Here is a 72,089-nt window from a genome sequence, read left to right as displayed (position 1 = left end):
AGTTGAATGGAACTGCAGACATAGGTAGGAATTACCATGGCAACCATCTCAGAAATGCCAAGTGAGGGTACAAAGCAAGCACAACCAGGTCCTACGGGGAAAGGGTAAAGAGAGGTGGGCTGTTTGTACAGGAGAGTATGAGGATAGTAAGAGATTAGAACTTGGAAGGGGTAAAGGGGAGAAAAAGAGAATAAAAGGTGAAGCAAAGGAGTAATCAGGGCTGTTCAGGGGAACCTGCCAAGCAGCCCTGCATCTGCACATCTCTGACTGCTACTTGATCTGATCATACGTGTGTCTGACTTACTTCCACAGTCAGGAGAACTGAGTGCTTTCACTAACATTGACAAGAGAACACCCTTGGTGGAAGGAATGCAATAATGTTGGAGGCTGGATGGGACTTCATGTGGCCTCTAGCCCAACCTTGTGTTCCCTGCAGGGTCAGCTTTGGGGTGAGGCCACGTTGCTGAGGGCTTGATCCAGTCTTGAAAACCTCCAGGGATGGAAATGGCACAGCTCCCCTGGGCAACAGAGGCCCTGCAGTATCCAAGGCTGGAGAGAAACAGAGCTGGGCCATGCAGCTATGGCAGGAGAGGTGTTTGGCTCCTGAGCTGACTCTGCAGCACCTTAGGGCCTGTGACGGAGATGACTGGATCTCCAGGAAGGACAAGCTGCCCCTGAGAAAGTCCCTGGGTCTGAACAGCCTGCAATGCAGCCACGCTGTGGGTGAACAAAGGTTTCGGGAGAGGAGAGCTAGTGGGGTTTGAAAGTGTAGGCATATGTGTGGAGACCTTGGTGTGATGTGCCTTCCATCTTGGCAGCATGCTCAGATGTAGATGGGATGGACTTTGCCTAAAGGCAGTGGTGGGAATCCCTTGTTTGGGAACAGGTGGGAAATCTGAGATGCCCTGGGGTGTTTGTTCACCAGCCACTCCAAAAGGGCCTGATTTTCTTGTGGGTCCCATGCTGTATCTGCTAGAAACATGGTGGTTGTGTCAGACACCCCATGCATCTGATACGACCCTGTAGGCCTATTGTCATTGCATGAAATCAAGTGTCTGCACTGAATTACATAAGCTATTTGCAGTGTCTGGATTTGCATAGGTTTGAGCTCCTTAGTGAGTGGAGCTCTGGGGGTAGCAGGCATCAAGTGTCCTTTCAGATGGCCAAGGAGATTCTCCACCTGGTCCCCAGCTGATGCTCTAGAAGGATATGGGTCTCCTAGTTGTTCCATTAGAGCAAGAAGACAATTGCACATGTCTTGGACCACCTCTGTCCCTTCAGAAGTCCAAGGGGGTGTGAGTGTGTAGAGCTGACTCCCTCCCTCCATCTCCATTGATTACAGTGAGAGCTGAGACAAGGAGCTCGTATACAGACACCCACTGTGTGCACCCCAAAACTTGGGCAAGGGGAAACCTCCTGTGAGCTTGTGGAGTGCATGGGAGGGAACTGAATCCCACACTGTCCCAGGGGATTCTCAATGGGCAATAGAGGTATTGATTAACTCCTCTAAATAAGTCCTTGAAGCAGGAATAAATGAACTCCCTTCTCATCCCTGTGCAGGTGTCCTGTCTTCTTATGAGATGGGAAAAGGGCCTTTCCAGAGTGGGACATTTCCGCCTGTCTTAGATAACCGTCCTCTGATGAGACCAACTGCAATGCTGGACTCAGTCTCTCTCCACTGTTTAGAGAGGGACCATCAGTGATTATTTTAGTCTACTTCAATGGACATTTCCCAGGGGGTGACCCTGCTGCCTTTCAGGAACTGTCAGCCCTGGAAACACCTTGAGGGTGCAGAGGGGAAAGAAAATGTCACATCTTCAGCTGGGCCTCTGCTCCTGAGCTGGGTCTGGCTCATGGGACTGCCGGAGCCCATGGCAACCTGGCAGGCGCTGCAGGGAGACAGCTCTGTCCAGGAGCAGCTCCTCTTAAAGGAGCAGCAAGACTCAGGGCACTGCCTGCAGGCACCAGGATGAGATGAGCGACTCAGAGGTTAAAGACAGTTGGGAATGGGAGGACAGCTGAGAGCTCACTGCAGGGAGAAATCTTCACAGCCCTTCACACAGTAAGTCTCTGGCTGCAGGGCAACGCTGCTGCGGTTCCTGGAGGGGTCTTCTAAGGCTGGCACCTTCCACAGCTGATAGGGTCTGTCAGGGTGGCTCTGCCAGCTTCTCCTGTTTGGTGCAGGTGGTGCTTTAGAGCAGGGATTCCCAGCCACACCATCACAGGGGCAGGGCATCGCGGCTGCCTTCTCCCAGGGATGATGCAGGGTTGTGAAGCCAGGGAGTGCACCCAGGACTGCACCGGGACTAGTTCAGAGCAGTGTCCCTACACCCCAGGGTGCTGTGTGCCTGGGGCAGAGACTCTGCCTCCTGCGAGGGTCAACACTCATCCTGCCTGGGGACCTTCCCACAGCGCTGCAGGGAGAAGCTCTGGGTGGAAGGAGCGACCCCTGGCAGGGCAGGTTCATTTTCCAGTTTGGAGGGTGCCGTGTGGGTCAGGGCTGCCCACAGCTCTAGCTCACCCCCAGAACATTTTCTGAAGGAGCCTTTTCAAGAGGACAGCCAAGGCAGTGTTTACCTCAAAGATTAGGTGCTTTCCTGAATGTCCGTTTTCAGTTTCCTACTGTTTCTGGGGGGGAGGGAGGGTGTGGAAAAGGAGCTGTCAGATTTGGACGAGAGACTGACACTCTTAGTCCTTTATACTGAGAGATCAGGAGGTCTGTGAGGAACCTCAGAAAGCCCTTTCCCCACTCCCCTGACTACAGAAAGCACCACCATCATCATCTTCTCTGGCCTTATCAGCATTTGTCTGACCTTCTCCTTACCACCTGCAAACATGAAGATGCCCCTGGACAGTGCCCTGCTCCTGAGAGACTTCTGTAGGGCAGACTGAGTGCACAGAGGGTGGGATGGGGTCTGTGAGCACTGACAGGGAAAAGACATGGGACAGAGAAACAGCTGCCAGCAGGAAAAGCTCTGGGCAGTGGAGATACAGTCAGCGAATGGGAGGAAAATAGAAGCATAAATGCTGTGGGAGGGGGAATTTGGAACACTGCCAGTCAGTCCCTGCAATGCAGACATCTTCCTCTAATCAAAGTAGTCCCATGTCTCCTCTCCCACCCAGCAGAGCCTCTGCCCTCAAGGCCATGGGGTCCAGGCCATGAGCCTTCTACCTCCTTGGTAGAAGAGGGGGTGCATCTCTCCTGCGATGTGCCCATTTCCCTCTGCAGGACAAAGGGACTGAGAGTGACTGTGCTGAGATGTTGCTGTCTAGGAGGTGGTGTGCACAGCTGGGTGAGGTGAAGGCTTTCCTGAGTGCTCATCTGTCTGTCACTCCTTACTTCCCCTTGGTAGAAGGGTCATAGAATTGCTCTTCATTTCTTCTCCTCTCCGTGCTGGTCTGGTTCTTGCTCTCTGGAGTTAAGGAGGGGCTTCAGCTGCAGTTAAGGCAGTAACTTCCCACTCCCACTACATTGCCTGAAGCAGCAGTGAAGACAGTAAACTGATGTGAGGACAGGGTACATCTCAGTGGGATAGAGATGTCTAGGAAGGGTCAGGTCAGCCCCTGCCTTCACTGCACTGTTTCTCTCACTTGCTGGAGTGGGAGCTGGTGTGACTGATTCAGATATGGACACCTCTGTTCAAGAGGACAAGGTTGGGGGGAGATGAATCCCTCACAAGGGGCTTCTTTTTCAAACACAGCTGGCATGAGTGCTGCATTTGTCTCTCACAATAGTAAATAGAATATTCCCACTGGATCACTGCACCAAATCCCCTTCACTCAGTTCACAGTACCCATCCACAGGTATCCCCACCGAATACACAGGGCAGTTTGACACCTCCATTTGCACACCCCAACAGAGCAGGACTGAGGGCAGAAGCCCCTGCTCTGCACGGCACACTCAGCCAGCACAAGCCAGAGGTCAGGAAAGGGAGCAGAACAAAGGTAAAGGAGAGAGGAAATGTGGGGGATACTACGAGAAGTGGTATGGATTTTGCTCAGAGAAGCCTCTTCTAACTTGTCAATGCCTTTTCCTGCTCGGACAGTGCCCCGAACCAAGAGAAAATGTCCAACAGCAGCTTCCTCAATGAATTCCTCCTCCTGGCATTTGCAGACACATGGGAGATGCAGCTCTTGCACTTCTCCCTCTTCCTGGGCATCTACCTGGCTGCCTTCCTGGGCAACGGCCTCATCATCACAGCCATAGCCTGTGACCACCGCCTCCACACCCCCATGTACTTCTTCCTCCTCAACCTCTCCCTCCTTGACCTTGGCTTCATCTCCACCACTGTCCCCAAATCCATGGCCAATTCCCTCTGGAACACCAGGGCCATTTCCTACTCAGGATGTGCTGCCCAGGTCTTTCTGTTTCTCTTCTCAATTTCAGCAGAATATTTCCTTCTTACTATCATGGCCTATGACCGCTTTGTTGCCATCTGCAAACCCCTGCACTACGGCACACTCATGGGCAGCAGAGCTTGTGTCAAAATGGCAGCAGCTGCCTGGACCAGTGGTTTTCTCTATGCTCTCCTGCACACTGGAAATACATTTTCACTACCACTCTGCCAAGGCAATGTTGTGGAGCAGTTCTTCTGTGAAATTCCCCACATCCTCAAGCTCTCCTGTTCAGAATCCTACCTCAGGGAAGTTGGGGCTCTTGTGGCTAGTGTTTGTCTGGGCTTTGGGTGTTTTGTTTTCATTGTGCTGTCCTATGTGCAAATCTTCACAGCTGTGCTGAGGATCCCCTCTGAGCAGGGCAGGCACAAAGCCTTTTCCACGTGCCTCCCTCACCTGGCTGTCGTCTCTCTGTTTGTCAGCACTGCAATGTTTGTCTACCTGAAGCCCCCCTCCATCTCCTCCCCAGCTCTGGATCTGGTGGTGGCTGTTCTGTATGCAGTGGTGCCTCCATCAGTGAACCCCCTCATCTACAGCATGAGGAACAAGGAGCTCAGGGATGCACTGAAGAAATTGATCCAATTGGTTCTAGTTCAGCAGCAATGAGGTGCCCATCCCTCTTCACAAGTGATTTCTAATTCATCTCAGACAACTCCTGTGCTTTGGGCATTCTCACTGTGATAATAATGTTTGTGCAGAAGTGTTTGATTTCATCCCACTTCTCCAGAGGCACAAATCCAGTTGGTCTGACCCAGAGGCCTTCTGTGAATTTGTCTATCACTGTGTCAGAGCTGGCCTTTCTGTAATAAAAGGGGATTTCCTCAGTGAAGTGCTTGAGGGTTGGTTTCTTCTTCCAAAGCTGGAGCCCAGAATGCGCTCAAGGACTTTCAGCTGGAAAGGGCCTGTTGCTTTTCTGGGGCTCTCCATGGGCTCAAGGCAATGAGCTCATGGGGTGATGTGTTAGGGAATGAGGCTGGATTCAGCTCTCACTTGTGGGTTCCCAGTGCTCCTGATAGTGGTGAATGATCACAGAATCACAGAATCACAGAATCGCTGAGGTTGGAAGGGACCTCTGGAGATCATCTAGTCCAACCCCCCTGCTCAAGCAGGGTCACCTAGAGCACATTGCACAGGATTGCATCCAGGCGGGTTTTGAATATCTCCAGAGAAGGAGACTCCACCACCTCTTGGGGCAACCTGGTCCAGTGCTCTGTCACCCTCACAGTGAAAAAGTTTTTCCTCATGTTAAGATGGAAGTGTCTGTGTTTCAGTTTGTGCCCATTGCCTCGCGTCCTGTCGCTCGGCACCACTAAAAAGAGTCTGGTCCCATCCTCTCGACACCCTCCCTTCAGATACTTGTACACGTTGATAAGATCTCCTCTCAGCCTTCTCTTCTCCAAGCTAAACAGGCCAAGCTCTCTCAGCCTTTCCTCATAAGAGAGATGTTCCAGTCCCCTAATCATCTTTGTGGCTCTTCGCTGGACTTGCTCCAGTAGTGCCACATCCCTCTTGTACTGGGAGCCCAGAACTGGATGCAGTACTCCAGATGTGGCCTGACCAGGGCTGAGTAGAGGGGGAGAATCACCTCCCTCCACCTGCTGGCAACACTCTTCCTGATGCACCCCAGGATACCATTGGCCTTCTTGGCCACAAGGGCACATTGCTGCCTCATGCTTAACTTGGTGTCCACCAGCACTCCCAGGTCCTTCTCCGCAGAGCTGCTTTCCAGCAGGTCAACCCCCAACCTGTACTGCTGCATGGGGTTATTCCTCCCCAGGTGCAGGACCCTGCACTTGCCTTTGTTGAACTTCATGAGGTTCCTCTCTGCCCAACTCTCCAGCCTGTCCAAGTCTCTTTGAATGGCAGCACAGCCCTCTGGCGTATCAGCCACTCCTCCCAGTTTTGTATCGTCAGCAAACTTGCTGAGGGTGCACTCTGTGCCTTCATCCAGGTCATTGATGAAGAAGTTGAACAAGACTGGACCCAGTACTGACCCCTGGAGGACACCGCTAGCTACAGGCCTCCAACTAGACTCTGTGCTGCTGATCACAATTCTCTGAGCTCTGCCATTCAGCCAGTTCTCAATCCACCTCACTGTCCACTCATCTAAACCACACTTCCTGAGCTTACCTATGAGGATGTTATGGGAGACAGTGTCAAAAGCCTTGCTGAAGTCAAGGTAGACAACATCCGCTGCTCTTCCCTCATCCACCCAGCCAGTCATTCCATCATAGAAGGCTATCGGATTGGTTAAGCATGATTTCCCCTTGGTGAAGCCATGCTGACTACTCCTGATCACCTTCTTTTCCTCCACATGCTTGGAGATGGCCTCCAGCATGAGCTGCTCCATCACCTTTCCAGGGATGGAGGTGAGGCTGACTGGCCTGTAGTTCCCTGGGTCCTCCTTCTTGCCCTTTTTGAAGACTGGGGTGACATTGGCTTTCTTCCAGTCTTCAGGCACCTCTCCTGTCCTGCATGACCTTTCAAAGATGATGGAGAGTGGCCTAGCAATGACATCCGCCAGCTCCCTCAGCACTCGTGGGTGCATCCCATCAGGGCCCATGGATTCGTGGGTGTCAAGTTTGCTTAAATGATCTCTAACCCACTCCTCCTCCACCAAGAGAAAGTCTTCCTTTCTCCAGACTTTCTCTCTTGCCTCCAGGGTCTGGGGCTCCTGAGGGCTGGCCTGAGCAGTAAAGACTGAAGCAAAGGCGGCATTCAGTAACTCTGCCTTCTCTGCATCCTTCATCACCAGGGCACCCACCCCATTCAGCAAAGGGCCCACATTTTCCCTAGTCTTCCTCTTGCTGCTGATGTATTTGAAGAAGCCCTTCTTGCTGTCCTTGACATCCCTTGCCAGATTTAATTCCAAACGGGCCTTAGCCTTCCTCGTCACATCCCTGCATACTCTGACAATGTTCCTATATTCCTCCCAAGTGGCCTGTCCCCCTTTCCACTTTCTGTATACTTCCTTCTTCTGGTTGAGTTTTGCCAGGAGCTCCTTGCTCATCCATGCAGGTCTCCTGCCTCCTTTGCTTGACTTCCTACTCATAGGGATGCACCGCTCTTGAGCCTGGAGGAAGTGATGTTTGAATATTAACCAGCTCTCTTGAACACCCCTTCCTTCTAGGGCCCTAACCCATGGGATTCCTCCAAGTAGGTCCCTGAAGAGGCCAAAGTTTGCTCTCCTGAAGTCCAGGGTTGCGATCCTACTTAGTGCCCTGCTGTCTCCTTGCAGGATCCTGAACTCCACTATCTCATGGTCACTGCAGCCAAGGCTGCCGCCGACCTTCACATCTTCCACCAGTCCTTCTTTGTTTGTTAGTACGAGGTCCAGCAGCACACCTCTCCTTGTTGGCTCCTCCACCACCTGTGTCAAGAAGTTGTCACCAATGCTCTGCAGGAACCTCCAGGACTGTTTGTGCCTAGCTGTGTTGTCTTTCCAGCAGATATCGGGGTGGTTGAAGTCCCCCATGAGAACCAGGGCCTGGGATCGTGAGGCTACTTCCAGCTGTCTGTAGAAGGCCTCATCGACTTCCTCTTCCTGATCAGGTGGCCTGTAGTAAACACTCACAACAGTGTCACCCATGCTAGCCTGCCCTTTCATCCTCTACCCAAAAGCTCTCGACTCGCTCTTCATCCACCCCTAGGCACAGCATCATTTGGCTCAATCAGTTCCACCCCTAGCCTCTCTCTTCCCCAGCAGCTTCTCCTTCTTAGATATTTGGTTCCCTTTGCCCCTAAAAGGTTTGTCGGCCTCATCTTGGAGATTAAGACCATCCCATGGCTGCTTGCCAGTTCCAGACCTTCCTTTCCATCTTCCTGGGCACAGCTGAGTTCAACCTGCTTGTTGTGATGTCTTTCGATTGCTGTGGGGCCATTTGCAACCTGTCACACTGTACCATCTGTATGAAGCCCTGGTTGGACTCCACACTCAGCTTTAACCATTGGGTGATGGCATCTCTATCCTTGCTCAGCCCCACCACCTTATATACCAAGGTACCCTGTGTCCCCAGTAAAGAGACTCTTTCTTCTGTGGCCTCATCCCTTTGATGAGCGCAGCCTGCATGGGCACCAGCTACCTTCAAACATGAGCTTTGTTCCCTTCTCCGCTATGTTGCTGAGCTCCTTCACACTGACCCCTGTGTCTGATGCCTGTGCTAGATGCACTGTCCTGAGAATACCCTCTGGGAAAGCCATAAGAAGCCTTCTTCACCTGCATATCTCACACTGCCATAGTCACTATTGCATAGGGTAGCTCCATTTTTGGCTACGTGGGGCCTGAATACAGCAAATCCTTTGAACCAACCAAAGCCTGATAAAAGGGTTCAAGAGGGTTACCCCCATGGTGAGCAGAGAAGCTGCTTTGCTGTAAGCTCTCAGCAGCTTTGCAGGTTCCTCTAAGAAAGCACATTCAGGAGAAGCATGATTTTAGGTGACAGCCAGCAGACTAAGAACACAGTCTGAGGAGAACCTCTGTTTCACTGCTTAAAACCCATCATCTCCTCCTCCTGCCCTTGCACTCTTGAAGCATCCTATTTGTGGAGTCATCTGCTCCTTTCCTTTATATGTTTAAAACCAAATGCAAAGGTGGAGGGAAAATGTCAGTATTTATTGCCTATGTTTTCCTTGGGCTTCCTTCTGTTGGACATGTTCTTTGGTTTGAAGAAGAAATTAGCTACTAAATTAATTAAGAGGGTGGAGACAGAAATAGTGATTTCATTGACTTCATTAGAGGTGTCTGTGAGCAGCTGGTGTCTGTACTCATTTTTCCTTGGCTCCCTATGTAGTCAACAGAGACAAGGAGAGAGCTCTAGAGATGGGATCCTCCCAGACCATAATCGACAGGTGAAAGAAGTGTTACCAGTCTCTTCCAGATGCTCTTCTCTCTCTCTGCACTGACAAGATGGGAGGAAGCTAACTTGCTCAAACCAAAGTGCTTAACTTCTAAAAATTTTTGTTTTTGTTTGTTCCAGACCCTTCCTTTTTCAAATAATCAAAAGGACAGCCATTAAGCTCTTTAAGATGAGAAGATTTTCCCCTTCCCCTAAAGGGAAAGCAAGGCATTTAGGTCAGGACATTTAATAACAATGTTTCCTCAATGCTTCTGGAGAAACAGAGAGGAAGAAGCTGTGGAAGAAAGCAGGGGATTACAGAAGAGATGCCCAGTACTGGCTTGTTTTGAAAGCAACAGCCTCACATACATTCCAAGTCAAAATAGACAAGTACTGAAAAGTAGAAGGAATAACTTTCAACATGCTTATCTACGTGGATGGACTGGCATCTGCAGATACTAGTAAGTACTTTTGCTGGGAGATTAGGTTGGCTTTTGAAACACAGATGTGATGGATGTTTGCAATAGGTCGAAGTGAACAGAGAATTTCCCAGGCATGGCATGAACTAGTTCACAACCTCTTTACAATACTGTGCTTGTGAGAAAGAATCCTTTGTGAGTGTTTGGAAAAGTTAGAAAGAAGACAGTAAAATCTCTGAGGACTTGTTGAGACTGTGAAATTCTCACACTTGCTTCTTCATGCTCCTGTCTCAGCAGGACGTACTGAAATTGGGCATGGGAGCAGGAAATGAAACTGTGGTTGCTGAGTTCACCCTGGAGGGTTTCTCAGGGCTTGATCAAAGACTGCAGCTGTTTCTCTCCCTGATCCTTCTACTCATATTCCTGACAACAGTGACAGGGAACACAACAATCATTTTCCTCGTGTGTGTGGATCACCGCCTGCAAACCCCCATGTACTTCTTCATCAGCAATCTGGCATTCCTGGAAATCTGGTTCACATCCTCCACAACCATCAAACTGTTGGTGATTCTGAGCTCTGGTAGGAGAACTATCCCATTTAGCAGCTGCTTTGCCCAATGCTATTTCTATTTTGCCCTGGGTTTTACAGAGTTCTCTCTCCTTGTTGTCATGTCCTTTGACCGCTACGTTGCCATCTGCCAACCTTTGCATTATGCTGCCATCATGAAGCAGCAGCTCTGCACCCGTCTGGTTGGTGCTGGGTGGGTCCTAGGCTTCACACTCTCGAGTTACCACCTGGTCCTCCTCTCAAAGCTGACTTTCTGTGGCCCCAACAAGATCCAGCATTTTTTCTGTGACAACTCCCCCTTATTCAAACTCTCCTGCTCTGACACCAGCCTGCTTTGGAAAGCAGACTCCATTCTGATATCATTTGTAGTGCTGGGTTCCTTATGTTTAATCCTGGTGTCCTACATGTGCATCTTCCACTGTATTCTGCACATGCCAGCAGCATCTGGGAGGAAGAAAGCTTTTGCTACATGTTCTTCCCATCTCACCAACTTAGCCATTGTCTATGGAAGCTGCATTGTTCTCTATGCACAGCCCACAGAAGAGGTTTCCTTGGAGACCAACAGAATTGTAGCTTTGCTGAACACTGTCCTGTACCCATTCTTAAACCCCTTCATCTACAGTTTCAGAAACAAGACTGTGAAGCTGGCCCTGAAGGAAGCCCTTGGCCGTGCAAAGGTTTGGCTTTTCCCCCGGTCATGATGCTTTTCATGACAGCAATTCTAATTATGTATCATGTATTATATCACACACCTTGGTTGCAGGGGGTTATTATAAAGAAAATCCAAAAAATATTGATAAAATGTTGCACACACACACACATACACACACTTTGCTCGGGCTGGGACATTGACTGCCAGTGCATGCTGACACAAGGAAGTTTTCATAAGTCATCTCAGGAAACTTAGCTGAAAACTCTGGGGACAATGTCCAAGGGCTGTTGAGAAAAGCTCAAAACACCTTCTCTTCCTGATAACAGAAGATGCTAAGCACGAAAATTAATCTCAGACACTACAATGGGCTCAAATTCATTGGATTCAAATCCATAATACACTTCTCAGTTTCATTAGTGTGATGAAGACAGCCTCATTGATTTGTCAATGATAGCCTGCAGACGATAGTTTTATTACTCACTTTGGAGGGAGATTTTTTAAAAATTCATAGTTTTGTAACATACGGTCAGCATGTCCACTGTTTAAAGCCCTGCTTTATCTCCACTGATGACTCTAGGATGCATTCTCCTGAGGGAAAAAAAAGAACATCATATTTCTTCTTGGAGAATTAGGCATTTTCTACCTTCCTTTTCTTTCCTGAAGGATTATTTCATCATCAAGATTTTTTTCAAATAAACTATGTATGCTGCTATCACACTTTTTTCTTCTTGTCCATCAATGAAATTATATATTCCCCCCTTATTTTACACTTCTGTCTCTATCCATATCTTTACATGGCAAAGTGAGGGGCAGAAGCATGTAGTATTGATAAAAGGAAACATCTTTTAGAGAAATAATCAGCACACAGAGATCCCTCTTCTCCTTTTATTTTGCAGTCCACAGGGAAAAACAAAGCACAGGGGAAGGGAAAGCACTGCCATTGCTTTACTCCTTGGCAGTTGTTTCTAATCAGCATTTCATTTTGTTAGGGCTTCTGAGGGGCAGAATTACTGTTAACAGCTCTTTTAAATTTTGTGTGTGAGCATCCCATTTCCAAAGGGAATTCTACAAGGTGGAACTCTTTTTAGGAAAACTGGGTCCAGTTCAGCTCTGCAGCCTGTCTCCTCATGTGGGACCCCAGGGAAGCTACGGCATTTTGGGTGACCAAAGCTCAGCCCAGCAGAGCACCTGGGCACTCCTGGGCAGCTCAGTCATCTTGCTCTGGCTGGGTCCTTGTGCACCACAGTGAAGGATGTGGTGGCCCTGGGTCTTCCCATCCAGGCCCACAGCTCCACCGGCAACACAGGGTTAGGGTATGCAGGCAGACGCCTAGGTTCTGCCTCGGGGTTGAGATAACTGAACAGGGCGTGAGAAACTAGTGGCTATGAGAAATCATTGGACACTGCAGGGAATAGAATGAGACCCTGCCAAGTTCCAGACAACACGGTGAGCGATGGCTGGATTTCAGCAGTGGTTAAGGGAGAGTTATATGAGAAAAGGACAAGCGTCACACATAACTGGTGTATTGGGGAACCTCCGGGGAGTAGACTCTTGCAGCACCAGCAGTACCGAGGTAACGATATCAGAAGCACCATATGAGCCAGAGGTTACCTAGCTAACCAGACCAGAAATATTAAACTTGAGTACATAGGCAGTAAAACTGGCACCAATGAAGAAAAAAAATACTTAGAGATGGGCTGTTTATTTCAAAGGGGATAAAGCTGGAGAAAGGGAGGGATCAAGCTGCATCATGGAAGAAGCAGCATGGGAAAATGGAGGCAGAGGGAATAAAAGGGGCCAGTCATGTGTAAGCAAGCTGCTGGCAGGGACACTTGTCTGGCCAGGCTGTGTACCTGCTCTCTGCAGTGTAGCCTATCATTGTATTAAATCCTTTTCCTAGCTCTTTTCTGGGTGAGCGTGCTCGCTGTTCTGCGTGAGTGCACGTGTGGAAGGCTTGCAGACGTCAAGGCAGCCAGCTACCAGAGACACCCGTGCGAGGGTGCGTGTGAGGTCTCCTGCAAGCTCTGAGTCTGATTAGCTGGTGAGCAAGAACAGGACCAGGCCGTTTGTATCGTTCATGTTTATGAGTGCTGCTCATGTCTCTGTGGTGCCTGTAAAGGTACTGTGCCCCTGCTGGAGGTGATTTTTGGGTGGTCCGCAATGTCCATACAGAGTGTGTGTATGCCTCTTGGAAGTACATGCTCTGTCTCGCTGCTGTCAGGACCAGGGAACAGAGAACTGCAGCAGTATCCCTTGCAGTGGACCAGGAAGCAGGAATCCCTTTATTCAAAAATCCACTGGATCCAGCGTCCTTTAACAGTGCAGGCCCTGGAGGTGCTGCAGCCACTTGGTCTTGATGTTGAGGTCCTGCTTCTCCATCACCTTTTGGTTCCCAAAGGGCACAGAGGCTTAGGCTTTGGGGTTGCAGCATGAAGGACCAGCTTTGGCACACATCCTTCTAGTTCCCCACTATTGATTTAAGCAATACAAATACAGAGATCTTATAAGTGTTTGGGTCAGTGATCCCCTAGAGTCAAAGGGAGTTTTGTTTTGTTTTTTTTGATCAGACTTTCCATCTGCCAACCTTTATCATAAAAGTGGCTGGGGTGGGACAGGCAGTGCCATATGCTCTACCCTCCATTTCTAAACCATCCACAGAAAGTAGCACTACTTAGTCAAGCTAAATAGCAGGGGCAATGACCACTGTTTTGTTGGTGGTGCATAAACAGGACAGTCGTGCTGAGCAAAACTCCATTGTCTGAGGATCTGCTACACATTACTAAAAACATCTTCATCATGTCCAAGGGTAAAAAAAGGCTGGGGGATATTTAAGCCAAACAACTATCTCAAATATCTCAAGACCTGTTTCCTCCTTTTACACGACAAACATTGCTCTCATGTTAAGGATGGCAGGAAGGTATTTGAGTTGAGAGACTTTTTTGAGCTTTGTCAGGCATTGCACAAACATCTGCATAGCTGCATTATTGCCATTTCTGCCTGCTGCAAGACTGCAGATAACATGGGCACAAGAAGAAGGTGCCCTAGCTGCAAGCTGACATGTAGATCTGGGCCAGCACAAGGCCCTGGCTGTTAGTCTTTAAATGGTTTGTCCAGGATTTTGTGAGAGAGGTGCCCAGTCTGCATGGAAAAGCACCACAAATGTAAAAGCTGGGAATGCTTTTTGTACCGTGAAAAGATCTTGAACGTCAGCCAGCACCAGTGTTTCACACCTGTGGTCGAACCCCAGAAACAGGGAAGGGCTGTATTTGCTGTGATACGTAACACGTGCAGGAAACTGGGACAAACCATGTTTCTCTCCTGGAGGTAGCACTGGAAGTAGCGTGGGATGAAGAAGGGGTGGAAAGGAAAGCGCGGTGAGAAGGGGAGTTCAGGAGGGTCACGAGTCTCGGGGACTTTCTGGGGTTGGCTCCGCCCGCGCTGGCTCCATGGTCTTCCTAGCAGAGGGACAGTCTGTGACATACCATGCCACACCTCTATGGTCACCTGGAGGGGACAGTCCATCTCTATGGTCAGGTGGCTCCTCTGGGCCAGCCTCCAGCACTTCTCTATGCTCTCCCAGCAGAGGGACACTCTGGGATCCCCCCTCCAGCCCCTTTCTTGGGCTCCTGATGGAGACAAAATGTCAGGGCCACCCGCTCATGGCAGATAATGCCAAAGGCTGCGATGGCCCCTGGCTTGTTCGCCCACTTCTGAACAAAAGGCCACAGCCTTCCGGGGCTCCCGTCATGTGCGCGTGCGTCCCTTTGCGCAGACTCACCCGGGCCCCGGGGCAGAATGGGGCCCTGTGGCAGCAGCGCCCCGGCAGCAGCGTTTCCCCGCCGACGCTCCCCTGCAGCACAACTCCTGCAGCCCAGGGCCAGCCCGGCGCCGCTCCCCCTCGCTCCCCGCCCTCCGCCCCAGCCCCGGCCCTGGCCCCGGCCGGCAGCAGCCGCCGCAGGCTCCACGCACACGAGCACACGCCGGGCCGCAGCATCGCTCCGGGCTCCCTGCGCAGCAGCCGCCAACACCCGCCGCTGCCGCAGCTGCTTCTCCGTGGCCTCGAGAGCGGCGCCGCGGCGGGGCCCAGCAGGGGCGGGGCCCGGTGGCACCAGGGGCGGTGGCCATGGACACACAGGCCCTGCCCCCACAGGGACGGAATGCTGCCTCCCTCGGAGCATGCGCAGTGGCGCAGAGGAGGGCGGCGAGGGGCAGGGCAGGGGCGGGGCCGGGGCTGCCCGGGCCCTGCGGGTAGGGAGGGGCCGAGAGGCGGCTGGTGCCGCGCAGGGCAGCGTCTCCCGGCGCGGGGCCGCCCGGAGCCTCAAGCCACAGCGCTGGGAGCTGCCTCGCCGGGGCCGAGGGCCGAGGGCTGCGGGCTGGGCAGAGCGAGCGGCTGTGCGCGCGGGGGCAGCCGGAGGCGCCGTGGCCCGGTGCGTGCGAGCAGCTGCTGGGGAAGGCCCGGCTTGGCCTGGGCCACCTCCGGCTCCACGGGAGCCCCTGGCTCTTGTGCCCCTTCTCCTGTCGGGCCAGTGACGGCACCAGCTGGATTTGGGAGCATAACAGTGGCAAAGGAATGATTTTTTTGAAAAAAAAATTGCCTGGCTCCCTCTCCCCAGCACGTGGGACCCTCTTCCCAGTCCCTAGGTCCTTCTCCGTAATGCCTGGCTCCTTCTCCCCAGCCCCCGTGTCCCTCTTCCAAGTGCCCACGTCCCTCTCCTCAATGTCTGGGACCCTCTCCCCAGCACCAGGTCCCTCTCCCAAGCCCCTGCATCCCCCTCCCCACCTCCTGGCACCCACTCCTGAATGCCTGGATCCCTCTCCCCAACACCTGGCATCCTCTTCCCAGTCCCTAGGTGCTTCTCCATAACGCCTGGCTCCTTCTCCCCAGACCCCAAGTCCCTCTCCCCAGCCCCTGTGTTCCTCTCCCCAGCTCTAGGTCCCTGTCCCAAAGCCATGTCCCTCTCCCCAGCCCCAAATCCCTCTCCCCTGGCTTGTGTCTCACCTTGTGATGGGTGGTGTGCACCTAGGGCTCGCTGGGCAGCTCCTGGACTGGCATGGGGAGAAGCTGGAGGAGATGTGCAGCGGTGCGTAGGGCGTGCAGGGTTGGCTGGGCTTGGTGGGAGGAGGCCGGGCCTGGAGACAGAGGGAATTTCTGGGGCATTCAAGGAGGTCCAATGTTTTGGGGCAGGCAGAGAGAGCCCATGCCCTGCACAAGGCCGGAGGGCTCTTGCAGACCTTCCCGAAGGGAATTTGGGGGACATTTGGGCTGTCACTGAGCCCACACAGATCCCCTTGTGCCCTGCTCCCCCTTGGCCCTCTCTTGAGGAAGGGCCTGGCGTCTCCACTCATACAGGGCTTGATCACCACTCTCCTTCCTCCCACCGCAGTCCTTCAGCACTTAGAGAACAACAGCAGCCCCACGGTCTGCTTCCTGGGGACGTACACGCTCTTCGTCCTCCAAGAGCCCAGGAGAGCTTCACCACGCGAGCTTTGTGCGCCCGCCTGCGGTGAGCCCAGCAGCGGTTGCACTCAGGCCCAGGGGCTGGCGCGGCCTGAGCACCTCTGAATTCAGCATTCCCGAATCGCCAGTCTGCCCCCTGCGCCGAGCACGTTCAGCAAAGCAGGTGGCTCCAGGCCACATCCCAATGGACTTGCACAAGGGTGAAGACGCCACAACCTGCCTGGGAAATCCTGTTTCTGTGTTTGCCCATGCCCCTATTAAAAATGGCTTTTTCTTGTGTTCACCTGGAAGGCTGGGGCAGCTGGGACTGGTGGGGGCTGCAGGGTGAGGGCGGGAGGAGGAGCGCGGATGCCGTGGAGAGGAGGTGGATGCAGCTGGAGAGCAGGAGGTGACAGCGGCATGGGAGTGTGCATGCTTTGCAGGGCCCTGCGGCAAACCCCAAGGCAAAGCAAGCAAGCCGGTGCACTCACAGCCACCTCTGGGGCATCTGAAGGTGCGTGATCTGCCCTGCGATCCCATCAGGACACATCCGTGTGCCTTTCAGTGCACCCCAGGGCCCTCCGTGTGCCCTTGAGTGCGCCCCAGGGCTCCTGAAGGGTTTACATGGCATCAGAGCCACCTGCACATTTTCTCTTCCTTCCCATAATCAGCGATTACAATTTTCTGCTCTGAAACAGTGTAGCTAAAAGGTGGAGACTTCAATAATATACAAGTACTTCTGCTTTTATAGTTTATTATTATTATTATTCAGCTTTCAGAATAAGTGACGGCAACATTCTCCAACCAGAGTGTCTCCTGATGAAGTCTGGACATGTAGGAAAAGCAGTGTCCCAGAGGTCAGGCACTCTATGGACAATCTTCCTCCCCATCTCCCCAACCCTGCCATTTCTCTCATCAGCCATCTGGGACTTTACATCACTCTGGTTAAAAGCTAATCTTATTCCACTGAAGTCTGCAACTGAATGTTACAGCTCATCTGCCCCAATTCCCACCTGCTTTCCTTAGACAACTAGCTGCAAACAGACACAGAAGGATTTTCTTTTAGCTTCAAAGAAACAAAAAATAAAGCCTGATATAGTTTCATAAAAAATAATGACACTCTTTGACTGTATGCTAAGTCCAAGCTGCCTCCAATGAGGTCCACTTTCTGCAAGGGACAGCCATACTAGAAATCTTTCTGAGAGACAGGAAAGGCTAGATGTAAAGAGAATTAAGGACTTGGCTAAAGGGACAAACTACTGAAAGAGGGAGCAAGATTTGAACTCCCTGAAGTGCAAACCAGCAGCTGGGTATGTGAGTGAACAAAGAGTAATGGGAGGAGTCACAAAGTCGCAATGTTACAATGTCCAGATAGTGTGCTGTGAAGGTGATGTTAAAAATTGTTAAATTAGTCAGGGCATATGGAAATGGAAGAGCCATACAGTTCCTGGGGATCCCAGGCTGTGGCGGGGGCCATGCTGGTCTTGGGGATTCCGGACCAGGCTGTGCTTCTGTACAAAAGCATGCAAAAACCTTGATGGAAGCCCCTAGAGAAGAGGGATTTTCCGAAGTGTTCAGAGCAACCCAGGCAGGACTCACAGCATGTCACAAGAAACCCATCCCATCCACACCAAAGCCACTGCTCTCCCCAGAGACCTTCCTGGATCCTCAGGTTGGGAGCAGGAGGGGGCATGGGGGCACAGCCACATCCCAGACTTGCCTCCATCAGGCCTTCAGCTCCACAACGTGTCATAGCTTCAAGTGAGCTCCCTAAAGCAACACTTCCCATGCCCCTGGTGCATAGAGAAGACTTTGGGTGGACACACAGGAGACAGGGAAGAGAAATGGCAGAGACCCTGGGGTGCAGAACTGGGACTCACAGTGTCTTAGATGGGGTGCCACAGGCTGAATAAGCAACCCAAAGAATTAAACAAGTCCCTCCTTTTGCAGTGACTTGGAAAGGCACATCTCTGACAGTATTCAAGAGGCATGGCGTCTCCCTTCTGCAAGATTTGCAGAGCTGGGAGTTGGTCATCTCACAAACTGAGAACAAGTCAAAATGCAGGTCATTTTGACCTCAAGTCAAAATGCAGGTCCAGAGACATTCCACTGTCTTATAGGCTCCACACTGGAGCCCAGACAGCAGCACTGCAGTACGTGGGCATGTCCTGAGAAGCCCAGGGTCAAAAATGTGGGAGATCCAGGGTGCCAGGGCTGCACAGCCCCCGGGGAGAGCCAGGGTCCCAGGAGTACACCCAGGGGACAAACACTGCCCTGAGGCGACACTGAACCTTGCCGAGGGCTTTTAAAAGCAAAGAGCCTGCTTTGGAGCCTAAAGGAGCAAGTCTCCATCCTGACCCATATTGTCCTACATCCAACTTCTACAAAAAGAGTGATCCACAGGAGAAATCTGTTTCGAAGATCACCAAAGCATTTCTCAGCCTGTGGCCACATTTTGCACTGTTTCATCCCACATGACTTGGATCCTGTAAAAATGCCAACCCCCAAAGCAACCCCCAAACCCCAGATTCCTGCACAGGTCTGCCCAGTGCAGAGACCTGTTGGTGCAGGGGAGCAGAAGGGATGTCTCCAGTGCCCCATTTGAGATATTTCACTGCCTTTGACACCATCTGGAGACATTCCTGAAGGATTTATCAGAGAATTATGGAAAATAACTGGGGTGAAAGGAGGTGACTGCTTTCCAGGACGTGAAGAGAAATCTCTCTGCTCTCTCCCTGGCTGTGCCATCTCCATGGCAGTGACCTACTGAGTCCCCAGATGACACCAGCTGAGGTCACAGTGGGATGTGCCACATCACAGGGACGTCTCCCCGGTGTCGTGGCGGGTGGCCCTCACTTCCCTGTGAGGCCCTGCTGCTGCTGGGCACTCCTCACATGCTCCCTGCCGCTGCCCTTTGGAGTCATCTGTGGCAAGGAGGGGGAACGGGAGCCATGTTGGGGTCCCTCACCGACAGGCAGAGGAGCAGCGGTAGATCAGAGAGGAGTTTTGGATGACAGGATGGGAAGACAGTCCTGCCTCCTCCCCAGCTGGAGAGGTGAGCTGAGGGTAAGGGGGCAAGCGAGATGGAGGAATGCTGGACACATACCATCTGCTCAGACCACAGTTCCCTGTTCCCAGCACTCCTGCAGCTCTCCACCAAGGGTAAGGGCTTTGGGAGATCCTTCCTGAGGTGTCACACAGAGACTGTTAGCTGCAAAAACTGCTGTGGATCCTGGGCTGTGGCCGTGGCTGGTCAGGGCTGAGGGCTGCAACAAGAGTCCTGCCTCAGGGTCCCCTCTGGCTTGGGGGACAATGTGGCAGCCAGGACTCCTGGGTCCTGGGACTGGGGCTGCCCTGAGCCCCAAAACTCCTGTCGGGCCAGCTCCATCCCCTTGTGTGTGTGTGGCTGTGTGTGGGGGGAGGAACAGGAGGGGAGAATCCATAGTCAGATTTCCCTGGGATTGGGTCCCCCATTGTGATCTGGCTCTGAGAGGAAAGGGGTCCTGCATTCCAGAGGCTGGGGTGTCCTGCAGCTCCTGTGGGGCTCTCAGAAGCCTGATGGAAATGTCCATATAGGAAATGAAACCTTCACCTTATAATAACCTCAAGTTCTCCATGTTTGGGAAAACCTCTGTTCCTTCCCCCTGCATCCTTTATGCTTCCAGCTTGGCAGAGCATATTTTGGGCTCACAGATGCCATCTTCAGATGGCCACAGCCCCTGTCCTCCTGCAAATTGGGCTCATATATTTACACCCAACAGATAGCTTGTTTGCCAAAGCAGCTTGGAAACAGGTGGGGGACACTATCCCCACTGCACAAGTCCTGGCTGATCACAAGGATTTTTCTCTGAGCTGAAGTGGGCCGTGCTGGGGTGAGCCCAACACAGCCATCTAACCCAGCCCCCTCATGACCCCACACCACCGCTCCCTAGCCGAGCCCCGGGGCTGCCTTGGGCAGGGGGCCAGGCAGGAGGGGAGAGAGGACACTGCCCTGCCCTGCCCTGGGGGCAGCAGGACGCTGCCCGCGGGCTCCGGTGCCCCGGCCAGCCCCAGGGCCCCCATGCTGGTGCCACGGCTGCCACCAGCACACGCCCCAGCGCTGCCACCCAGGGCGCAGGGCAGCCAGCAGCCCCGCAGGGACCCTGCCGCACAGCCCAGCCACGCCGCGTCAGCCAGCAGCCCCGGGGCCCCGCACTGCCCGCCCACACGGTGTCACTCTGCCCCCAGGTCCCGCCGCGCCCCGCGCTACCGCCCACAACATGGCGCCCGACCGGAGGGGACGGGGCAGAGCTGGCCGCCAGGGCAGGAGGGCCCAGCGTTGCCATGGCATCACCCCAGTGCAGCCCTCCTATTGGCTGTCAAGAGGAGGAGGGCGGGCATCGATTTCACTGATGGCTCTGTCAGCCAATTGCAGTCCAGTATGTGAAAAAAAAAAAAAGGGACCTGAAAGCGGAGCGGGAGCAAAGGAGGCGAGAAGCGAGTGGGTTTGGTGGGGGCTGCGGGCGTGTTCAAATGGCGGTGGGTGCCCTCCCGCCGGGGTGGGGGCAGCGGGGCTGGTGACGGGGCTGCTTTGCTGCAGGAGCTGCAGCAGGGGCTGGTGGGGCCGTGAGCAGGGGCCAGAGCGACCTGGGCCAGAGTGGGGAGCTGCCCTGCAGCCAGACGTGGCGGCCTGCCGCGAGCAGCTGGGCCGGGGCGGCTCGGTGGGGTTTGGGGGCAGGAACCTTTGCTCCTGTGGTAGGTCTGGGATCCCTGTTAAAGCGTTTCCCTGAGCTGCTGCTGCCAGCGCAGCCCCAGGTGCTGCTTGTAGCTGTGTTTGGGAGGTGCTGGGCAAAGTGTGAGCAGGCTGCTGGTGTCCTCGCGAGGTGCCCTTCCCAGTGGTCTCTGTCCCTGCGTGTCATGCTGTGTCCCAGCCGTTGTTTTTGCTCCCTGCCTCTTGCTTTGCCCTGAGACCTGTGACCCCGGCAGCAGCCTGAAGGGTGTTTCCAGAAGAGCTCTGTAAGTGTGAGCTGTTTTGCTTGTCAGGGGCCTTGAAAGCTGATGACCGGCCAGTGCTTGCACTTGCCGTTGTTCTTTCCATGCTCCTAGATCAGGGTGAAGAGTTGCTGAATTGTGTCTCTGCTGGTTTGACCAAGTGAGATGCCCTGGCCTGAGTCCTTCTGCGTGTCTCCAATTGTCAGGGCATAAAATAGGAGAATGCTGGTTGTCCTGGATGTGTAGAGGATTTTCTGGTTTTGTTGAGCATTGGGGAAGGAACCAGACTTCTGAGTTGCGGGAAGGCTTCTCCCTCTGCCTGGGGCATGAGGCCCTGCTGTCTTGCTACGTGTAGAGACTACCTAGGCAAAAGCTAATCTTATTTTGGTGTAGTAACTGGTATGTAATGGGTGTTTTGCTGCACTATGAGCACTGTGAAGCCATGAGGTGAATCAGGGAGGCCATTCTGGAGCTGGCTCAGCCTTGGGGGAAGGCAGGGGGAGCTGCAGGTGGCACCAGGCACATGGTCAGGGTGTGGGTAGTGAGGTCACCACTGTCTGTGAAAGCTATGCCAGAAAATCACCAGTGTCAAATTAAGTCTTTGTAAGTAGCTGACAGGCCAGCAGGAGGCACATGATTCAGCTGTTGATGATGAGGTCACTTCACCCTGAGTAGCTGATAGGCCATCTGGAGGAAGAAGACTTGTCTGTAGATTGTGAGGTCACTTCTGACTGCTGAACTGATTGCAGCAGAGATGTGTCTGGAAAGGTGATTGTGAAGTCACTTCTACCTGAGCGGTTGATAGGGCAGCAGCAGGTCCACATCTGGGATCTGTGTTTTTGAGATCATTTCTGCCTGAGCAGCTGATAAGGCAGGATTTGTCTCATGGCTAGGGAAGTTATAGTGAGGTAATTTCTGTCTCAGAGGCTTCTAGGCCAGTGACAGAGACGTGGCTGTGAAGGTGAGTGTGAGGTCCTGTCTTTCTGAGTCCCTGCTAGGCCAGCAGCAGGCAGTTAGGCATGGGCGTTGCTTGTGAGGTCTCTTTTTGTCAGAGTAGCTGCTAGACCAGCAGTAGCTGATGGCTGGGGAAGTTGTTTGGAGGAAACTTCTGTCTCTGAAGGGCATAGGCCATCAGCAGGCATGTGGTGGGGGTATGCACTGGTGAGGTCACCTCTATGTGAGCAGCTGAGAGGTGAGGAGAAGACCCATGGCTTGGATGTTGGTGGTGAGGTCAGTTCTGGGTTTGTTGCGTGTGCTCAGAGGAGGGATTGACCCCTGCAGAGTGTACAGCAATACAGAAATGCAACTACTTAATTAAGCAGAAGTAGATATTCCCCATCATCTGACACACATTTTGTTCCACTCCATCTTCATGAGTTAGTACTGCTACATTTCAAATGTGGATGATGTTCTGTGGTGAACATGGAGATGGAGTTTGCCTTTCCACTTGTTGCTAAGTAGAAGCTTTCAGCCTCGTCCCGGTCATCTAGGGAGTCCAGCTAGGCTTTTGAGGCTGCTAAATGAATGTAGTGCTGGTGTGAGCAGTGGTGTTAGTAATCTCTTATTCTGTGTGTGCTTTAGAAAGTGCCCCTGTCAAAAGAACAGGGAGCTTGTGAGATTTTCCTGCAAGATCTGAATGCTGTCTCTGTCTTTGAGGTGTCCACCTGCTTTGATGACACGTTTGGAACCATAACACGTTAGAGGTCTCTGATTTTCTGTCCACATATGCAGTCATTGTAGAATGGATGCAAAGGCTGTTGGAGGAGACAGAAGGAATGCCCCCCCCCCCCAAAAAAAAAGGTATGGTCCACATTTTCAAAGAGATTTCTTGTTCAGAGAAGTTGAGGCACAAGCAAGAGGCAAGAGCTGGCCTGATCAGCCTCTGTGAGAGCACTTCTTGTCTGCTTCCTGGAGGTGGGAAGTGAGCAGGCCCCGAGCTGTGAGTGGCTGTTTAGAGGCAGTGCCTGTTGCAAGGCCTTGGAGGACTAGAAGGGAATGGAAGGTCTGTAGAGTTGGGCTTTGTGTGTTGTGGGGTGCTTGGGGGTGCCCTGTCTGGTGCCATGTGTGGTGCTGTGGCCTCTGTGTCACTGATGCAGAGGTGCATGTTGGCTGCGAAGCCTCTGTGATGTGCAGGGGTAGCGGCGTGTTCCAGTGCGAGATGCCCTGTGCCCTAATCCATTCTGATCCTTCAGAGAGATGGGTAGTTAATCAGAGCAGTCAGAGCCATTTCTGCACTTTGCGCCTACGCAGACCCTTGCAGACAGGGGAGATGCCACCTCACAAGAAGTCAGGCCTCTCAGGGCGATGGGTGGTTCTGAGATGCCTGTCCTTGGTCAGTGGTGGAGGCGGCATCTCCAAAGCTGCTGGTGCCTTTGTCAAGAGTCTCAGAATAGCAGATTCCTTGAGGCTGCAATGGGGGAGACATCTGGAGGTAGGGCTCCAACACCCTGCTCAAGGCAGGTGGCAGTAGAGGAGGTATCTTGGGGCCTTTTCCAGTGAAGTTTGGATTATCTTCAAGGCTGGAGATCTGAGAACCTCTCTGGATCCCTGTGCCGCAGTTGAGCCACCCTCATGGAGAAAAAGGTTTCTTCTTAACATCTAAGAAGCATTTCCCATTGTCCAGTTTGTCCCCGTTGCCTCTCATGCTCTTAGTGTGCACCTCCAAGAAAATCCAGCTCTGTCTTCTTTGTACCCTGCATAAGGTAGCTGTGCACAGTATGAAGATCCTCCTTGGCTTTCTCTTTTCCAGGCTGAACAAACCCAGCTCTCGCAGCCTCTCCAGCCCCTCACCATCTTGGTGTCCCTGCGGAACTGGAGAGCCCAAACGGGACCCGGTACACAGACATGGTCTCAGCTGTGCCAAAAAGAGGGGTAGAACATCTCAGTGTCCCTGCTGGCTGTGCTCTCACAAATACAGCTCAGCATAGAGGGGAGACATTTGCCCCTGACTGTTGTGACTATGTAAGGCCAGCAGAACTGACAGTAACACTCTGATTCTTTCTTTCTTTCTAGGTTGCTCCACTCATGAGGTTCCCAGTGCAGTGCTAGAGCCCCTGAGGATGGAGGCAGGATGCCAGGGTGTGTCCCTGTGCCTGTCAATGTCTTGGCCAACAACATGAGCCCTCTGTGAAAGCAGCTGCAAGTGACTGAGAAGAGGCTACGTATGGATGTGAAGGCTTCCATGAATGCACCTGGCTTGCCTGGGTGACTTGGGTTGTGGGTTCAGCTCCTGGTACCTCTGCTGTGCTGCACATTCCATGTCCCACAATTGCTGTTACTGCCATCCCGCTCAGCAAATGCTATTGTGCCCCCTCCTTTTCCTTGAAGATTGTGGTGCCATATAGGATGAGTCCAAGACCCTTATAATAGATGCCAGCATGTCCTGAGTGCGTTTGTGTGAGTGCCCCAAAGCCTCTGTGGCTTGACCTGAGGAAGTCTCAGAGCTCTTGGGCTGCTGGCTTTTGGAGGGGTGAAGATGTGCCGTGGGCCAGGTTGCCCGTGGCCCCCAGCCCTCAGTGCTCTGTGAAGCCAGCTGTGGAGCCTGGACTGGTGCTGCAGAGGCTGCGCAGCCAGGAGAGCTGTCATTTCAGCAGCTGTCCAGTGTGGGGCTGTCTCATTGCTTGGGCCTCATGTCAAAGCCTCTGCCCCCTTTTTCCTTTTCCTGGTGCTCCTTGTCCAAGTAAAGGAAGGGAAGCGAGGTTACCTTGGGCTCGGGAGGCCTTCAGGACCCTCAAATGTTTCTGCCTTTTATCTGTATCTTTTGTATTACTACAGAAACCCCCCATCTGCCCATCCCTAGCTGGATGTTCGTGAGGGGATGGATGTGGAAAGCAGCAGCGTGCTGTGCCCAAAGCAAGCAGGATCCTTCCCTCTGAAAAGAGCAGCATCACCCAAGGAGGCAGCTCTGTGCCTGATCTTGTGCTGCTCATTTGCAGAGGCCGTGTGAGCCTAGAGTGCCTTGGCCACCTTGTGGTGTTACGCACGGCTCGGACTTGAAGATAATAAAGGAAAAGCAAGACCAATTGTTCCCTTTTGTTGTTTGTCCCCAGGGTGACAGAGTGGAGCTGTTGCATGAGCTGGAGAGAGTCTTGCCAGGAGATGAAAGCCATTTGCAGAAGACTGTTCTGTATGGAGTGATAACAGTGTAATCGAGGGACGTGCGAGTGTCCCAGGTGAGCTTCTCCTCTGTGAAGGTTTGCACTTTTGAGATCCCTTGTGACTCGGTCCCAGATAGGGCAGCAGCAGGCACGTCGATGCCATCTGTGCTCGTGGGATGAGTTGTGCCTCTGCAGCTGGTAGGGCAGCAGCATGTCCATAGCATTGGTGATGATGGTGAGGTCCCTTGTGTCTCAGTAGCTCATAATTGGGAGCAGGACAATAGCTGCTGTTTGTGCTTTTGTAGTCAGTTGTGCATCAGTATGTGACTGGTGATCAGCATGCACGTTGCTGCTGTTTGTGCTGGTTTAGGTCAATAGTGCCTCAGTCACTAACAGGCGAGGAGCAGCTATATGGCTTCATGGTTGCCTGTGAGGTCAGTTCAGCATCAGTGCCTGATAGGCCAGTGCTGGTCATGTGTCTGCAGTTTGTGGTCGTGAGGTCACTTGTGGCTCAGTGCCTGATAGGCCAGTGCTGATCATGTGGCTGCAGTTTGTGGTTGTGAGGTCACTTGTGGCTCAGAGCCTGATAGGCCAGTGCTAGTTGCATGGCTGCAGTTTGTGGTTGTGAGGTCACTTGTGTGTCAGTGCCTGATAGGCCAGTGCTAGTTGCATGGCTGCAGTTTGTGGTTGTGAGGACACCTGTGGCTCAGTGCCTGATAGGCCAGTGCTCGTCTTGTTGCTGCAGTTTGTGGTTCTGGTGTCACTTGTAGCTCAGTGGCTGATAGGCCAGTTCTAGTCATGTGGCTACAGTTTGTGGTTGTGAGGTCACTTGTGTCTCAGTGCCTGATAGGCCAGTGCTGATCATGTAGCTGCAGTTTTTGGTTGTGAGGTCACTTGTGGCTCAGTGCCTGATAGGCCAGTGATATGCCCATGGCTGCTGTTTGTGGTTGTGAGGTCACTTGTGTCTCAGTGCCTGATAGGCCAGTGCTAGGCCCATGGCTGCTGTTTGTGGTTGTGAGGTCACTTGCGGCTCAGTGCCTGATAGGCTAGTGCTGATCACGTGGCTGCAGTTTGTGGTTTCATGGTTTCTTGTGGCTCACTGCCTGATATTCCAGTGCTGGTCATGTGGCTTCTGTTTGTGGTCGTGAGGTCACTTGTGTGTCAGTGCCTGATAGGCCAGTGCTAGTTGCATGGCTGCAGTTTGTGGTTGTGAGGTCACTTGTGGCTCAGAGCCTGATAGGCCAGTGCTAGTTGCATGGCTGCAGTTTGTGGTTGTGAGGTCACTTGTGTCTCAGTGCCTGATAGGCCAGTGCTAGGCCCATGGCTGCTGTTTGTGGTTGTGAGGTGACTTGTGGCTGAGTGCCTGATAAGGCAGTGCTGGTCATGTGGCTGCAGTTTGTGTTTGTGAGGTCACTTGTGGCTCAGTGCCTGATAGGCCAGTGCTGGTCATGTGGCTGCAGTTTGTGGTCGTGAGGTCACTTGTGGCTCAGTAGGCACTGGCCTATCAGGCACTGAGCAACAAGTAACCTCACAACCACAAACAGCAGCCATGCAACTAGCACTGGCCTATCAGGCACTGAGGCACAAGGGACCTCACAACCACAAACAGCAGCCATGGGCCTAGCACTGGCCTATCAGGCACTGAGCCACAAGTGACCTCACAACCACAAACTGCAGCCACAGGACCAGCACTGGCCTATCAGGCACTGAGCCACAAGTGACATCACAAACACAAACTGCACCCACGTGACTAGAACTAGCCTATCAGGCACTGACACACAAGTGACATCACAAACACAAACAGCAGCCATGGGCCTAGCACTGGCCTATGAGGCACTGAGCCACAAGTGACATCACAACCACAAACTGCAGCCACAGGACCAGCACTGGCCTATCAGGCACTGAGACACAAGTGACATCACAAACACAAACTGCAGCCACATGCCCAGCACAGGCCTATCAGGCACTGAGCCACAAGTGACATCACAAACACAAACTGCAGCCATGTGACCAGCACTGGCCTATCAGGCACTCAGCCACAAGTGACATCACAACCACAAACTGCAGCCACATCACCAGCACTGGCCTATCAGGCACTGAGCCAAAAGTGACCTCACAACCATAAACAGCAGCCATGCAACTAGCACTGGCCTATCAGGCACTGAGCCACAAGTGACCTCACAACCACAAACTGCAGCCACGTGACTAGAACTGGCCTATGAGGCACTGAGCCACAAGTGACATCACAAACACAAACTGCAGCCATGTGACCAGCACTGGCCTATCAGGCACTGAGCCACAAGTGACCTCACAACCACAAACTGCAGCCACGTGACTAGAACTGGCCTATGAGGCACTGAGCCACAAGTGACATCACAAACACAAACTGCAGCCATGTGACCAGCACTGGCCTATCAGGCACTCAGACACAAGTGACATCACAACCACAAACTGCAGCCACATCACCAGCACTGGCCTATCAGGCACTCAGACACAAGTGACATCACAACCAAAAAGAGCAGCCATGGGCCTAGCACTGGCCTATCAGGCACTGAGCCACAAGTGACATCACAACCACAAACTGCACCCACGTGACTAGAACTGGCTTATCAGGCACTGAGACACAAGTGACATCACAACCACAAACTGCAGCCACATACCCAGCACAGGCCTATCAGGCACTGACACACAACTGACCTCACAACCACAAACTGCAGCCACATCACCAGCACTGGCCTATCAAGCACTGAGCCACAAGTGACCTCACAACCACAAACAGCAGCCATGGGCCTAGCACTGGCCTATCAGGCACTGAGCCACAAGTGACCTCACAAACACAAACTGCAGCCACATCACCAGCACTAGCCTATCAGGCACTCAGACGCAAGTGACATCACAAACACAAACTGCAGCCATGTGACCAGCACGGACCTATCAGGCACTGAGTCACAAGTCACATCACAAACACAAACTGCAGCCATGTGACCAGCACTAGCCTATCAGGCACTGAGACACAAGTGACATCACAAACACAAACTGTAGCCACATCACCAGCACTGGCCTATCCGCCACTGAGCCACAAGTGACCTCACGACCACAAACTGCAGCCACAGGACCAGCACTGCCCTATCAGGCACTGAGCCACAAGTGACATCACAAACACAAACAGCAGCCATGGGCCTAGCACTGGCCTATCAGGCACTGAGACACAAGTGACCTCACAACCACAAACTGCACCGACATCACCAGCACTGGCCTATCAGGCACTGAGCCACAAGTGACATCACAACAAAAAACTGCACCCACATCACTAGCACGGGCCTATCAGGCACTGAGCCACAAGTGACCTCACAACCACAAACTGCACCCACAGGACCAGCACTGGCCTATCAGGCACTGAGCCACAAGTGACATCACAAAAACAAACTGCAGCCACATCACCAGCACTGGCCTATCAGGCACTCAGCCACAAGTGACATCACAAACACAAACTGCAGCCACAGGACCACCACTGGCCTATCAGGCACTGAGCCACAAGTGACCTCACAACCACAAAAAGCAGCCATGGGCCTAGCACTGGCCTATCAGGCACTGAGCCACAAGTGACATCACAACCACAAACTGCACCCACGTGACTAGAACTGGCCTATCAGGCACTCAGACACAAGTGACATCACAACCACAAACTGCAGCAACAGGACCAGCACTGGCCTATCAAGCACTGAGCCACAAGTGACCTCATAACCACAAACAGCAGCCATGGGCCTAGCACTGGCCTAACAGGCACTGAGCCACAACTGACCTCACAACCACAAACTGCAGCCACATCACCAGCACTGCCCTAACAGGGACTCAGCCACAAGTGACATCACAAACACAAACTGCAGCCACATGCCCAGCACTAGCCTATCAGGCACTCAGACACAAGTGACATCACAAACACAAACTGCAGCCATGTGACCAGCACTGGCCTATCAGGCACTCAGTCACAAGTGACATCACAAACACAAACTGCAGCCATGTGACCAGCACTGGCCTATCAGGCACTCAGTCACAAGTGACATCACAACCACAAACTGCAGCCACAGGACCAGCACTGGCCTATCAGGCACTGAGCCACAAGTGACCTCACAAACACAAACTGCAGCCATGTGACCAGCACGGGCCTATCAGGCACTGAGACACAAGTGACATCACAAACACAAACTGCAGCCACAGGACCAGCACTGGCCTATCAGGCACTCAGACACAAGTGACATCACAACCACAAACTGCAGCCACATACCCAGCACAGGCCTATCAGGCACTGACACACAACTGACCTCACAACCACAAACTGCAGCCACATCACCAGCACTGGCCTATCAAGCACTGAGCCACAAGTGACCTCACAAACACAAACTGCAGCCACATGCCCAGCACTAGCCTATCAGGCACTGAGCCACAAGTGACCTCACAAACACAAACTGCAGCCACATGACCAGCACTGCCCTATCAGGCACTGAGCCACAAGTGACCTCACAAACACAAACTGCAGCCACATACTCAGCACTGGCCTATCAGGCACTGAGCCACAAGTGACATCACAAACACAAACTGCAGCCATGTGACCAGCACGGGCCTATCAGGCACTGAGACACAAGTGACATCACAAACACAAACTGCAGCCACAAGACCAGCACTGGCCTATCAGGCACTCAGACACAAGTGACATCACAACCACAAACTGCAGCCACATACCCAGCACAGGCCTATCAGGCACTGACACACAACTGACCTCACAACCACAAACTGCAGCCACATCACCAGCACTGGCCTATCAAGCACTGAGCCACAAGTGACCTCACAACCACAAACTGCAGCCACATGCCCAGCACTAGCCTATCAGGCACTGAGCCACAAGTGACCTCACAAACACAAACTGCAGCCACATGACCAGCACTGCCCTATCAGGCACTGAGCCACAAGTGACCTCACAAACACAAACTGCAGCCACATACTCAGCACTGGCCTATCAGGCACTGAGCCACAAGTGACCTCACAAACACAAACTGCAGCCACAGGACCAGCACTGGCCTATCAGGCACTCAGACACAAGTGACATCACAACCACAAACTGCAGCCACATCACCAGCACTGGCCTATCAGGCACTGAGCCACAAGTGACATCACAAACACAAACTGCAGCCACAGGACAAGCACTGCCCTATCAGGCACTCAGACACAAGTGACATCACAAACACAAACTCCACCCACGTGACTAGAACTGGCCTATCAGGCACTGAGCCACAAGTGATCTCACAAACACAAACTGCAGCCACAGGACCACCACTGGCCTATCAGGCACTGAGCCACAAGTGACATCACAACCACAAACTGCACCATCATGACCAGCACTGGCCTATCAGGCACTGAGCCACAAGTGACCTCACAAACACAAACTGCAGCCACAGGACCAGCACTGGCCTATCCGGCACTCAGCCACAAGTGACCTCGCAACCACAAACTGCAGCCACATCACCAGCACTGGCCTATCAGGCATTGAGCCACAAGTGACATCACAAACACAAACTGTAGCCACAGGACCAGCACTGGCCTATCAGCTAGTGAGCCACAAGTGACCTCACAAACACAAACTGCAGCCACATCACCAGCACTGGCCTATCAGGCACTGACACACAAGTGACCTCACAACCACAAACAGCAGTCATGGGCCTAGCACTGGCCTATCAGGCACTGAGCCACAAGTGACATCACAACCACAAACTGCAGCCACGTGACTAGAACTGGCCTATCAGCCACTGAGCCACAAGTGACACCAGAACCACAAACTGCAGCAACAGGACGAGCACTGGCCTATCAGGCACTGAGCCACAAGTGACCTCACAAACACAAACTGCAGCCACATCACCAGTACTGGCCTATCAGGCACTGAGCCACAAGTGACATCATAAACACAAACTGCACCCACATGAACAGCACTGGCCTATCAGGCACTCAGACACAAGTGACCTCACAACCACAAACTGCACCCACGTGACTAGAACTGGCCTATCAGGCACTGAGACACAAGTGACATCACAACCACAAACTGCAGCCACATACCCAGCACAGGCCTATCAGGCACTGACACACAACTGACCTCACAACCACAAACTGCAGGCACAGGACCAGCACTGGCCTATCAAGCACTGAGCCACAAGTGACCTCACAACCACAAACAGCAGCCATGGGCCTAGCACTGGCCTATCAGGCACTGAGACACCACTGACCTCAAAACCACAAACAACAGCCATGGGCCTAGCACTGGCCTATCAGGCACTGAGCCACAAGTGACATCACAACCACAAAGAGCAGCCAAGCACCTAGCACTGGCCTATCAGGCACTGAGCCACAAGTGACCTCGCAACCACAAACTGCAGCCACATCACCAGCACTGGCCTAACAGGGACTCAGCCACAAGTGACATCACAAACACAAACTGCACCCACATCACCAGCACTGGCCTATCAGGCACTAAGCCACAAGTGACATCACAAACACAAACTGCAGCCACATCACCACCGCTGGCCTATCAGGCACTGAGCCACAAGTGACCTCACAACCACAAAAAGCAGCCATGGGCCTAGCACTGGCCTATCAGGCACTGACACACAAGTGACATCACAAACACAAACTGCACCCACGTGACTAGAACTGGCCTATCAGGCACTCAGACACAAGTGACATCACAACCAGAAACTGCAGCCACATGCCCAGCACAGGCCTATCAGGCACTGAGCCACAAGTGACATCACAAAAACAAACTGCAGCCACATCACCAGCACTGGCCTGTCAGGCACTCAGCCACAAGTGACATCACAAACACAAACAGCAGCCATGGGCCTAGCACTGGCCTATCAGGCACTGAGCCACAAGTGACCTCACAAACACAAACTGCAGCCACATGCCCAGCACAGGCCTATCAGGCACTGAGACACAAGTGACATCACAAACACAAACTGCAGCCATGTGACCAGCACGTGCCTATCAGGTACTGAGCCACAAGTGATCTCACAAACACAAACTGCAGCCACAGGACCACCACTGGCTTATCAGGCACTGAGCCACAAGTGACCTCACAACCACAAACTGCAGCCACATCACCAGCACTGGCCTATCAGGCATTGAGCCACAAGTGACCTCACAACCACAAACAGCAGCCATGGGCCTAGCACTGGCCTATCAGGCACTGAGCCACAAGTGACCTCACAAACACAAACTGCAGCCACATGCCCAGCACTAGCCTATGAGGCACTGAGCCACAAGTGACCTCACAAACACAAACTGCAGCTACATGATCAGCACTGGCCTATCAGGCACTGAGCCACAAGTGACATCACAAACACAAACTGCAGCCACATCACCAGCACTGGCCTATCAGGCACTGAGCCACAAGTGACATCACAACCACAAACTGCAGACACATGACCAGCACAGGCCTATCAGGCACTGAGCCACAAGTGACCTCACAAACACAAACTGCACCCACGTGACTAGAACTGGCCTATGAGGCACTGAGCCACAAGTCACCTCGCAACCACAAACTGCACCCACATCACCAGCACTGGCCTATCAGGCACTGAGACACAAGTGACATCACAAACACAAACTAGAGGCACATCACCAGCACTGGCCTATCAGGTACTCAGACACAAGTGACATCACAACCACAAACTGCAGCCACAGGACCAGCACTGGCCTATAAGGCACTGACACACAACTGACATCACAAACACAAACTGCACCCACGTGACTGGAACTGGCCTATCAGGCACTCAGACACAAGTGACATCACAACCAGAAACTGCAGCCACATGCCCAGCACAGGCCTATCAGGCACTGAGACACAAGTGACATCACAAACACAAACTAGAGGCACATCACCAGCACTGGCCTATCAGGCACTCAGACACAAGTGACATCACAACCACAAACTGCAGCCACAGGACCAGCACTGGCCTATAAGGCACTGACACACAACTGACATCACAAACACAAACTGCACCCACGTGACTGGAACTGGCCTATCAGGCACTCAGACACAAGTGACATCACAAACACAAACTGCAGCCACATCACCAGCACTGGCCTATCAGGCACTGAGCCACAAGTGACAACACAAACACAAACTGCAGCCACATCACCAGCACTGGCCTATCAGGCACTGAGCCACAAGTGACAACACAACCACAAACTGCAGCCACATCACCAGCACTGGCCTAACAGGGACTCAGCCACAAGTGACATCACAAACAGAAAATGCAGCCACATCACCAGCACTGGCCTATCAGGCATTAAGCCACAAGTGACATCACAAACACAAACTGCAGCCATGTGACCAGCACGTGCCTATCAGGCACTGAGCCACAAGTGACATCACAAACACAAACAGCAGCCATGCAACTAGCACTGGCCTATCAGGCACTGAGACACAAGTAACATCACAAACACAAACTGCAGCCACATCACCAGCACTGGCCTATCAGGCACTGAGCCACAAGTGACATCACAAACACAAACTGCACCCAAAGGACCAGCACTGGCCTATCAGGCATTGAGCCACAAGTGACCTCACAACCACAAACTGCAGCCACATCACCAGCACGGGCCTATCAGGCACTGAGCCAAAAGTGACCTCACAACCACAAACAGCAGCCATGCAACTAGCACTGGCCTATCAGGCACTCAGCCACAAGTGACCTCACAACCACAAACTGCAGCCACGTGACTATAACTGGCCTATGAGGCACTGAGCCACAAGTGACATCACAAACACAAACTGCAGCCATGTGACCAGCACTGGCCTATCAGGCACTCAGACACAAGTGACATCACAACCACAAACTGCAGCCACATCACCAGCACTGGCCTATCAGGCACTGAGCCACAAGTGACATCACAACCACAAACTGCACCCAAAGGACCAGCACGGGCCTATCAGGCACTGAGCCACAAGTGACCTCACAAACACAAACTGCACCCACGTGACTAGAACTGGCCTATCAGGCACTGAGACACAAGTGACATCACAACCACAAACTGCACCCACAGGATTAGTACTGCCCTATCAGGCACTCAGCCACAAGTGACATCACAAACACAAACTGCAGCCACAGGACCAGCACTAGCCTATCAGGCACTCAGCCACAAGTGACCTCACAACCACAAACAGCAGTCATGGGCCTAGCACTGGCCTATCAGGCACTGAGCCACAAGTGACATCACAACCACAAACTGCAGCCACGTGACTAGAACTGGCCTATCAGCCACTGAGCCACAAGTGACACCAGAACCACAAACTGCAGCAACAGGACGAGCACTGGCCTATCAGGCACTGAGCCACAAGTGACCTCACAAACACAAACTGCAGCCACATCACCAGCACTGGCCTATCAGGCACTGAGCCACAAGTGACCTCGCAACCACAAACTGCAGCCTCATCACCAGCACTGGCCTAACAGTGACTCAGCCACAAGTGACATCACAAACACAAACTGCAGCCACATCACCAGCACTGGCCTATCAGGCACTCAGCCACAAGTGACATCACAAACACAAACTGCAGCCATGTGACCAGCACTGGCCTATCAGGCACTGAGCCACAAGTGACATCAGAACGACCAACTGCAGCCACAGGACCAGCACTGGACTATCAGGCACTGAGACACAAGTGACCTCACAACCACAAACTGCAGCCACAGGACCATGTCACGCTGTCATGCTATGAAGGTTCGATAGCAACGACTGAGACAGTAATATAATAATAATAAAAAAGATGTTTATTTCCTCACACAAGTTCTTGGATTAGTAACATCCATTAAAATAATGCGATTACTAATTTAGGAAGGATAACACAAAACCATCAGTTACTAATTTAGAAAGGATAACCTGAAACCGTCGATTACTGCGTTATTAATTGGAAGGACTGCTTATCCCTACTTGAAAGCTTTCTTGTTCACTCTCCTAGTGAGAGGGCTCTCAACCTCGAGGAGTTACCTTAACCCAGCGTCCCAGGAAAAGGGGAGGGGGGGGATACTCACGGTCCAGCCGGAGAGGATGGTCAGGTCACGTTCCCGTCCCTGCTCAAACTCTCCTAGCTCCCAAGTCTCTTTTTATACGGCTGGGGCTCTGGGCAAACACTGCTTTTGCTGACTTTTGCGAGTTTCACAATCGCAGGACTGTTTGTTTGTCTGCTTGGGAGGACCCTGCTAGCGAGGCAAGACCACAACACCTCCGTATTGCTTCTTCCCTCCCCGGGGGTCCGTGCAGATTCCAGGTGGCAGACTTCTTCAGTCTTGTTAATGCTGCCATTCCGCAGCCTTATACATATCAATCCTTGCGCATATCGGTTGGTAGACGACTTTAGTCCTGTTAAGTCCTCTGTTCAGCAGCTTTGTGCACGTCAGCTCTTGTGCTATCAGTTCTTCTGCGTATCAATTGACAAACTTCAGTCCTGTTAACTCTTCACTCGCCCGTCAGTCCACCCCGTGACCAGAGTCACAGCCGTACACCCCCCCCTTTTTTGCCCCTCAAGGACAATCATGGGTTTGATCTTGTTGCAAAGGCAAGTAGCCTGTGTTTAAAGCATTTACCTTAGCAAAGATTGTGCGTAATATTAAAGCTTTCAAGCAGACAAAAGCAATACATATAATGATTATCATGAGTACAATTATTATGACAGTTTGTAAGCCCGACGTGAGCCAAGCTGATACAGACAGTCCGAAATTTTGGAACAATTTTTGCAGCCTATTGAACCCGTTATCATTATGCTGTTTAATGTCCAAAGCTAGGTGTTTAAGGTTTGTGATCTCCCCTTCAATCAGGGTCGAATGGTCACTCAGGTTGAAGCAGCACATGCCTTTGAATTCTTCGCATCCATGGTTGTGTCGTAAAAGAAGATAGTCAACTGCCGCTCTGTTTTCTAATACACCGGCACGCAAGGCTTGCACATCTCTAAGCATTGCTGATAAGGCAGCAGAAGTGGTGTTGATAGTTTTAGCTAAAGAACATGCAATCTTTTTTATAGCTTGATAGTTCATAGCAACTCCCACCCCAGGTGTAAGGAATGCTGCAGCTGAGATTTGTGATGCTGAGAATAAGATTACTTCTGAATTACATTCAGGGTTGAGGGATGAGGCCTCCCTCCTCTTTCGTGTTTGATTCCCAGCTATTTCCTTTATCTCTTGTTTGCTTGGCATATAGATGCTCAAGCGACCTATGGTACAGGGGCCACCAGTAGCATTGGCTGGAATGTAGGAGTAAGCTTTTACCCCGCATAGCCAAAACATTCCTGTAGGGAGCACAATATGTGCATAGTTAAAGGTTACATTGGTTGTTTGATTACATTTAAGAGGAGGCCCATCTTCCGTAAAATTGTGGCACAGTCGGGTTTTGCTGGCACAATTTACCATCACAGCACACTCAACTGCAGGAAACATTCCTTTCACCTTAATTTCTATCATTGCTTTGTTATACTGTGTTGTGGCAGAACCCCATCAATACATCTGATTAAACGTATTAGTTACTTTGAAATTTGCTAGTATTGCCTTGTTTTGCACTGTCTCTAGGGGTATAGGGAACCCAGTAGTGCAAGTGGTGTAAATTTGGGCCGCCGAAGTTCCTCCTTCTAGACAAAAGTGAGTGGTATTTAGTATTTCCCTAGCTAACTTTTCCCAAATATTGACATTGCTGCCCCATGGGTTTGAGATCAATGTTGTCACCAGGGCCGTCTGGAGTAGGAACACAAGTCTCCACATGGTATCCTGTAAGAGAACACATTTAGGTTTTCCTCGAGGCAGGGTGCCTCGGAATAAGTGGTTAATAATCAGGAATTATCCACCGAGAACTGATTTGATGATTTTTTTCTGTGGCATCAAGTGCTTCCCATGCAAGGGGTCCTCGGGGTTTAGACAATGTTAACGGGACTACTCCAATTTGTGGTAGTTTTACCATCACAGGCTGTCCTGGTTTACCACGTGCAGGATCAATGTCAGGATTATCCTTAACGACGCCCGTATTGATAGGGCAAAAGGCCTGGGTTCTGGGACTACCAAATGTTCCCCATCGATTATTAAGTAGATGCACAGCATGGTTAATGCGTAGGTCCCAACTCGCTTTTTCTACTTGAGCATATCTTTTAAGTAAGCCATTGGCCCTTTCCACCATCCCGTTTGCTTGGGGATAGTAGGGGGTGTGGAACGTCCAACTAATCCCTTCTTGTGTCGCCCAGTCCTGTACTACGCGGGCTGTAAAGTGGGTCCCATTATCACTTTGTATTTCCTTTGGTACCGGTAATACACTGAACCATTCCTGTAATACCTTATGGCCTCTGCTTATTTCTAAGGCAACTGCTTTGTATTGCCACCCCGTGGCTATCCTATGTGAAGAGGCATCGGTGAACCATACCCCATTTAGGTCAGACTTTTCAGTGAGTGGTTCAGCTACTGCAATGGGAGATCTTGGGTAGCTTGGTACTGTTTCTGGTACAAGGCTAGTTAGGGGTAATTGGTATTTGGTTATCTTTACTGGTCCCTCCTCTATTTCCAGGCTATCTTGGATTCCTGATAGATATGCATATCATTTACGAACTGTTTGTCTCTGGGCTATACCTTCAGGGGGTGGTGTTTGTATCCCTGGGGCAGCCGAGTGAAGGTATATTGAATGCCTTCCCAGGTGAAAGCAAATTTGTCTTTATCTTCTTTTATTAGCAGGACCATGAAGAACATATCTTTTACATCTAGTGTGGCCATCCAGGGGTGGGCTGCAGTCCTAAGCTGACTCACCAGTTCCGCTATATTGGGGACCGCAGCCGTGAGGGGAGCGGTATTAGCATTCAATCAGCGATAATCTACTGTTAATCGCCATTCTCCATTTGGTTTTTTGACAGGCCACACCGGAGAGTTATAGGGGGAGTGAGTGCGTTCTATAATCCCTTGCTCTTCTAGGTCTCTAATGACTTTGCTTATCCCGGATCGTGCAGCAGATGCTAAAGGGTATTGTTTAACATTAGTTATCTCACTAGGCGGCAGCGCGGGGGAGGTTTGCAAAAGCTTGATGTTAGCTGTTCCAAAGCTCCACCGGGTACCATTTGGGAGTATCCAGTTTCTTCCTCGTAATACATCAAACCCTAAAATATTGTCATTTCCCTTTGGGTTTATTACTACCTCAAATTTGGTAAGACGTTTGTCTCCCGGGAGCCAGGCACAAAGTTTTGCCAAAGGACAAGATTCAGCAATTCCTGCAACTCCCTTTATAAAAACTGATCGTCTAGATGGTTTGATATTTAACCTATTGGCCGTGTGTTTGTCCAAAACACTTATCTGTGCACCAGTATCAATTAAAAAAGAAACTTTGTGTTTTCTAGGTCCTACCGGAATCACAATCCGGGGTTCTAAACTTTCAGGCCACTGCGCTATTGATAGTACTCGGGTCAGTTGGCCTGATTTTCGACCAGCGCTACCTAGTTTTTTAGATCATGCAACTCTTCTCGTAACTCCGAGAAAGGGTTACTAGGTTTAGATTCTTGTTTACTATCTTGTGAGCCAGGTGGGGCGGATGGCAGAGTCACCCCTTTCGCTTGTTCCAGCTTGCTCACTATCTGTTCTATGTCCTCTGTTTTCTGATTATGTAGCATGGATCGTGGAACACCTAATGCCAGGGCATGTTGCCACAATCTATTTCGTTTCTCCCTGTCTTCTTGTTTAGTTCCCATTTCCTTGTTGTGCCGCCTGGGGGGGGAATGTCCTCTCCTCGGGGCATATGAGGCAGTAGCCTGTCTAATGCGCTTTTCCCGTGGTTTGGTATCCATCCCCATCTCTTGCGCAGTTCGATGCACTTCTAACAAGGTATCCGCCCATGTCGGTATTGGCATGAGGGGGGCATTGAGGTTATTATGATTGTGTGCCTCTGCAGCTACAATGCGATCTCGTATTGCTTGTAGCTTCAGCTTTAACACTGTAGGCAATCCCCGTATTAAAGGTGTTAGGCTGTTTGGGCTTACCGGGGCTTGCATGGGGACATCGTAGGCTCCCCTTTCATATATCTGCTGTACGCAAGCCGCCTTTTGTATGGCTTCTGTAAGCTCACTGTGGGTATTTATACCTATTCTCAAAGGTTCTCCTCTGTTCCTCGGGTCCTGTCCCCCTGCCCAGTAGGCTACTCGGGAGGTGAGGGAGCAATTCCCAACTCTACCCGTCAGGAAAACTCCTGGTCCCCAATATCCTGATGCCTCCTCTTCACTTAGTATTATGCGATCACCTCCTGTTAAGGATACCCGCCACAAATACTCAGTTTCTGTTTCTGTAGGTTGCCTGCAGTATTTCTCTTGCAGTTTTCCCATCTCGTCTCCCGAGTAAGGGGTAGTTCTAACTGTGGTTCTAGCATTACCCCCATGGGGTCCTGTCGCGGTTTCGGTTTTTACAACTGGCCGCACATCCAGAGGTGAGGGTTCTGGAGGGTACAAATCACCATCGTCCTCTGAACTACTGCTGTTTCCCCATATATCTCCATCCCAATCGTCCGGGTCCTCCACCAACATTTTTCTAATCTGAGCTGCTGTGGGGGGCTTCCTTGCTGTTGAAAGGACGAGTTCTAACTTGTTTTGTAATTTCTGATTTCGCTCTTTCTCTAATTTCAATTTTCTTTCAAGATCTACACACTCCTGCCCCTTTTCTTGTAACTGTTCCTTAGTTTTTTGATGGGTCCGATTGGCTTGTTGGGCCGCCAGTAAACAGGCCCCTAAGATGGCACATATACCACCTTTTCCTTTCCCATCTCTTTGGTTACCTCTGACTTCCTCTATCCTACACACGACAGAGGCTTCATTTTCCCAATTATCATTTGCCCAGTCAATCCCAGGGCTTGAGGGTCCGCTTCCGTGCCTTCTCAATAACTCGCGCAACGACATAGTTCAAAAATATTTCTATCCGGTTACCCCAGCTTATGCATCCACTAAGTCTGTATCCTATCCTATCCTTATCCTATCCTGCCGACTACGCGAAAAACTGTCACGCTGTCATGCTATGAAGGTTCGATAGCAACGACTGAGACAGTAATATAATAATAATAAAAAAGATGTTTATTTCCTCACACAAGCTCTTGGATTAGTAACATCCATTAAAATAATGCGATTACTAATTTAGGAAGGATAACACAAAACCATCAGTTACTAATTTAGAAAGGATAACCTGAAACCGTCGATTACTGCGTTATTAATTGGAAGGACTGCTTATCCCTACTTGAAAGCTTTCTTGTTCACTCTCCTAGTGAGAGGGCTCTCAACCTCGAGGAGTTACCTTAACCCAGCGTCCCAGGAAAAGGGGAGGGGGGGGATACTCACGGTCCAGCCGGAGAGGATGGTCAGGTCACGTTCCCGTCCCTGCTCAAACTCTCCTAGCTCCCAAGTCTCTTTTTATACGGCTGGGGCTCTGGGCAAACACTGCTTTTGCTGACTTTTGCGAGTTTCACAATCGCAGGACTGTTTGTTTGTCTGCTTGGGAGGACCCTGCTAGCGAGGCAAGACCACAACACCTCCGTATTGCTTCTTCCCTCCCCGGGGGTCCGTGCAGATTCCAGGTGGCAGACTTCTTCAGTCTTGTTAATGCTGCCATTCCGCAGCCTTATACATATCAATCCTTGCGCATATCGGTTGGTAGACGACTTTAGTCCTGTTAAGTCCTCTGTTCAGCAGCTTTGTGCACGTCAGCTCTTGTGCTATCAGTTCTTCTGCGTATCAATTGACAAACTTCAGTCCTGTTAACTCTTCACTCGCCCGTCAGACCAGCACTGGCCTATCAGGCACTGAGCCACAAGTGACATCACAACCACAAACTGCACCCAAAGGACCAGCACGGGCCTATCAGGCACTGAGCCACAAGTGACATCACAAACACAAACTGCAGCCACATCACCAGCACTGGCCTATCAGGCACTGAGACACAAGTGACCTCACAAACACAAACTGCAGCCATGCAACTAGCACTGGCCTATCAGGCACTGACACACAACTGACCTCACAACCACAAACTGCAGCCACAGGACCAGCACTGGCCTATCAGGCACTGAGCCACAAGTGACCTCACAACCACAAACAGCAGCCATGCAACTAGCACTGGCCTATCAGGCACTGAGCCACAAGTGACATCACAAACACAAACTCCACCCACAGGACCAGCACTGGCCTATCAGGCACTCAGACACAAGTGACCTCACAAACACAAAATGCAGCCATGTGACCAGCACTGGCCTATCAGGCACTGAGCCACAAGTGACATCAGAACGACCAACTGCAGCCACAGGACCAGCACTGGACTATCAGGCACTGAGCCACAAGTGACATCACAACCACAAACTGCAGCCACATGCCCAGCACAGGCCTATCAGGCACTGAGCCACAAGTGACCTCACAAACACAAACAGCAGCCATGCAACTAGCACTGGCCTATCAGGCACTGACACACAAGTGACCTCACAACCACAAACTGCAGCCACAGGACCAGCACTGGCCTATCAGGCACTGACACACAAGTGACCTCACAAAAACAAACTGCACCCACGTGACTAGAACTGGCCTATCAGGCACTCAGACACAAGTGACATCACAACCACAAACTGCAGCCACATGCCCAGCACAGGCCTATCAGGCACTGAGCCACAAGTGACCTCACAAACACAAACAGCAGCCATGCAACTAGCACTGGCCTATCAGGCACTGAGCCACAAGTGACATCACAACCACAAACTGCAGCCATGTGACCAGCACTGGCCTATCAGGCACTCAGACACAAGTGACATCACAACCACAAACTGCAGCCATGTGACCAGCACTGGCCTATCAGGCACTCAGACACAAGTGACATCACAACCACAAACTGCAGCCACATCACCAGCACTGGCCTATCAGGCATTGAGCCACAAGTGACCTCACAACCACAAACTGCAGGCACATCACCAGCACTGGCCTATCAGGCACTCAGACACAAGTGACCTCACAACCACAAACAGCAGCCATACAACTAGCACTGGCCTATCAGGCACTGAGCCACAAGTGACATCACAAACACAAACTGCAGCCACGTAACTAGAACTGGCCTATCAGGCACTCAGCCACAAGTGACATCACAACCACAAACTGCACCCACGTAACTAGAACTGGCCTATCAGGCACTGAGCCACAAGTGACCTCACAACCACAAACTGCAGCCAAATCACAAGCACTGGCCTATCAGGCAGTGAGGCACAAGTGACATCACAAACACAAACTGCAGCCACATCACCAGCACTGGCCTATCAGGCACTGAGCCACAAGTGACATCACAAACACAAACTGCAGCCACAGGACCACCACTGGCCTATCAGGCACTCAGACACAAGTGACATCACAAACACAAACTGCAGCCACATCACCAGCACTGGCCTATCAGGCACTGAGCCACAAGTGACCTCACAACCACAAACTGCACCCACATGAACAGCACTGGCCTATCAGGCACTCAGACACAAGTGACATCACAAACACAAACTGCAGCCACATCACCAGCACTGGCCTATCAGGCACTGAGCCACAAGTGACCTCACAACCACAAACTGCAGGCACATCACCAGCATTGGCCTATCAGGCACTCAGACACAAGTGACATCACAAACACAAACTGTAGCCACAGGACCAGCACTGGCCTATCAGGCACTGAGCCACAAGTGACCTCACAACCACAAAGAGCAGCCACGTGACTAGAACTGGCCTATCAGGCACTGAGCCACAAGTGACCTCACAAACACAAACTGCACCCACGTGACTAGAACTGGCCTATCAGGCACTGAGACACAAGTGACATCACAAACACAAACTGCACCCACAGGATCAGTACTGCCCTATCAGGCACTCAGCCACAAGTGACATCACAAACACGAACTGAAGCCACAGGACCAGCACTGGCCTATCAGGCACTGAGCCACAAGTGACATCACAACCACAAACTGCAGCCACGTGACTAGAACTGGCCTATCAGGCACTCAGACACAAGTGACCTCACAACCACAAACTGCAGCCACATGCCCAGCACAGGCCTATCAGGCACTGAGCCACAAGTGACCTCACAACCACAAACAGCAGTCATGGGCCTAGCACTGGCCTATCAGGCAATGAGACACAAGTGACCTCACAAACACAAACAGCAGCCATGCAACTAGCACTGGCCTATCAGGCACTGAGCCACAAGTGACCTCACAAACACAAACAGCAGCCATGCAACTAGCACTGGCCTATCAGGCACTGACACACAAGTGACATCACAATCACAAACAGCAGCCATGGGCCTAGCACTGGCCTGTCAGGCACTGAGACACAAGTGACCTCACAACCACAAACACAGCCATGCAACTAGCACTGGCCTATCAGGCACTGATCCACAAGTGACATCACAATCACAAACAGCAGCCATGGGCCTACCACCGGCCTATCAGTCACTGACACACAAGTGACCTCACAAACACAAACTGCACCCAAAGGACCAGCACTGGCCTATCAGGCACTGAGCCACAAGTGACCTCACAAACACAAAAAGCAGCCACATGACCAGCACTGGCCTATCAGGCACTGAGGCACAAGTGACCTCACAAACACAAACAGCAGCCACATGACCAGCACTGGCCTATCAGGCACTGAGCCACAAGTGACCTCACAACCACAAACTGCAGCCACATGACCAGCGCTGCCCTATCAGGCACTCAGCCACAAGTGACCTCACAACCACAAACAGCAGTCATGGGCCTAGCACTGGCCTATCAGGCACTGAGCCACAAGTGACCTCACAACCACAAACTGCAGCCACGTGACTAGAACTGGCCTATCAGGCACTGAGACACAAGTGACCTCACAACCACAAACAGCAGCCATGCACCTAGCACTGGCTTATCAGGCACTGAGGCACAAGTGACCTCACAACCACAAACAGCAGCCATGCAACTAGCACTGGCCTAGCAGGCACTGAGACACAAGTGACCTCACAAACACAAACAGCAGCCATGGGCCTAGCACTGGCCTATGAGGCACTGAGCCACCAGTGACCTCACAACCACAAACAGCAGCCATGGGCCTAGCACTGGATTATCAGGCACTGAGGCACCAGTGACCTCACAACCACAAACAGCAGCACTGGCCTAGCACTGGCCTATCAGGCACTGAGCCACCAGTGACATCAAAACGACAAACAACAGACAAAAACCAGCACTGGCCTATCAGGCACTGAGCCACAAATGACGTCACAAGCACAACCAGCAGCCATGGGCCTAGCACTGGCCTATCAGGCACTGAGCCACAAGTGACCTCACAACCACAAACAGCAGCCATGGGCCTAGCACTGGCCTATCAGGCACTGAGCCATAAGTGACCTCACAACCACAAACAGCAGCCATGGGCCTAGCACTGGCCTATCAGCCACTGAGCCACAAGTCACATCACAACCACAAACAGCAGCCATGCAACTAGCACTGGCCTATCAGGCACTGAGCCACAAGTGACCTCACAACCACAAACAGCAGCCATGCAACTAGCCCTGGCCTATAGGGCACTGAGCCACAAGTGACCTCACAACCACAAACAGCAGCCATGGGCCTAGCACTGGATTATCAGGCACTGAGCCACCAGTGACCTCAAAACGACAAACAACAGACAAAAACCAGCACTGGCCTATCAGGCACTGAGCCACAAATGACGTCACAAGCACAACCAGCAGCCATGGGCCTAGCACTGGCCTATCAGGCACTGAGCCACAAGTGACCTCACAACCAAAAAGAGCAGCCATGGGCCTAGCACTGGCCTATCAGGCACTGAGCCACAAGTGACCTCACAACCACAAACAGCAGCCATGGGCCTAGCACTGGCCTATCAGGCACTGAGACACAAGTGACCTCACAACCAAAAAGAGCAGCCACGGGCCTAGCACTGGCCTATCAGGCACTGAGCCACAAGTCACATCACAACCACAAACAGCAGCCATGGGCCTAGCACTGGCCTATCAGGCACTGACACATAAGTGACCTCACAACCACAAACAGCAGCCATGGGCCTAGCACTGGCCTATCAGGCACTGAGCCACAAGTGACCTCACAACCACAAACAGCAGCCATGCAACTAGCCCTGGCCTATAGGGCACTGAGGCACCAGTGACCTCACAACCACAAACAGCAGCCATGGGCCTAGCACTGGCTTATCAGGTAATGAGGCACCAGTGACCTCACAACCAGAAACAGCAGCCATGGGCCTAGCACTGGCCTATGAGTCACTGAGCCACAAGAGACCTCACAACCACAAAAAGCAGCCATGGGCCTAGCACTGGCCTATCAGGCACTGAGCCACCAGTGACCTCAAAATGACAAACAACAGACAAAAACCAGCACTGGCCTATCAGGCACTGAGCCACAAATGACCTCACAACCACAAACAGCAGCCAAGCACCTAGCACTGGCCTATCAGGCACTGAGACACAAGTGACCTCACAACCACAAACAGCAGCCATGGGCCTAGCACTGGCCTATCAGGCACTGAGCCACAAGTGACCTCACAACCACAAACAGCAGCCATGCAACTAGCACTGGCCTATCAGGCACTGAGCCACAAGTGACCTCACAACCACAAACAGCAGCCATGCACCTAGCACTGGCTTATCAGGCACTGAGGCACAAGTGACCTCACAACCACAAACAGCAGCCATGCAACTAGCCCTGGCCTATAGGGCACTGAGGCACCAGTGACCTCACAACCACAAACAGCAGCCATGGGCCTAGCACTGGCTTATCAGGTAATGAGGCACCAGTGACCTCACAACCACAAACAGCAGCCATGGGCCTAGCACTGGATTATCAGGCACTGAGCCACCAGTGACCTCAAAACGACAAACAACAGACAAAAACCAGCACTGGCCTATCAGGCACTGAGCCACAAATGACGTCACAAGCACAACCAGCAGCCATGGGCCTAGCACTGGCCTATCAGGCACTGAGCCACAAGTGACCTCACAACCAAAAAGAGCAGCCATGGGCCTAGCACTGGCCTATCAGGCACTGAGCCACAAGTGACCGCGCAAACACAAACTGCAGCCATGTGACCAGCACTGGCCTATCAGGCACTGAGCCACAAGTGACATCACAACCACAAACTGCACCCACAGGACCAGCACTGGCCTATCAGGCACTGAGCCACAAGTGACATCACAAACACAAACTGCACCCACATCACCAGCACTGGCCTATCAGGCACTCAGACACAAGTGACATCACAAACACAAACTGCAGCCATGTGACCAGCACTGCCCTGTCAGGCACTGAGCCACAAGTGACATCACAACCACAAACTGCAGCCACATCACCAGCACTGGCCTATCAGGCACTCAGCCAAAAGTGACATCACAACCACAAACTGCAGCCACAGGACCAGCACTGGCCTGTCAGGCACTGAGCCACAAGTGACCTCACAACCACAAACAGCAGCCATGGGCCTAGCAATGGCCTATCAGGCACTGAGCCACAAGTGACCTCACAACCACAAACAGCAGCCAGGCACCTAGCACTGGCCTATCAGGCACAGCTAACAGAGGCAGCGAACAGACGCAGCAGTTTGCGCAGCAGTGGTTGGGCTCTGACTAGAACTTGAGGATCTTGTGGAAGTTGTGGGCTTTCTGAGGACCCCCGAGGACCTAGAAGGTGATCGCTGTGAACAGGAAAGGGGAAGCTAGGCAAGGACAACTGCAGGAGGCCTTGACTTCTCCTGGGAAAAGCTCGTGGGAAAAGCTCCAGCTAGGAGTGGCTGCTGCTAACGAGCTCTCTGGGTTGCCCCTGACCAGAGGGGGTTGGGGCCTTTGATCCCAGTGGCCCTTGATTGGGCGGTCAAGCACCCTGTGAGTCAGTGCTAGGGAGAGGCCTATATAAGAGCCAGGCCTAGAGCGCAGCTCCCAGAGCGCAGCGAACAGAGGCAGCAGTTTGCGCAGAAGGGCGCGCGAAGGGACCTTCATTTCTGTTCCCTGTGGTGTACACTTCCTCAAGTATGGTCGTGACACGCCGCACAGCGCGTTCCCCAGTGACTGTTGGAGTTGCTGCGTCAGAGGCTTGGACCCAGACTGACCCTCTGACAGTAGATGCAGCTCTACAGGTCTCAGGCTGCAGGGAGTGCTTGGGGCCTCTCCAGGAGGCCTGGGCTGGCAGCCAGCTCTCCTGCAGGAGGTGTGCTGCTGTTGACGAGTTGTGTCGTCAGGTAAGGGAGTTACGGGAGGAGGTCAGTAGGCTGCGCAGCATCCGAGAAGCAGAGCAAGAGATAGACAGGGTATTCTCGGAGACTGTACAGCTCCAGGAGTCCCAACCCCCTGCAGCAGTGGAGTTGCCAGAGGGCTCTGTGCCGTGTGAAACGGTACATCATAACATCACAGAAGAAGGCTGGAAACTGGTCGCTGCTCGTGGGAGGAGAAAGGCTCCTACTCCTCCTGAAGACCTGAAGCTGAAGAACAGGTTTAGTGCCCTCCAGGATGAGGAGGAGATGGGCATGGCTGCCAGGGAAGTAACCGGGACAACAGACCCTGTGCCCTGCCGGAACACCCGGAAAAAGCGGCGGGTGATTGTTGTGGGGGACTCCCTGCTACAGGGGACGGAGGCATCTATCTGCAGACCTGACCCCTTGTCTAGAGAGGTTTGTGGCCTGCCGGGGGCTCGTGTGAGAGATGTCATGCAAAGACTGCCAAGGCTTGTCCACGCTTCGGACTATTACCCACTGCTGCTCTTCCATGTGGGCACCAATGACACCAAGGGCAAACTGGAGACCATCAAGCAGGATTTCAGAGCTCTGGGGATGGTGGTCAAGGGTCTGGGAGCCCAGGTCATCTTCTCCTCAATCCTGCCAGTGAGGGGGATGGATGAGAGGAGGAGGAGACGGACTTTCCAGGTTAACGACTGGCTGCGCCGCTGGTGTTGGCAACAGGGTTTTGGTTTCTACGACCATGGGACCCTGTTTGAAGATCGACAACTGATGGCGAGAGATGGGATCCACCTCACAAGGCGGGGCACACAGGTCTTTGCCAACAGGTTGGCCAACCTGGTAAGGAGGGCTTTAAACTAGGAAAGATGGGGGAAGGGGAGAGTTATAGTGACAGGGTAGTTGGCAAAAGACTGCTCAAGTCAGGATGCCTCCAGCAGGTGAATGCAGCCAGGGAAGTGCACATGAGATGTGCCTGTGGAGGATCCTCTTGTATCCCTCCTGGGAAATCTGCATGCTCGATCACCTCCCTGAAATGCCTGTACACCAATGCACGCAGCTTGGGGAACAAACAGGAAGAACTAGAGATGTGTGTGCGGTCGCAGGGCCATGATCTCATTGCCATTACAGAGACATGGTGGGATAGCTCGCATGACTGGAGTGCTGTCATGGATGGCTACGTGCTTTTTAGGAAAGACAGGCCAGGAAAGCGAGGTGGTGGAGTTGCTCTTTATGTGAGAGAGCAACTGGAATGTATTGAGCTGTGCCTAGGGGTGGATGAAGAGCGAGTCGAGAGCTTATGGGTAAGGATCAAAGGGCAGGCTAATAGAGGTGACACTGTTGTGGGTGTTTACTACAGGCCACCTGATCAGGATGAGGAAGTTGATGAGGCCTTCTACAGACAGCTGGAAGTAGCCTCACGATCCCAGGCCCTGGTTCTCATGGGGGACTTCAACCACCCCGATATCTGCTGGAAAGACAACACAGCTAGGCACAAACAGTCCTGGAGATTCCTGCAGAGCATTGGTGACAACTTCTTGACACAGGTGGTGGAGGAGCCAACAAGGAGAGGTGTGCTGCTGGACCTCGTACTAACAAACAAAGAAGGACTGGTGGAAGATGTGAAGGTTGGGGGCTGCCTTGGCTGCAGTGACCATGAGATGGTGGAGTTCAGGATCCTGCGAGGAGGCAGCAGGGCACCAAGTAGGATCGCAACCCTGGACTTCAGGAGAGCAAACTTTGTCCTCTTCAGGGACCTACTTGGAGGAATCCCATGGGTGAGGGCCCTGGAAGGAAGGAGTGTTCAAGAGAGTTGGTTAATATTCAAACATCACCTCCTCCAGGCTCAAGAGCGGTGCATCCCTATGAGTAGGAAGTCAAGCAAAGGAGGTAGGAGACCTGCATGGATGAGCAAGGAGCTCCTGGCAAAACTCAACCAGAAGAAGGAAGTCTACAGAAAGTGGAAAGGGGGACAGGCCACTTGGGATGAATATAGGAATGTTGTCAGAGTATGCAGGGATGCGACGAGGAAGGCTAAGGCCCGTTTGGAATTAAATCTGGCTAGAGATGTCAAGGACAACAAGAAGGGCTTCTTCAAATACATCAGCAGCAAGAGGAAGACTAGGGAAAATGTGGGCCCTTTGCTGAATGGGGTGGGTGTCCTGGTGACGAAGGATGCAGAGAAGGCAGAGTTACTGAATGCCTTCTTTGCTTCAGTCTTTACTGGTCAGGCCAGCCCTCAGGAACCCCAGACCCTGATGGCAAGAGAGAAAGTCTGGAGAGAGGAAGACTTTCCCTTGGTGGAGGAGGAGTGGGTTAGAGATCATTTAAGCAAACTTGACACCCACAAATCCATGGGCCCTGATGGGATGCACCCACGAGTGCTGAGGGAGCTGGCGGACATTATTGCTAAGCCACTCTCCATCATCTTTGAAAGGTCATGGAGAACAGGAGAGGTGCCCGAGGACTGGAAGAAAGCCAATGTCACCCCAGTCTTTAAAAAGGGCAAGAAGGAGGACCCAGGGAACTACAGGCCAGTCAGCCTCACCTCCATCCCTGGAAAGGTGATGGAGCAGCTCATCCTGGAAGCCATCTCCACGCATGTGGAGGAAAAGAAGGTGATCAGGAGTAGTCAGCATGGCTTCACCAAGGGGAAATCATGCCTAACCAATCTGATAGCCTTCTCTGATGGAATGACTGGCTGGGTAGATGAGGGGAGAGCAGTGGATGTTGTCTACCTAGACTTCAGCAAGGCTTTTGACACTGTCTCCCATAGCATCCTCATAGACAAGCTCAGGAAGTGTGGGTTAGATGAGTGGACAGGGAGGTGGATTGAGAACTGGCTGAATGGCAGAGCTCAGAGAGTTGTGCTCAGTGGCACAGAGTCTAGTTGGAGGCCTGTAGCTAGCGGTGTCCCCCAGGGGTCAGTCCTGGGTCCAGTCTTGTTCAACTTCTTCATCAATGACCTGGATGAAGGCACAGAGTGCACACTCAGCAAGTTTGCTGATGATACAAAACTGGGAGGAGTGGCCGATATGCCAGAGGGCTGTGCTGCCATTCAAAGAGACTTGGACAGGCTGGAGAGGTGGGCAGAGAGGAACCTCATGAAATTCAACAAAGGGAAGTGCAGGGTCCTGCACCTGGGGAGGAATAACCCCATGCAGCAGTACAGGTTGGGGGTTGACCTGCTGGAAAGCAGCTCTGCTGAGAAGGACCTGGGAGTGCTGGTGGACACCAAGTTAAGTATGAGGCAGCAATGTGCCCTTGTGGCCAAGAAGGCCAATGGTATCCTGGGCTGCATCAGAAAGAGTGTTGCCAGCAGGTCGAGGGAGGTGATTCTCCCCCTCTACTCAGCCCTGGTGAGGCCACATCTAGAGTACTGCGTCCAGTTCTGGGCTCCCCAGTACAAGACGGATGTGGCACTACTGGAGCAAGTCCAGCGAAGGGCCACAAAGATGATTAGGGGACTGGAGCATCTCTCTTATGAGGAAAGGCTGAGAGAGCTGGGCCTGTTTAGCTTGGAGAAGAGAAGGCTGAGAGGAGATCTTATCAATGTGTACAAGTATCTGAAGGGAGGGTGTCGAGAGGATGGGGCCAGACTCTTTTCAGTGGTGACGAGCGACAGGACGCGAGGCAATGGGCACAAACTGAAACACAGACACTTCCATCTTAACATGAGGAAAAACTTTTTCACTGTGAGGGTGACAGAGCACTGGAACAGGTTGCCCCGAGAGGTGGTGGAGTCTCCTTCTCTGGAGATATTCAAAATGCGCCTGGATGCAATCCTGTGCAATGTGCTCTAGGTGACCCTGCTTGAGCAGGGGGGTTGGACTAGATGATCTCCAGAGGTCCCTTCCAACCTCAGTGATTCTGTGATTCTGTGATTCTGAGCCACAAGTGACCTCACAACCACAAACAGCAGCCATGCGCCTAGCATTGGCCTATGAGGCACTGAGCCACAAGAGACCTCACAACCACAAACAGCAGCACTGGCCTAGCACTGGCCTATCAGGCACTGAGCCACCAGTGACCTCAAAACGACAAACAACAGACAAAAACCAGCACGGGCCTATCACGCACTGAGACACAAGTGACCTCACAACCACAACCAGCAGCCAAGCACCTAGCACTGGCCTATCAGGCACTGAGGTACAAGTGACATCACAACCACAAACAGCAGCCATGCAACTAGCACTGGCCTATCAGGCACTGAGCCACAAGTGACCTCACAACCACAAACAGCAGCCATGCGCCTAGAACTGGCCTATCAGGCACTGATCCACCAGTGACCTCAAAACCACAAACAACAGCCAAAAACCAGCACTGGCCTATCAGGAACTGAGCCACAAGTGACCTCACAACCACAAACAGCAGCCATGGGCCTAGCACTGGATTATCAGGCACTGAGGCACCAGTGACCTCACAACCACAAACAGCAGCCAAGCAACTAGCACTGGCCTATCAGGCACTGAGCCACAAGTGACCTCACAAACACAAACAGCAGCCATAGGCCTAGCACTGGCCTATCAGGTAATGAGGCACCAGTGACCTCACAACCACAAACAGCAGCCATGGGCCTAGCATTGGCCTATCAGGCACTGAGGCACAAGCGATCTCACAACCACAAACAGCAGCCATATGACAAGCCCCGGCCCACCAGGCACTGAGCCACAAGTGACCTCACAACCACACACTGCAGCCATGGGCCTAGCACTGGCCTATCAGGCACTGAGGCACCAGTGACATCACAACCACAAACAGCAGGCACATGACCAGCACTGGCCTATCAGGCACTGAGCCACAATCGACCTCACAAACACAAAAGCAGACACATGACCAGCACTGGCCTATCAGGCACTGAGCCACAAGTGACCTTAAAATCGCTAACAGCAATATCGTGTTTCCTTGTTCCCTGTCATTTATAGATGTAGAACTGGCTTAACAGTGTGTATCAAAGGAAGTTCCTTGCTGCTTGCCTATCCCATTCCGAGCAAGTAGTGAATTCACAGGCTTCATCAAAGCCACGTCCCATCTGCTGGCCTATTATATAGGAAGGCCAGAATGACCTCACAGGCGAAAACAGCAGCCATGTGCCTACCCCTGCCCTTTCAGTACTGAAACAAAAGTGACCTCACAGTCTGCACTGAAGCCCCGTGCATGCTGCTGGCGTAGCGTGGACTGAGGCACATCATCCCCAGAAGCACAAACAGCACTAACCTCCATACTGCTGCTCTACCAGGTGCTCCTGCACCTGTACAAAAAGGAGCAATGTGCCTGCTGGTGGCCTAGCAGACACTGAGGCCGAATGACTTCACAAACACAAACAGCAGCAATATGCATCGAGCTGGACTGTCAGGTGCTGAGGCTGAAGTGAGAGGAGAGGAGAAGCTCACCTGGGCCTCTCGCACGTCCCCTGATTATGCTGTGATCACTCCGTACAGAACAGTCTTCTGCAAATGGCTTTCATCTCCTGGCAAGAGTCTCTCCAGCTCATGGCACAGCTCCACTCTGGCACCCTGCGCACAAATCACAAAAAGCAACGATTGGTCTTGCTTTCCCTTTAGTACCATCAAGTCCCAGCTGGGAGCCTTTGCACTGCAGCACCTGCACAATGACAGCAGGATGCCACTTCCATTTCTAGTGCATTTCTAGGGACAGAGATCAGCTGAGGGAGCAGCTGCACTGCAAAGGGTTTCTGACACTGTCACATCAACTCAGCACTGCACCAGCCATCAACCTGATGTCAGACCTCTGCTCTGCCACCTACTCTACAAACACACTGTCTCTGACCCACAGACCTGGCTCTTCTGCTCGATACAATCAAGTGCCAGCAAGAAGAGATGCATGCAGGACACTCGCCACTTGCACACTCCCCAGCCACTGCTCTGCTCACTGCCTTCTCTTGCCTCCTCAACTCAGACACACAGCAAAGCTCCTGCAGTAACACCACAGGTGGCCAAGGCACTCTAGGCTCACAAGGCCTCTGCAAATGAGCAGCACAAGATCAGGCACAGAGATGGCCCCTTGCGCGATACTGCTCTTTTCGGAGGGACGGATCCTGCTTGCTTTGGGCACAGCAGGATGCTGCTTTCCACGTCCATCCCCTCAGGAACCTCCCCCTAGACATGGGGGCATGGGGATTTTCTGTAGTAATACAAAAGATACAGATACAACCGAGAAACATTTGAGAGTCCTGAAGGCCTCCTGAGCCCAAAGGAACCTCCCTTCCTTTCCTTTAGTTACTTACACAAGGAGCCCCAGGGAAGGGGAAAAGGGTGCAGAGGCTTTGACATGAGGCCCAAGCAATGAGACAGCCACACACTGGATGGCTGCTGAAATGACAGCTGTCCTGGCTGTGCAGCCTCTGCAGCAGCAGTCCAGGCTCCACAGCTGGCTTCACAGAGCACTGAGGGCTGGGTGCCACGGACAACCTGGCCCACGGCACATCTTCACCCCTCACAGAGCCAGCAGCACAAGAGCTCTGAGACTTCTTCAGGTCAAGCCACAGAGGCTTTGGGGCACTCACACAAACGCACTCAAGACATGCTGGCATTTAATATAAGGGTCTTGGACTCATCCTATATGGCATCACAAACTTTGAGGAAAAGGAGGGGACACAGCAGCATTTGCCGAGTGGGCTGGCAGTAACAGCAGCTGTGGGACATGGAATTTGCAGCACAGCAGAGGTACCAGGAGGTGAACCCACACCCCAAGTCACCCAGGCAAGCCAGGTGCATTCATGGAAGCCTTCGCATCCATATGTAGCCTCATCTCAGTCACTTGCAGCTGCTTTCACAGAGGGCTCACGATGTTGGCCAAGATGTTGACAGGTACACGGACACACCCTGGCATCCTGCCTCCACCCTCAGGGGCTCCTGCACTGCACTGGGAACCTCATGAGTGGAGCAACCTAGAAAGAAAGAAAGAAAGAAAGAATCGAGTGTTACTGGCAGTTCTGCTGGCCTTACAGAGTCACAAAGCAGGGGCAAATGTCTCCCCTCTGTGCTGAGCTGTATTGGTGAGAACACAGCCAGCAGGGCCACCAAGACATTCTACCCCTCTTTTTGGCACAGGTGACACCATGTCCGTATACCAGCTCCCAGTTGGGCTCTCCAATTCTGCAAAGGCACTAACACACAGCAGGGAGTCCAGCACAGGGACACCAAGATGGTCAGGGGCTGCCACGTGGGGCATATAAGGAGAGGCTGTGAGAGCTGGGTTTGTCCAGCCTAGACAAGAGAAGGCCACAGGGGATCTTCATGCTGTGCACAGCTACCTTATGGAGGGCACAGAGAAGACAGAGTCAGATTTTCTTGGAGGTGCACACTAAGAGCATGAGAGGCAACAGGGACATACTGGACAATGGGAAATTCTTCTTAGATGTTAACAAGAAACCTTTTTCTCCATGAGGAGAAACTCAACTGTGGCACAGGGATCCAGAGAGGTTCTCAGATCTCCATCCTTGGAGATAACCAAAACTTCACTGGACAAGGCCCCAAGATACCTCCTCTACTGGCACCTGCCTTGAGCAGGGCATTGGAGTCCTACCTCCAGATGTCTCCCCCATTGCAGTCTCAAGGAATCTGCTATTCTGAGACTCTTGCCAAAGGGACCAAGGCTTTGGAGATGCCGCCTCCACCACTCACCAAGGACAGGCATCTCAGAGCCACCCATTGCCCTCAGAGGCCTGACTTCTTGTGAGGTGGCACCTCCCCTCTCTGCAAGGGTCTGCGTAGGCACAAATTCGACTTGCTTTGATTAACTACCCCTCTCTCTGAGGGATCGGAATGGATTAGCGTCTGAGATGGGAACATGCAATGATGATCCAGCTTCAACAGAAAGCCTTTAAGGAGGGAGAAGATAACTTTCTCCAGGGCAGTCAGTAAAAGCCCAAAGACTCACGGAAGCATCAAACCCTTCCCAAACTGCAAGCCTGAACCTCAGCTGACAGAAAACACCAGACTGCAAGCAGCCTTGGCTTGCACCACGATGCTCCAAGGATGCAACACGGTCACCAACAGTCCTCATCCAGGTCTCCCAGAAGGACACCATGATGGCAGGCTGGGCTCTGGGAGTAAAGCACTGCTCTCTCCAGCCACCTACTCCCAGGCTGAGCAGAAAAACACTGGGGCCACCACCTGGCTCCATCACAGGACATCTTGCACTGTAACATGCCGCTACCCCTGCACATCACAGAGGCTTCGCAGCCAACACACACCTCTGCATCAGCGACACACAGGGCACAGCACCACACATGGCAGCACACAGGGCACCCCCCCAAGTGCCCCACAACACACAAAGCCCAACTCTGCAGACCTTCCATTCCCTTCTAGTCCTCCAAGGCCTTGCAACAGGCACTGCCTCTGAACAGCCACTCACAGCCCGGGGCCTGCTCACTTCCCACCTCCAGGAAGCAGAGAAGAAGTGCTCTGACAGTGGCTGATCAGGCTGCTCTTGCCTCTCGCTTGTACCTCAACTTCTCTGAACAAGAAATCTCTTTGAAAATGTGGACCATACATTTTTTTTTTTGGGGGGGGGGCATTCCTTCTGTCTCCTCCAACAGCCTTTGCACCCATTCTCCAATGAATGCATACATGGACAGAAAATCAGAGACCTCTAACGCATTACAGTTCCAAGTGTGTCACAAAAGCAGGTAGACACCTCAAAGATAGAGACAACATTCAGACCTTGCAGGAAAATCTCACAAGCTCCCTGTTCTTTTGACAGGGGCAATTTCTAAAGCACACACACCCTGCCAATAAGACATTACTAACACCACTGCTCACACCAGCACTAATTCATTTAGCAGCCTCAAAAGTCTAGCTGGACTCCCTAGCTGACTGGGAAGAGGCTGCAAGCTTCCACTTAGCAACAAGTGGAAAGTCAAACTCCATCTCCATGTTCACCACAGAACATCATCCACATTTGAAATGTAGCAGTACTAATTCATGATGATGGAGTGGAATAAAATGTGTGTCAGATGATGGGGAACATCGACTTCTGCTTGATTAATTAGTTGCATTTCTGTATTGCTGGAGAGCTCTGCAGGGGTCAAGCCCTCCTCTGAGCACACGCAACAAACCCAGAAGTAACCTCACCACCACCATCCAAGCCATGTGTCTTCTTACCTCTCAGCTGCTCACATAGAGGTGACCTCACAAGTCCATACCCCCACCACATGCCTGCTGATGGCCTATGGGCTTCAGAGACAGAAGTTTCCTCCAAATAACTTCCCCAGCCATCAACTACTGCCGGCCTAGCAGCTACTCTGACAAAAGAGACCTCACAAGCAACGCCCATGCCTAACTGCCTGCTGCTGGCCTAGCAGGGACTCAGAAAGACATCACCTCACACTCACCTTCACGGCCAGGTCTCTGTCACTGGCCTAGAAGACTCTGAGACAGAAATTACCTCACTGTAAGTTTCCCAGCCATGAGCCCAATCCTGCCTTATCAGCTGCTCCTCAGGCAGAAATGATCTCAAAAACACAGATCCCAGCCACGGACCTGCTGCTGCCCTATCAAACGCTCAGGTAGAAGTGACCTCACAATCACCTTTCCAGACACATAGCTCCTGCTATCCAATCAGTTCATCACTCACAAGTGACCTCACAAGCAACAGCCAAGCCTTCTTCCTCCAGATGGCCTATCAGCTACTCAGGCAGAAGTGATCTCATCATCAACAGCTGAGCCATGTGCCTCCTGCTGGCCTATCAGCTACTGACAAAGAATTGATTTGACACTGGTGATTTTCTGGCATAGCTCTCACAGACAGTGGTGACCTCACTGCCCACACCCTGACCATGTGCCTGGTGCCACCTGCAGCTCCCCCTGCCTTCCCCCAAGGCTGAGCCAGCTCCTCAGCGGCCTCCCTGATTTACATCATGGCTTCACAATGCTCACAGTGCACCAAAACACCCATTACGTACTAGTTACTACCCGAAAAAGTAGATTAGCTTTTGCCTAGGTAGTCTCTACATATAGCCCATAAAACTTAGGAATTGCAAAAAGGCCTGTAAGTAATTCTTGGCAACATTTTCGAAAAAGATGATTTCATGGGATGAGAAATTACGACACTGAAGACAGCAGGGCCTCATGCCCCAGGCAGAGGGAGAAGCCTTCCCACAACTCAGAAGTCTGGTTCCTTCCCCAATGCTGAACAAAACCAGAAAATCCTCTACACGTCAAGGAAAACCAGCATTCTCCTGTTTTATGCCCTGAACAATTGGAGACACGCAGAAGGACTCAGGCCAGGGCATCTCAGTGAAACCAGCAGAGCCACAATTCAGCAACTCTTCCCCTGACCTAGGAGCATGGAAAGAACAACGGCAAGTGCAAGCACTGGCCGGTCATCAGCTTTCAAGGCCCTTGACAAGCAAAACAGCTCACACTTACAGAGCTCTTCTGCAAACACCCTTCACACTGCTGCCAGGCTCACAGGTCTCAGGGCAAAGCAAGAGGCAGGGAGCAAAAACAATGGCTAAGGCACGACATGACATGCAGGGACAGCCTCTCTCAGAGCCTCTCCGAAATGCCATTTTCACAACAAAAGACACCATTGGGAAGGGCCCCTCGCGAGGACACCAGCAGCCTGCTCACACTGTGCCCAGCACCTCCCAAACGCAGCTCCGAGCAGCACCTGGGGCTGCACTGGCAGCAGCAGCTCAGGGAAATGCTTTAACAGGGATCCCAGAGCCACCACAGGGCCAAAGGTTCCTGCCCCCAAACCCCACCGAGCCGCCCCAGCCCAGCTGCTCGCAGCAGGCCGCCACGTCTGGCTGCAGGGCAGCTCCCCCCTCTGGCCCACGTCGCTCTGGCCCCTGCTCACGGCCCCACCAGCCCCTGCTGCAGCTCCTGCAGCAAAGCAGCCCCGGCACCAGCACCGCTGCCCCCGCCCCAGCAGGAGGGCACCCGCCACCATATCAACGCACCCGCAGCCCCCACCAAACCCACTCGCTTCTCGCCTGCTTTGCTCCCGCTCCTCTTTCACCTCTTTCTTTGACGTTTTTTCCACATGTTGGACTGCCATTGGCTGACAGAGCCATCAGTGAAATCAGTGCCCGCCCTCCTCCTCCTGACAGCCAATAGGAGGTCTGCACTGGGGTGATTCCATGGCAACACTGGGCCCTCCTGCCCTGGCGGCCAGCTCCGCCCCCCCCTCCCCCGCGGTTGGGCGCCATGTTGTGGGCGGCAGCGCCTGATCGCGGTGGGGCCTGGGGGCAGCACGGCACCGTGTGGGCAGGCAGTGCAGGGCCCCGTGGCGCGGCCGCTGCCCCGGCATGGCTGGGTTGTGCGGCAGGGGCCCCGCGGGGCTGCTGGCTGCCCTGCGCCCTGGGGGCCATGCGGGGTGTGGGGGGGGGCAGCGCTGGGGCGTGTGCTGGTGGCAGCCCTGGCACCAGCGTGGGGGCCCTGGCAGTGTCCTCTCGCCCCTCCTGCCCTGGCCCCCTGCCCAAGGCAGCCCCCGGGCTCGGCTAGGGAGCGGTGGTGTGGGGTCGTGAGGGGGCTGGGGGAGATGGCTGTGTTGGGCTCACCCCAGCACTGCCCAGCACAGCTCAGAGAAAAATCTTTGGGGTCAGCCAGGACTTGTGCAGTGGGGATGGTGTCCCCCACCTGTTTCCAAGATGCTTTCCCAAACATGCTATCTTTTGGGTGTAGATATATGAGCCCAATTTGCAGGAGGACAGGGGCTGTGGCCATCTGAAGATGGCATCTCTGAGCCCAAAACATGCTCTGGCAAGCTGGAAGCATAAAAGGATGCAGGGGGAAGGAACAGAGGTTTTCCCAAACATGGAGAACTTGAGGCTATTACAAGGTGAAGGTTTCGTTATCCTATATGGACATTTCCATCAGGCTCCTGAGAGCCCCGCTGGAGCTGCAGGACACCCCAGCCTCTGAGATGCAGGACCCCTTTCCTCTCAGAGCCTGATCACAATGGGGGACCCAATCCCAGGGAAATTTGACTATGGATTCTCCCCTCCTGTTCTTCCCCACACACACAGCCACACCCCCACAAGGGGATGGAGCTGGCCCGACAGGAGTTTTGGGGCTCAGGGCAGCCCCAGTCCCAGGACCCAGGAGTCCTGGCTGCCACATTGTCCCCCGAGCCAGAGGGGACCCTGAGGCAGGACTCTTGTTGCAGCCCTCAGCCCTGACCAGCCACCACCACAGCCCAGGATCCACAGCAGTTTTTGCAGCTGACAGTCTCTGTGCGACACCTCAGGAAGGATCTCCCAAAGCCCTTACCCTTGGTGGAGTGCTGCAGGAGCGCTGGGAACAAGGAACCTTGGTCTAAGCAGATGATATGGGTCCAGCCTTCCTCCATCTCGCTTGCCCCCTTACCCTCAGCTCACCTCTCCAGCTGGGGAGGAGGAAGGACTGTCTTCCCATCTTGTCATCCAAAACTCCTCTCCGATGTACCGCTGCTCCTCTGCCTGTCGGCAAGGGGCCCCAGCACAGCTCCTGTCCCCCCTCCTTGCCACAGATGACTCCAAAGGGCAGCGGCGGGGAGCATGTGAGGAGTGCCCAGCAGCAGCAGGGCCTCACAGGGAAGTGAGGGCCACCCGCCACGACACCAGGGAGACGTCCCTGTGATGTGGCACATCCCACTGTGACCTCAGCTGGTGTCATCTGGGGACTCTGTAGGTCACTGCCATGGAGATGGCACAGCCAGAGAGAGAGCAGAGAGATTTCTCTTCACATCCTGGAAAGCAGTCACCTCCCTTCACCCAAGTTATTTTCCATAATTCTCTGATAAATCCTTCAGGAATGTCTCCAGACAGTGCCAAAGGCAGTGAAATATCTCAAATGGGGCACTGGAGAAGTCACTTCTGTACCCCCGCACCAACAGGTCTCTGCACTGGGCAGACCTGTGCAGGAATCTGGGGTTTGGGGGCTGGTTTGGGGGTTGGCATTTTTACAGGATCCAAGTCATGTGGGATGAAACAGTGCAAAATGTGGCCACAGGCTGAGAAATGCTTTGGTGATCTTTGAAACAGATTTCTCCTGTGGGTCACTCTTTTTGTAGAAGTTGGATGTAGGACAATATGGGTCAGGGTGGAGATTTGCTCCTTTAGGCACCAAAGCAGGATCTTTGCTTTTAAAAGCCCTCAGCAAGGTTTCTTGGTCTGTGATGCTCTTCTATTTCCATATGCCCTGACTAATTTGACAATTTTTAACATCACCTTCACAGCACACTGTCTGGACATTGTAACACTGTAACATTGCAACTTTGTGATTCCACCCATTACTCTTTGTTCACTCACATTCCCAGCTGCTGGTTTGCACTTCAGGGAGTTCAAAGCTTGCTCCACCTTTCAGTAGTCTGTCCCTTTAGCCAAGGCCTTAATTCTCTTTACATCTAGCCTTTCCTGTCTCTCAAAAAGATTTCTAGTAAGGCTGTCCCTTGCAGAAAGTGGACCTCATTGGAGGCAGCTTGGACTTAGCATACAGTCAAAGAGGGTAATTCTTTTTTATGAAACTATATCAGGCTTTATTTTTTGTTTCTTTGCAATTAAAAGAAAATCCTTCTGCGTCTGTTTGCAGCTAGTTGTCTAAGGAAAGCAAGTGGGAATTGGGGCAGATGAGCTGTAACATTCAGTTGCAGACTTCAGTGGAATAAGGGTAGCTTTTAACCAGAGTGATGTAAGGCCCAGGTGGCTGATGAGAGAAATGGCAGGGTTGGGGAGATGGGGAGGAAGATTGTCCATAGAGTGCCTGACCTCTGGGACACTGCTTTTCCTACATGTCCAGACTTCATCGGGAGACACTCTGGATTGCTATCAGTTGGAGAATGTTGCCTTCACTTATTCTGAAAGCTGAATAATAATAATAATAAACTATAAAAGCAGAAGTACTTGTATATTATTGAAGTCTCCACCTTTTAGCTACACTGTTTCAGAGCAGAAAATTGTAATCGCTGATTATGGGAAGGAAGAGAAAATGTGCAGGTGGCTCTGATGCCATGTAAACCCTTCAGGAGCCCTGGGGCGCACTCAAGGGCACACGGAGGGCCCTGGGGTGCACTAAAAGGCACACGGATGGGTCCTGATGGGACCGCAGGGCAGATCACGCGCCTTCAGATGCCCCAGAGGTGGCTGTGAGTGCACCGGCTTGCTTGCTTTGCCTTGGGGTTTGCCTCAGGGCCCCGCAAAGCATGCACACTCCCATGCCTCTGTCACCTCCTGCTCTCCAGCTGCATCCACCTCCTCTCCACGGCATCCGCACTCCTCCTCCCACATTCACCCTGCAGCCCCCACCAGTCCCAGCTGCCCCAGCCTTCCAGGTGAACACAAGAAAAAGCCATTTTTAATAGGGGCATGGGCAAACACAGGAACAGGATTTCCCAGGCAGGTTGTGGAGTCTTCACCCTTGTGCAAGTCCAATGGGATGTGGCCCGGAGCCACCTGCTTTGCTGAACATGCTCAGCGCAGGGGGCGGACTGGCGATTTGGGAACACCGAATTCAGAGGTGCTCAGGCCGCGCCAGCCCCTGGGCCTGAGCGCCACCGCTGCCAGGCTCTCCGCAGGCGGGCGCACAAAGCTCGCATGGTGAAGCCTGCCGGGGATGCTCTCCTGGGGTCTCGGAGGACGAAGAGTGTGTACGTCCCCACGAAGCGGACCGTGGGGCTGCTGTCATTCTCCAAGCGCTGAAGGACTGTGGTGGGAGGAAGGAGAGTGGTGATCGAGCCCTGTATGAGTGGAGACCCCAGGCCCTTCCTCAAGAGAGGGCCAAGGGGGAGCAGGGCACGAGGGGATCTGTGTGGGCTCAGTGATAGCCCAAATGTCCCCCAAATTCCCTTCAGGAAGGTCTGCAAGAGCCCTCCGGCCTTGCGCAGGGCATGGGCTCTCTCTGCCTGCCCCAAAACATTGGACCTTCTCGAATGCCCCAGAAATTCCCTCTGTCTCCAGGCCCGGCCTCCTCCCACCAAGCCCAGCCAACCCCGCACGCCCTACGCGCGGCTGCACATCTCCTCCAGCTTCTCCCCACACCAGTCCAGGAGCCGCCCAGTGAACCCTAGGTGCACACAGCCCATCACAATGCGAGACCCAAGCCAGGGGAGAGGGATTTGGGGCTGGGGAGAGGGACCTGGCACTGAGGAGAGGGACTTGGGGTCTGGGGAGAAGGAGCCAGGCATTACGGAGAAGCACCTAGGGACTGGGAAGAGGATGCCAGGTGTTGGGGAGAGGGATCCAGGCATTCAGGAGTGGGTGCCAGGAGGTGGGGAGGGGGATGCAGGGGCTTGGGAGAGGGACCTGGTGCTGGGGAGAGGGTCCCAGACATTGAGGAGAGGGACGTGGGCACTTGGAAGAGGGACATGGGGGCTGGGGAGAAGGAGGCAGGTGTTATGGAGAAGAACCTAGGGACTGGGGAAGAGGGTCCCATGTGCTGGGGAGAGGGAGCCAGGCGATTTTTTTTTCAAAAGAATCATTCCTTTGCCACTGTTATGCTCCCAAATTCAGCTGGTGCCGTCACTGGCCCGACAGGAGAAGGTGCCCAAGAGACGGGGGCTCTTGCGGGGCCGAAGGCGGCCCATGCCGGGCCGGGCCTTCCCCAGCAGCTGCTCGCACACACCGGGCCGCGGTGCCTCCGGCTGCCCCCACACGCACAGCCGCTCGCTCTGCCCAGCCCGCGGCCCTCGGCCCTCGGCCCTCGGCCCCGGCGCGGCAGCTCCCGGCGCTGCGGCTCGAGGCTCCGGGCGGCCCCGCGCCGGTAGACGCTGCCCCACGCGGCACCAGCCGCCTCTCTCCCCCTCTCTCCCCGCAGGGCCCGGGCAGCCCCGGCCCCGCCCCACCCATCGCCGCCCTCCTCTGCGCCAGTGTGCATGCTCCGCGGGAGGAGGCGGCACTTCCGGCCCCCTGGGGGCGGGGCCTGCGTGTCCATAGCCACCGCCCCTGGTGCCCCTGGCGCTGCTCTCGAGGCCACGGAGAAGCAGCTGAGGCAGCGGCGGGTGTTGGCGGCTGCTGCGCAGGGAGCCCGGAGCGACGCTGCGGCCCGGCGTGTGCTCGTGTGCGCGGAGCCTGCGGCGGCTGCTGCCGGCCGGGGCCGGGGCTGGGGCGGAGGGCGGGGAGCGAGGGGGAGCGGCGCCGGGCTGGCCCTGGGCTGCAGGAGTTGTGCTGCAGGGGAGCGTCGGCGGGGAAACGCTGCTGCCGGGGCGCTGCTGCCACAGGGCCCCGCTCTGCCCCGGGGCCTGGGCGAGTCTGCGCCAGGGGATGCACGCGCACATGATGGGAGCCCCGGGAGGCCGCGGCCTTTTGTTCAGAAGTGGGCGAACAAGCCAGGGGCCATCGCAACCTTTGGCATTATCTGCCATGAGCGGGCGGCCCTGACATTTTGTCTCCATCAGGAGCCCAAGAAAGGGGCTGGAGGGGGGATCCCAGAGTGTCCCTCTGCCGGGTGACCATAGAGAAGCGCTGGAGGCCGGCCCAGAGGAGCCACCTGACCATAGAGATGGGCTGTCCCCTCCAGGTGACCATAGAGACGTGGCATGGTATGTCACAGACTGTCCCTCTGCTAGGAAGACCATGGAGCCAGCGCGGGCGGAGCCAACCCCAGAAAGTCCCCGAGACTCGTGACCCTCCTGAACTCCCCTTCTCACCGCGCTTTCCTTTCCACCCCTTCTTCATCCCACGCTACTTCCAGTGCTACCTCCAGGAGAGAAACATGACTTGTCCCAGTTTCCTGCACGTGTTACGTAGCACAGCAAATACAGCCCTTCCCTGTTTCTGGGGTTCGACCACAGGTGTGAAACACTGGTGCTGGCTGACGTTCAAGATCTTTTCACAATACAAAAAGCATTCCCAGCTTTTACATTTGTGCTGCTTTTCCATGTAGACTGGGCACCTCTCTCACAAAATCCTGGACAAACCATTTAAAGACTAACAGCCAGGGCCTTGTGCTGCCCCAGATCTGCACGTCAGCTTGCAGCTAGGGCACCTTCCTCTTGTGCCCATGTTATCTGCAGTGTCGTAGCAGGCAGAAATGGCAATAATGCAGCTATGGAGATGTTTGTGCGATGCCTGACAGAGCTCAAAAATGTTTCTTGACCCAAATACCTTCCTGCCATCCTTAACATGAGAATGTTTGTTGTGTAAAAGGAGAAAAAAGCATTGGAATATTTGAGATCGTTTTTTGGCTTAAATATCTCCCAGCTTTTTTTACCCTTGGACATGATGATGTGTTTAATAATGTGTAGCAGATCTCAGACAATGGAGTTTTGCTCAGCACAACTGTCCTGTTTATGCACCACCAACAAAACAGTGGTCATTGCCCCTGCTATTTAGACTGACTAAATAGTGCTACTTTCTGTGGATGGTTTAGAAATGGAGGGTAGATCATATGGCACTGCTTGTCCAACTCCAGCTACTTTTACGATAAAGGTTGGCAGATGGAAAGTCTGATCAGAAAAAAACAAAACAAAAAACTCCCTTTGGCTCTAGTGGATCACTGACCCAAACACTTATAAAATCTCTGTATTTGTATTACTTAAATCAGTAGTGGGGAACTAGAAGGATGTGTGCCAAAGTTGGTCCTTCACACTGCAACCCCAAAGCCTAAGCCTCTGTGCCCTTTGGGAACCACAAGGTGATGGAGAAGCGGGACCTCAACATCAAGACCAAGTGGCTGCAGCACCTCCAAGGCCTGCACTGTTAAAGGATGATGGATCCAGTGGATTTTTGAATAAAGGGATTCCTCCTTCCTGGTCCTCTGGAAGGGAGACTGCTGCGGTTCTCTGTTCCCTGGTCCTGCCAGCAGCGAGGCTGGGCATGTACTTCCAAGAGGCATACACACACTCTGTACGGACATGGTCGACCACCAAAAAATCAACTCCGGCAGGGGCACAGTACCTTTACAGGCACCACGGAGACATGAGCAGCACTCATAAACATGAACAATACAAACGGCCTGGTCCTGTTCTTGCTCACCAGCTAATCAGACTCAGAGCTTGCAGGAGACCTCACATGCACCCTCTCACAGGTGTCTCTGGAGCTGGCTGCCTTGATGTCTGCAAGCCTTCCACACATGCACTCACGTAGAGAGCAGGTACACAGCCTGGCCAGACAAGTGTCCCTGCCAGCAGCTTGCTTACACATGACTGGCCCCTTTTATTCCCTCTGCCTCCATTTTCCCATGCTGCTTCTTCCATGATGCAGCTTGATCCCTCCCTTTCTCCAGCTTTGTCCCCTTTGAAATAAACAGCCCATCTCTGAGTACTTTTTTCTTCATTGGTGCCAGTTTTACTGCCTATGTACTCAAGTTTAATATTTCTGGTACGGTTGGCTAGGTAACCTCTGGCTCATATGGTGCTTCTGATATCGTTACCTCGGTACTGCTGGTGCTGCAAGAGTCTGCTCCCCGGAGGATCCCCAATACACCAGTTATGTGTGACGCTTGTCCTTTTCTCATATAACTCTCCCTTAACCACCGCTGAAATCCAGCCATCGCTCACCGTGCTGTCTGGAACTTGGCAGGGTCTCATTCTGTTCCCTGCAGTTTCCAATGATTTCTCATAGCCACTAGTTTCTCACGCCCTGTTCAGTTATCTCAACCCCGAGGCAGAGCCTAGGCGTCTGCCTGCATCCCCTAACCCTGTGTTGCCGGTGGAGCTGTGGGCCTGGATGGGAAGACCCAGGGCCACCACATCCTTCGCTGTGGTGCACAAGGACCCACCCAGAGCAAGATGACTGAGCTGCCCAAGAGTGCCCAGGTGCTCTGCTGGGCTGAGCTTTGGTCACCCAAAATGCCGTAGCTTCCCTGGGGTCCCACGTGAGGAGATAGGCTGCAGAGATGAACTGGACCCAGTTTTCCTAAAAAGAGTTCACCCTTGTAGAATTCCCTTTGGAAATGGGACGCTCACACACAAAGTTTAAAAGAGCTGTTAACAGTAATTCTGCTCCTCAGAGGCCCTAACAAAATGAAATGCTGATTAGAAACAACTGCAAAGGAGTAAAGCAATGGCAGTGCTTTCCCTTCCCCTGTGCCTTGTTTTTCCCTGTGGACTGCAAAATAAAAGGAGAAAAGGGATCTCTGTGTGCTGATTATTTCTCCAAAATATGTTTCCTTTTATCAATTGTACATGCTACTGCCCATCACTTTGCCATGTAAAGATATGGATAGAAACAGAAGTGTAAAATAAGGGGGGAATATATAATTTCATTGATGGACAAGAAGTAAAAAGTGTGATAGAAGCATACATAGTTTATTTGAAATAGTTCTCAATCATGAAATACTCCTTCAACAAAGAAAAAGAAGGTAGAAAATGCCTAATTATCCAAGAAGAAATACATTCTTTTTTTTTTTTCCTTCAGGAGAATGCATCCTGGAGTTACCAGTGGAGATAAAGCAGGGCTTTTAATAGTGGACAAACTGACAGTATGTTACGAAAATATGCATTTTTAAGAAATCTCCCTCCAAAGTGAATAAAAAAAGCTATAGTCTGCATGCTATCACTGGCAAATCAATGATGCTGTCTTCATCACACTAATGAAACTGAGAAGTGTAGTATGGATTTGAATCCAATGAATTTGAACCCATTGTAATGTCTGAGCTTAATTTTTGTGCTTAGCGTCTTCTCTTATTCAGGGAGAGAAGATGTTCTGAGGTTTCCTCAACACCCCTTGGACATTGTCCTCAGAGTTTTCAGCTAAATTTCCTGAGATGACTTATGAAAACTTCCTTGTGTCAGCATGCACTGGCAGTCTATGTCCCAGTCCCAGCAATGTGTGTGTTCAACATTTTATTAATATTTTTTAGATTTTGTTTATAATAATACCCTGCAACCAAGACACACAATTTACGTTCCCTCCTTTCACTACTACAATCCAACAAGAAAATAAATCTCCTGAAGCACCTGTATTTAATAGCTATATATATGTGTGTGTGTGTGATACAATACATGATACATAATTAGAATTGCTGTCATGAAAAGCATCATGACCAGGGGAAAAGCCAAACCTTTGCACGGCCAAGGGCTTCCTCCAGGGCCAGCTTCACAGTCTTGTTTCTGAAACTGTAGATGAAGGGGTTTAAGAAGGGATACAGGACAGTGTTCAGCAAAGCTACAACTGTGTTAGTCTCCAAGGAAACCCTTTCTGAGGGCTGTGCATAGAGAACAATGCAGCTTCCATAGATAATGGCTAAGGCAGTGAGATGGGAAGAACATGTAGCAAAAGCTTTCTTCCTCCCAGATGCTGCTGGCATGTGCAGAATACAGTGGAAGATGCGCACGTAGGACACCAGGATTAAACATAAGGAACCCAGCACTACAAATGATATCAGAATGGAGTCTGCTTTCCAAAGCAGGCTGGTGTCAGAGCAGGACAGTTTGAATAAGGGGGAGTTGTCACAAAAAAAGTGGTAGATCTTGCTGGGACCACAGAAGGTCAGCTTTGAGAGGAAGACCAGGCGGTAACTTGAGAGTGTGAAGCTTATGACCCAAGTAGCAACAACCACGTGGGTGCAGAGCTGCTGCTTCATGATGGCAGCATAATGCAAAGGTTGGCAGATGGCAACATAGCGGTCAAAGGACATGACAACAAGGAGAGCAAACTCTGTACAACCCAGGGCAAAATAGAAATAGCATTGGGCAAAGCAGCTGCTTAATGAGATTGTTCTCCTTCCAGAGCTCAGAATCACCAACAATGTGATGGTTGTGGAGGATGTGAATCAGATTTCCAGGAATGCCAGATTGCTGATGAAAAAGTACATGGGGGTTTGCAGGTGGTGATCCACACACACGAGGAAAATGATCGTTGTGTTCCCCGTCACTGTTGTCAGGTATATGAGTAGAAGGAGCAGGGAGAGAAACAGCTGTAGCCTTTGATCAAGCCCTGAGAAACCCTCCAGGATGAACTCAGCAACCACAGTTTCATTTCCTGCTCCCATGCCCAATTTCAGTACATGCTGCTGAGACAGGAGCACGAAGAAGCAAGCGTGAGAATTTCACAGTCTCGACGGGAGGGGAGATCCTTCCTTCTTTGCTCCCTTGCTTGCTTCCTATGTAACACAGACAGAAATATTCCTCTCAGCCATGCATCACACCCTGATTTCTCTGCTTCACATTTCACTGAGAGTCCTCAGAGATTTTACTGTCTTCTTTCTACCTTTTCCAGCCACTCACAAAGGATTCTTTCTCACGAGCACAGTATTGTAAAGAGGTTGTGAACTATTTCATGCCATGCCTGGGAAATTCCCTGTTCACTTCGACCTATTGCAAACATCCATCACATCTGTGTTTCAAAAGCCAAACTAATCTCCCGGCAAAAATACTTACTATTATCTGCAGATGCCAGTCCATCCATGTAGATAAGTATGTTGAAAGTTATTCCTTCTACTTTTCAGTCCTTGCCTTTTTTGACTTGGAACTTCTGTGAGGCTGTTGCTTTCAAAACAAGCCAGTACTGAGCATCTCTTCTGTAATCCCCTGCTTTCTTCCACAGCTTCTTCCTCTCTGTTTCTCCAGAAGCACTGAGGAAACATTTTTATTAAATGTCCTGACCTAAATGCCTTGCTTTCCCTTTAGGGGAAGGGGGAAATGTTCTCCTCTTAAAGAACTTAAAGGCTGTCCTGTTGATTATTTGAAATAGGAAGGATCTGGAACAACAACAACAAAAAAATACTAAGCAGGGTTATATTTTAGGAGTTGGGCGCTTCGATTTGAGCAAGTTAGCTTCCTCCCATCTTGTCAGTGCAGAGAGAGAGAGAGAGAGAGAGAGAGAGAGAGAAGAGTGTCTGGAAGAGACTGGTAACACTTATTTCACCTGTTGATTACAGTCTGGGAGGACCCAGCCTCTAGAGCTCTCTCTTTGTTGACTATATAGGGACCAAGGGAAAACGAGTACAGACACCAGCTGCTCACAGACACCTCTAATGAAGTTGATGAAACTCACTATTTCTGTCTCCACCCTCTTAATTAATGTAGTAGCTAATTTCTTTTTCAAACCAAAGAACATGCCCAACAGAAGGAAGTCCAAAGAAAACATAAGCAATAAATACTGACCTTTTTCCCTCCACCTTTGCATTAGGTTTTAGACATATAAAGGAAAGGAGCAGATGACTCCGCAGATAAGATGCTTCAAGAGTGCAAGGGCAGGAGGAGGAGATGATGGGTTTTAAGCAGTGAAACAGAGCTTCTCCACAGACTGTGTTCTTAGTCTGCTGGCTGTCACCTAAAATCATGCTTCTCCTGAATGTGCTTTCTTAGAGGAACCTGCAAAGCTGCTGAGAGCTTACAGCAAAGCAGTTTCTCTGCTCACCATAGAGGTAACCCTCCAGAGCCCTTTTATCAGGCTTTGGTTGGTTCAAAGGATTTGCTGTATTCAGGTCCCATGTAGCCAACAATGGAGCTACCATATGCAGCAGTGACTATGGCAGTGTGAGATATGCAGGTGAAGAAGGCTTCTTACGGCTTTCCCAGAGGGTATTCTCAGGACAGTGCATCTAGCGCAGGCATCAGACACAGGGGTCAGTGTGAAGGAGCTCAGCAACACAGCAGAGAAGGGAACAAAGCTCATGTTTGAAGGTGCCCATGCAGGTTGCTCTCCTCAAAGGGATGAGGCCACAGAAGAAAGAGTCTCTTTACTGGGGACACAGGGTACCTTGGAATATAAGATGGTGGGGCTGAGCAAGGATAGAGATGCCATCACCCAATGGATAAAGATGTGCATGGAGCACAACCGGGGCTTCATACAGATGATACAGTGTGATGGGTTGCAAATGGCCCCGCAGCAATCGAAAGACATCACAACAAGCAGGTTGAACTCAGCTGTGCCCAGGAAGATGGAAAGGAAGGTCTGGAACCGGCAAGCAGCCATGGGATGGTCTTAATCTCCAAGATGAGGCCGACAAACCTTTTAGGGACAAAGGGAACCAAATATCTTGGAAGGAGAAGCTGCTGGGGAAGAGATACGCTAGGTGTGGAACTGGTTGAGCCAAATGATGGCTATCATGACCATATTCCCCATGGCAGTGAGCAGATAAATCACCCCTGGCAGTGTGAAGAAGAGGATTTGCATTTGAGGAGTGACTGAAAAGGCCTTGAGGAAGAATTTTCCCGCTATGGTATGGTTGGGAGGATCCATTTCAGAATGCAGTCAGTTGAAGGTGTGACAGGAGTAACTAATGTCATGCATGGTGAAATTCGTCTTGCTGCCTTCATCAACTTTCCCTTCCCTTTTCCTAGTCCTACTTTTCTTTCTTGAGGTGGGAGACCAGAACTGCACAAGGGATTCTCATTTTCTCTTTGTTTATATCCAATGCCATGAAATAAATGTTGATGCTTTTTGTATCGTGAAAAGATCTTGAATGTCAGCCAGCACCAGTGTTTCACACCTGTGGTCAAACCCCCAGAAGTATGTAGCATATTCAGGAAACTCTCGGATTAGGACCACCAACACAAAAACCCTAATGGGGTCTGCTTTGCTCATCGCCAGTTTTAATTGCATAGGCGAGTCTTGCACATCGTCCCCGCCGAGGCCACTCATGGTTACTGAGCCTCCTTGGTGGGACGGAGTCCTGTGCAGAATGGGGAGGGGCAGATCGCAGCATCTTAGTCTGGATGGTTTTGCTCATGGGGATCTGATCCAGTCCCGTAAACTCAGGGGGAATAAATTCCAGACAACATTCCTAATTGCCACAGCTGGTTTAACCCTGCTGCAACAGTAGTCCACGCGGTGAGCCCACCATCAATGACCGTGGCAGTTGGCCAGGTTAAACAACCACACCTAGCACCCACTCCATTAGGGAGGGGAAACGTTTTGGTTTTGCTGGTGCAGGGTGCAGAGAGTGTTGTGCAGCCTGGGACCCTGGGGCAGAGCCTCCATCCGACCGAGCTCCTCTCTAGTAAAATGAACTGCATCTGCCCCATCATCCCACAGCCTCAACAGCCACTCTGACAATCCTTCGCGGGGCTGCTGCCTGTAGCATCCCTGTGTATCCTGCAGCTCCAATGCTTTAAAATCGCCAGGAGTTGTGGTCCCTTCAAACTGGCTGCATTCGGTGCAGTGAGCCGCTGCTCTGCCACCGGCCGGGCAGCTGCCTCCCCCTCATGCTCAGTGTCTGACTCCGAACTGGGGAGTTCATCGGGGTCCCAGATATTGCCATCCCAAATATTCATTCACCACTTCTAATTTTTCAGATATACTTCAGAAAGGAAACAGATGGGTCTTTTCCCAAGTATTCATAAATGCACTTTATAATATCGAATACACCCTTTTGGATGAAAAGAAATGAAAAATGGAAAAGCAACATCTGTGATTATTATGGTATACTGAACCAGAGTCAATGTGAGTCTGTACCACTTTTAGAATGACAGTGTATGAAGCAAAAAAAACATGCATTTCTGTTTAATGGTAACTTCTTTACACAACTAAAATTGGAAAGCATAAAAACAAGGGCTCAGAAGCACCATCTTCTGCAGTTGAAATATAGGCTATCTGAGAAAGAAA

The 72,089-nt window shown here is 52.2% G+C and overlaps 1 protein-coding gene and 1 pseudogene across 1 annotated transcript; one reads left to right on the top strand and one right to left on the bottom strand.

Moving 5' to 3' along the window:
• Positions 1-10,354: 10,354 nt before the first annotated feature.
• Positions 10,355-10,807, top strand: LOC136993842 (olfactory receptor 226-like; the record flags this gene model as incomplete). The annotated part of the gene is made up of 1 exon (XM_067308792.1): positions 10,355-10,807. A coding segment is annotated over one exon (453 nt), but the record flags the coding sequence as incomplete, so codon positions are not given.
• Positions 10,808-23,573: 12,766 nt separating this feature from the next.
• Positions 23,574-68,529, bottom strand: LOC136993808 (olfactory receptor 6F1-like; annotated as a pseudogene).
• Positions 68,530-72,089: the final 3,560 nt, after the last annotated feature.

Source organism: Apteryx mantelli, chromosome 20 (genome assembly GCF_036417845.1).
Source record: "Apteryx mantelli isolate bAptMan1 chromosome 20, bAptMan1.hap1, whole genome shotgun sequence".
In the NCBI taxonomy this organism is placed as follows: Eukaryota; Metazoa; Chordata; class Aves; order Apterygiformes; family Apterygidae; genus Apteryx; species Apteryx mantelli.
Note: the sequence above shows the minus strand (reverse complement) of the source record. Positions and strands in the feature narration are given on the sequence as shown.